Source organism: Phyllostomus hastatus, unplaced genomic scaffold, assembly GCF_019186645.2.
Source record: "Phyllostomus hastatus isolate PE091 unplaced genomic scaffold, TTU_PhHast_1.1 phas_contig_58, whole genome shotgun sequence".
Classification (NCBI taxonomy): Eukaryota; Metazoa; Chordata; class Mammalia; order Chiroptera; family Phyllostomidae; genus Phyllostomus; species Phyllostomus hastatus.
Genome location: NW_025333916.1, coordinates 29,843,932 through 29,916,020, shown reverse-complemented (window position 1 = coordinate 29,916,020; position 72,089 = coordinate 29,843,932). Strand labels below are relative to the sequence as shown.

At 42.0% G+C, this 72,089-nt stretch overlaps 1 long non-coding RNA gene across 2 annotated transcripts; it reads left to right on the top strand.

Moving 5' to 3' along the window:
- The first annotated feature begins 17,838 nt into the window (after positions 1–17,838).
- Positions 17,839–69,895, top strand: LOC123824750. Of its 2 annotated transcripts, XR_006786742.1 has the most exons (7): positions 17,839–17,907; positions 44,962–45,027; positions 50,074–50,184; positions 57,644–57,740; positions 58,483–58,589; positions 64,910–65,024; positions 68,828–69,895. It is a non-coding gene; the product is annotated as an uncharacterized LOC123824750 (long non-coding RNA). The 2 variants fall into 2 exon arrangements; XR_006786743.1 differs by lacking the exon at positions 57,644–57,740.
- The last annotated feature ends 2,194 nt before the right edge of the window (positions 69,896–72,089 follow it).

Genomic DNA, 72,089 nt, shown 5'->3' with positions numbered 1-72,089 from the left:
TAGTTGCTTCTCATATGTCTTGATATCAGACAGAATGGAGAGCAGAGTTGTTGGAATTTGGGGGCCAGGACCAGCCAGGTGGGTCCTCAGTTTCCAAAATGTGCACAGTGGAGAGCCATGGAAAATGTGTGCTCCATTCAGCTGAGCTGCCCACTCTGGGCCAAAGAAGAAGATGGGGCAGACTACTTACTTGTGTGGAGGTTGCTATGACATTGCCATCATCAGTGTGTCTGCCAACCTGGGTACTAACCTGAGAAGGGTCAGGAGCAGTCACCTGAGCAAGGTAATGAGAAGGAAGGTATAAGAGGAGCAAACAGTAATAAAAATACAATAAATTATTAAATTAAAAATACATATATCAAGAAAGAAAGAAAGAAAGAAAAAGAAAAGAAAGAGCGAGCGAGCTAGCATAATGTATCAAGGTACCCGACAGAGCTCAGACTGGAATTCACATGATCCCTTGGGCTCTTCATTTCACTTCTTGGAAACTAGCTTATGTGCATCTCTCTTGACTTTTTCTTAAACACTGGCTTTATAACTAAATTTTTCACCAGCCTCGTCTTTCATTTTGCCGTGAAATATGATCAATTACCACCAACAACAAAGTGTGCTCAGAGCTGTGCCACCAGCAAGTCAATAGGCCCCGATGGAATGTCCATGGCTTGTTGAAAATACAGCAATGAAATGGCCATTCAACAAATCCTTTTTCTTTTTTTGGAAGGTGGGGCCTGTTTTAATATTCATGAAAAAAATTAATATAAATCCCATAGCATGTCCTCACTTTTACAGGTGCCTAGTAACTGAAGTCATAGACATTGCCTAGTGTTCATAAAAAAACAAACTCCTCCAGAAACATGCAGAAGTGAAAAGTGTATAGTTTAAGGTTGTACAGTTTTATTACTTTGATTATCTTTATAAAGTTGCAAATGAAAGCGGTCATTTAGTCAATTATAGTAACTTGATACTGAGCTGGTCACAGAAGCTTCTTAGCAAGCATCCTTTGCTGGGCCTGGCACCTGGCCTGGTGAGAGTAGCAGGAGATACAGAAGTAGTTTTGGTCTCAGTTTCCTCGGATGGCAAGTGGACATCCTTAAGGTTGGCCTAACCTTAAGATACTTTCTAAAGTTTCTTCCAACTTCAAAAGTATATTTTTCTCACTAGTTTTGGACCTGATCTGAGAACTTTAAAATATATGCTGAGTTATGTTCTGAGATATTAATTAATCCAGAGGTTGCTTCTTAGCTTTAAACCAAATATGGGGTCATCAAGAGCTGAAGGCAGACGTGGGAGCGTGAATGGGAGCCGAACATTTGCTGGATCATAGGATGATTTTCTGGTGATTAGAATATATGCCCTGCTTGGGCAGAAGTGTCTTTCAGGCACATGGCTTAGTGAGTGAACATTTCCTCCTGGGCATCAAGGAGAAGCACCCATCCTCTGGGCAGATGTGGCTTGTGCCAGGTGCTCTGCTTGGTGAATGGAGTCCACACCTAGTCCTCAGCCAAGTCTTCTGTACAGGGCATCACCTGCACAACCTGCCAGAGACCAGTGCAATGTGCGTCAAGTCCATGAATAGAATCTATTGTGTAATACCTAAGCAGGAATCTGATATTTTGTGTTCTCCAAATTCCTTTTCACCTAAAAACGAGCAAGCAAACAAACACAGAACACCTTCGGTGCTAATGTGAGTAGAGATTGCTGGAATTACAACACATGGACTTCTCACTTGACAGGAATAGATATGTTTTGTGACTAGATATCGGATGTGTCTTAGCCTGGATTCTCTCAGAAAGCAGAGCCTGATTTGAAAGAAGGATGAGGCAGGTGGTTTATTTTAGGAAATGCGGACGCCAGGAATAGGAGACGAAGATGTCAAACAAAGGGGGAAAGCAAATTAAGGTGATTTATTGAGCTGGTCCCTAGAGTGGTCAAATGGGGCTCCATCTTGCTTGGACCTTTGAGACTGCCCTCTCAAGGAGAGGAAGAGAGGGTCATTTCCTGGCTCTTGGCACCGTTCAGTCAAAGGTTGACCCTGGAATGTGAACTCCTCAAATACCCAGTTGTGCAATGTGCCAGAATGCTAAAGCCCATGGTGGTGCTGGCAGAGGCTTTGGGTTAAGGAAGGTAAACCCATATCTGATTCTGGTCAAGGCTGAGTCACTTCTCCCTCCAGGAAAGAGAGTGTTTGACAGGAAAAAATGTAGTACCGAGTGATTGGCTGGTCTCCTTCAGGGACACAGGCTACAGGGAGGAGAGTTCTGTGTCAGGCTGTCTGGTCACAGGCAGACATTTAGTACAGAAGTTGCTAGGCTGGTTTTGGTGAGATGGCATTCATGCTATTTTGGACTTACAGGCCCTCTGTCCCTGTGCCATGTCCCCTCCATCACGCAAGTCCTGGAGCAGCTAGGGAGAGAGGCTGGCTGACATCCTCAGCACATCCAGCCCACCTGGTGGTTCAGTGCCACACCTTCAGGGAGGCGCTCCAGGGGCCCCGGCTGTGAGACACAGATCCATGTGCACTGTGTCCAGTACCATAGGTCCATCTGAATATTTTCTCCACACTTATTTTCCCTATCTCCAAAGTTCAAGTTTGCTTCTTTGAGGCTTCTGCCCTAGCCAAGGACTTATTTGCCACTGCTTATGGGTCCACATGTACCCTTAACTCAGACTGCGTCTCCCTCCCTACAGAGTGAATAAGTAAGTGCACTGTTCACAGCTCTGCTCACTGAGAGGAGTGACCTTCCCCATCCTTCAGGACAGCTGAATGAGGTTGTAGTCTGGTGGTGGTTCAGTTTTTACTAGCACCAACTTGTCAAGGTAACCCATCTAACAAACTAGGTCCAAGTTTTTTCTCACTGGTTGGTTGGGAACTATAAGGCTTTAGGTGTGAACCAAGCAAAAGAAGTTGATAATGCAGGAATCTGAGGCAGATGGAACTTACTTGTGCCCTCTGGATCCCTTTTGAACCAGTCTCAAATGAACCATTTTCATTGTGTGACACATTACTGCCATGCCTGCCCAACTTTGTCTGATTATGCCCAGCTCACAATGGGCACTCTGGATGCATGGTCACTGGATGTCCCATGGTCAGAAGATCCATCTCTATCAGGGCTCAGGAGATGTCTTTCAAATGCTTTATAGTTTTCTGCTGCAGAAGGAAGGTCTAGCTCTAGAACTCTGGGATCTGTTCCGCAGCTCTCTTTATTGGGCTTGACAGAGTCTACACACACACAGCATCTTTATTCACAAGAAATAGCACCATTAGGTCTGCTGGTCATATGGCCTGAGTGGCAGGGTCACTTGTACCACAGCAGGATCTGCTGCATATTTTGCTCTGACACTCAAAACTGGCAACCTTCCAAGTCACCCAAATTATGGGTCAGCATTCCCAAGAGTAGTTATATGCTGCCTATAGTTTCTAAAGATTTTTAGTGATATTAAAACACCTCAAAATTCTTTTATGCTCCTGCCATCAAGAGATGGGGTCCATGTCCCCTCTTCTGGAATCTGGCTAGGGTTTTTACTGCTTCAACTAATAGAGGATAGTGACAGATATACAATGTGACTTCTGAGTTTGGGTCACAAAAGGTCATGCAGCTTCTTTCTTGTTCATTGGGACACTTCACAAGGTCTTCCAACTATTCTGAAGCTGCCACACTGTGAAGAAATCCCAGATACATGGCAATGCCACACATTAATGTTACAAATTGACAGTCCTCTCTAAGCCTAGCCTTCAAGTCATGTAGCCTAAGCACTGGAAATACAGGTGACGATGATGCCCTAAGATTCCTGTCCAGTGGAGTCACCTTCAGTCATTTGAGTTTCCCCACTGAAGGCTCCAACCAGCCTTCCTCAACTGAGGTTCCTCAGCCACAGAAGACAGAAAATGGTTTGAAGGACTATTTTCTCAGTTCTCTCCAGTATGGTACAAAACTAATACCATTTTAGATACAATGGAGAGAAACTGGTCTATTGCATACAAATGGATGTCTTAGAGCATTAGGGCTTAATTCTATCATGGAGCCTCTGTTTAGAAAGGCTGGAAGAAACTGAGAACTAGAGAGACAAGACATTTCTGGTGTGTCCTGTTCAAATCCCTGACCCACAGAATATGTGAACATAACATGGTGGTTGTTTTGCATCACTAAGTTTTGGGGTGATTTGTTATGCAGCAACAGAAAAGTATATGGTACAAGATCTAACATTGTGTTCTTTACCTGAAAGTTGTTGTGCCAGCACCTTCCAGATATGGAACTCCTAAAAATGTTACTAATGGGGCAGAATGGGAGATCTTTGTGGGGTTTCATTTCTCTGACATATAACTTGCTGTCTCTATTAACTTGCTACTTTTATTTGAGTCATCAATATACTGTTCCAGCATGCCTATGGAATATCAAGGCAATTAAGATGCCTGCAGACTATTTTATGACATTCCACAAGAGGCCTCACATAGCCTAGAGCAAGACTATGAATGTGCACTCATGTCCTTCCCACTTAAGTGAGGCCTGCTTTTGATCCTGTTTGTTGAGGAGGGTTTGAAAAGAACATAGTCACCAGATCAATAGCAACATACAGAATGCCAGAGGCTGTGCTGATCTGTTTTATGAAGTTATCACATCTAGCTCAGCAGTTGAGATTGAGGCTCCCACTTGGTTAAGTTTATGGTAGTCCATTATCATCCACCATAATCTTTCAGTTTATTTTTTCAAGGGCCATACAGATGAATAATATAGGAATTTAATGGAGATCATCATCCCCCTATATTTTGTCCCTGAAGATGGCACCAGCTGTCTTACAGGATGCAGTGTTGACTTGGGCTTACTCTCTTGGGTGGTGGGAATAAGGTTGGATAATTATGGAGGCTTCCACTTGGCCCTTCCTACCCTCATGGCTCTTACTATGTCAGGGAACCAGTGGGAAGATTCTGCCAGCTACTTTGTTTATCTATTCGTATTATGTATTTGGGGAGTGGGGAAACTAACTACAAAGTGAGTCTGTGGACCTATTGGATATACTTTGAGGTATACTTGTGCCAGCTTTCAATTGTTTTTCCTTATTTCTGCGAGTGAGGTACCACTCCAGTTGGCTATTTGTCTCATCACTAGGAACACTCTGGCCTTTTAGTCATGGCACAGATGTCTCAGAGTCAAAGTATCTTCCAGCCTTGGTGCCCATATAGTGATCACATATAGCTTTCACTAAGAATTGCCACGTAGCCTTTGACATTCCAGTGTCCTATCCTCATGATGGGTGCTAAGGAGCACAGACCCATGGCAGCATCTCCTCCAGTCAACCTCAGTTTATGGGGGACAACCACCGTGGCAGTTTCTCAAAAGGCACCAGTGCTTTCTTCAACAGTAAATTTCTTATTGCTTTAATCACAGGAATGTTGTCCAGGACTTTCTGGGGAATCTAGACAGATGAAGAGTTCTCTGATCTCGCTAACGAATCCCCCCAACCTTTCTTTGATATCTGCCAAGGTCATTCTAGCAATTCTACCTTATTTACGATAATCCATTATTATAGCCAAGTTCAAACAGTCATTGTCAGCAGTGTATTATGGCTGGATTCTAGTATTTTTGCCAGGGTGTTAAATCCTAAGTCAGGGAGGAATGCTCCCATATGAATGAATTCTTGCCATCCACCTTCATATTCAGGTCTCCCTTGTCCAGCCCTCACAAGATGCATGTCCATGTATGTTTTGTTGGTTTCTGCCAGTGCCTATCCACCAGGTCTTGAAAGTCTTTTGGTATTCAAGGAGCAGGCATTGGATTTCCTGCTGTGCTGAGACCTGACTCCAGTTATTAATGAGAGGAGGGCAAGGTCAGATCTTGGGAGGACGAGCATCATTTATGAAGCACCTGCCTCAGCTGAGGCCTTGATATGGGGGAGGTTGTTTTACTCTGGAATGGAAGGTCTAGTTTTTACTTACTCTAGTTTGAGTCCAGAGTGGATGACATGGTCTATTTTTTTCCTATCTATTATTTTTTACCTGTTTCTTCTATTTCTGCCTTCTTCAAAGTTGAGTATTGTTTATGATTATGTTTGATCTTCTCTGTTGTCCTCTTAGCTGAAACTGTTTTGTCATACCATACTTCACACACAGTTTAAGAACCTTGTGATAGAATACTTCCATTTCTCCCCTCTAAATCTGTGTGTTATTTTGTCATATATTTCCTTTACATAAATTATAAATTTTACTTTACATTTTTTGTTTAAACAGTCAATTATATTTAGAGAGGGTAACTTATAATTATAAAAACTCATATATTTACAGCCATTTCCAGTGTTCTTCATTCCTTTGTGTAAAGCCAGATTTTCTTGAACATTTCTTCCTCCCCCCCTCTCCCTCCCTCCCCATTTCTTCCTCCCTCCCTCCCTTCCTCCCTCCCTTCCTTCCTTCCTCTCTCCCTCCCTCCCTTCCTCTCTCTCTCTCTCTCTCTCACTTTCTTTCTCTCCCTTTCTCCCTTTCTCTCTTCCTTTCTTCTTGCAGCATGGATCTGCTGGTGACAAATTATTTCTTCTTTTGTATGTCTAAATAGGCTTTATCTTGTCTTCATTTCTGAAAGGTATTATCTCTGGGTATAGAATTCTAGGGTGACAGCTTTCCATCTTTAAAGATACTGCTTACTGTCATCTCACTTGCATTGTTTCTGATGAGAAACTACTGCCATTCTTCCATTGTTGCTCCTCTGTACCTAATGTTTCTTTTTACTATGACTGCTTTTTAGATTTTCTCTTTATCGTTGGTTTGAACAATTTGTTTATGATGTCTGTTGGTTTACTTTTCTTTATGTTTCCCATGCTTGGGCTTCAATTCTTTTTCCATTCCCCTATCTACTCTCCTTGTAGCCCCAATTACATGGATATTGGACTGCTTAAAGTTGTTCCAAAGAACAACCTCAGTGTGGCTTTGTTTTTTTTTTTATTCTTTTTTTCTATGTGTTTAATTGGGCATAGTGTTTACTACTATTTCTTAAAGTTCCTTAAAGTTTTTTTCTGCAATACCCAATCTGTCAATAAATTCATTTCATGTAGTTTTATCTCAGAAATTGTAGTTTTCATTACTAGAAGTTCACTTCGGGTCTTTAAACATCTTCTATGTTTGTATTTCACTAGTTGACCACCCACAATACAGATTTAATAATTGTTCGAATGTCCTTGTCAGTTAATGCTAACATCCACAGCACTTCTCAGTTGATTTTGATTCATGGGTATTTCCCCCTCGTTATTGTCCATATTTTTCCACCTCCTTGCATAACTGGTAATTTTCTTGCTAGATGCCATACTTTGTGAATTTTATTTTGTTGTGAACTGACTCTTTTTGTGTTCCTATAAATATTCTCAAGCTTTATTCTGAGATTCAGTTAAATTGCTTATAAACAGTTTGCCCCTTTTCGATCTTGTTCTTAAAATTTGCTAGGTGGAACCAGAACTGTGTTTAGGGTGAATTATTTTTCATTACGGAGAAAAGATCCTTCTGAGTACTCTATTCAATGTCCCATGAATTATGAGGCTTTTCTGTCTGGCTGGTGGAAACAGGACACTATTCATAATCCTGTTCCCTTTAATTTTTTGAGTGGCACCCTCCTCACTGGGTAGTTTCCTCACACATATTCCTTCATCAGTACTCTGCTGACTATTCAAGGGGACCCTCTGTAGACGTTTGGTGCTCCGATTCTTTGCAGCTCTCTTGTCTTCAGTAAACTCCCCTGCAAACTCTAGTTGTCTTGTCCTCAGGAATCAGCTCCATCTTCTCTCAAGGAGTCCATTGGACTCCTGCACCTCATTCTCCTTTCCCTGCATGGGGGCCTGAAAACTCTCAAAACAGATAGTTTTTATAGGGCTTACTATATATCTCAATCATTTCCCATCTCTTGGAAATCACTGTTTTGTTTTTTCTTGGTTGTTGTTGTTGTTGTTGCCTGATATCCAGTGTCTTAAAAGCTGTTGTTGGATGTATTTTGTTCATTATTTTAGTTGTTGCAGGATAGAGGGTAAATCTGGTCTCTATTACCCCACCTTTGCCTGCTGTGAAACACCTATCTTTAAAACATCCAGTGCTGCATTTGACCTTTCATTGAAAGAATATTTGTAGAGATCTTGAGTGCAGGAACCAAGCTGAATTAATCTCTGTAACCCTAGATGACTGACACAGGACTTTGCATACGGTAGGTGCGAGGTAAATAGTTGGTAAATTGAATTGGAATAGGACAATTAAGTGAAAATTTCCCGTAGGATATTTTTTGACTTATACAAGAAAGAAGTATCTAACTAAGAGTTCAGTGGTGAAAAACTGAAGAGTTCAGTTTTAAAAGAAGTAGCACTCTTGCTACGATGGGAGTATTCTAAGCAGAGTGAGGGCACTTGTTTGCTGGGAATCACCATGTCTGTATTGTTCAGAGAAGGTCTCAGTCTGAGGCCAGTTTTCTGTTAACACTTCTCAATCTTATTCTTTGCCAAAGTGAAATATTATAAACATAATTATTAAGAACTCTCTCTAGATTATTAATTAGTTGTGAGTGACTCCCTCTCTCTAGATTAATTATAAAAATGATATTCTCCTCTAAACTTTTCTACAGCTATTTTCTCTATTACCTAAAGAACATCAGAAAACAAGGAAGCCTGAATACTATTATTCCTGATTGGCTGATAGAGCAATGAAAATACATGGGGTTTAGGGGGCTTGTGTTAAGTTACACAGTCAATTATAGAACCAAGCCAAGAACACAGGTCCTTAAAAGCAAGACAGCATTCTTTCTCTTTGGCTATGCTGCCTTAGAATACCAAAAAAAGGTTTAAAAAAGTCCAATTCATATTTTTTTTAAATGTGGGTTTTAAAGTAGGCAGAAACAAAGATAGTAGAACGGCTGTAGAATTCAGGTAACATGGTGTGTGTTTCCGCAGTAGAAAGTAGGACTGAAATTGGAGTTGTTCTGCAGCAGAGGTTAAACAATATGAAAATGGAGTAGGGGTCCCCAAGGCCCCAATGATCTGAAGAATTTAGTCAAGCATTGAATTAAACCGGACAAGCAGGGGTTCAGGTGAGCCAAGTAGTTTTCAAGGTAAATAAAACATGTCCAGTAACACAACCTCATTTCAGATAACAGTTTCTGGATAAAGGAGTTTTAGATAATCAGGGCTTGGAAGCATAAACAAACACAGGGACAAGGAGCAGGAGGAACTAGTTGTTATGATTCAAGTAATGAAGAAGCTGGCATCTATAACCACACTCTGGCTTCGGATGATTAAATTTCCAGAAATCACCAAGGTAGAGTCATGAGCAGGAAGAAATGTGGATAATTATATAATCTATCTAGCCTACATCACTGAATGACAAAATAGTTTTGCAATTTATGAACGCCTTGGGAAGGGAGGACAGAGTATAGGATATAAGGATGAGATGGGAGCCTCCTGCTTTTCATGGAGGGTGAAGGCAAGAAGAAGCTAAAGTATTTTCAGGTATTTCTCATATGTCATAATTAGCATTTAGGCTCAGTTATACTCCCATAGCCTAATGGAAATGGGAATGAGAACTAAGCAAACCTGCATTATTGAGCAGGAATATCAGACCTGGTTAAGAACAGTGTGCTCTACCCACCACCTCCAACACCACCTCCACTACCACCACCACTTCCACCTCTCTGCTTCCGCCACTCCCTCTTTTTCTGTCTCCAAGATCCAAAGTCCTCACCCACCCAGCTGGGAAACTTGTGACTTGAGATCTAATAGAGCAGAGGCAGGGCCCTGGAAGAGGAGAGAAATGCCCTGGAGAAGAAGATGGAGGGGAGACTGCCTGTCCAAGAGGAAAAAGGAGTGAGGCCTTGGTTAAACTTCTTTTACAGCCTCTGTGGTGTGGTATTTCTCATATGAGTTGAAGGGAGCAGGAACATGAGATGATTTTTGTGAGAAAAGTATTATTCCCTTTTTTACTGCCTTCCCATATTCTGAATAAATCTAGCAAAAGCCACTATTTGGAGCCTTTAACACCTCTCCAACTCTGTCTGATCTTCTCCACCCCCTTTCCTTAATAAAGAGTGAATAGGCCTCAGCTTAAGAGCCCTAGTAGGCAGCTATAGTTAGCTGTAATTCAATCACAGTGCTCTGTTTCCATAGTACTTATTTCTATTGATGGTAACTGATCTGATTTTAAATGTACAGTAGCTTAAGTTTTCTCTAAAATGAAATTCAGAAAAAGAATTTACTGTATTAAAATTCAAGCTGGGTGATTTGAAACTAATTATCAAAAAAATTCATCCTTGACCTAAATGTCAAGAAAATGACAGGATGCTGTGGTGGAACTAAACCCTGGTCTGGGGATCAGAGCCCTGCTGGGGACTCCAAGTGGGATTTTGGATCAGTGATTTCATTTTTATTTTTATCAATTAAAGATATATAACTACTAGCCAGAACTTAGCAGGACATGTTTAGAGTTTTAACATAGTAAGTTACTGAAGCTCTCGTCCAAGGTAAGGAGTAAGTAAGATGTTTAGCACATGCCAATTTAACACACACATATAAACTCAGAAATAGTGAAAGGTCATGTGAAGACCCCCCACCCTTAAAAGATCGTTGGATGCCAAAATCCATTTAGATTTTTCTAAGGGATCTTCTGGTTCTAAAATGTTGTGCCAAGTATTCAGTCCAAGGGCTGGCAAAAGCAATGATCTGATAAGGAAGAATAATGATAGATTATCACATTAAAATCTCATTTTCTTTATCTCTACCTTACCTATCAAGTAGGTAGCCTGGAATGAATCTGCTTGAAAGACAGGTCAGCTGCCAAGCATTTCCCTTGTTACCTAAATCCCTCTGTCCTAAATATATATATCACCAAAAGTTTTACAGCATTTTTTGAAGGTCAAAGGAATTGAGGCCTTAACTAGACAGGCACGGGCAACAAGCTGACTGGCTTTTGTTGGCCTACTTTGGCCCTGAAGGGAGAGACTGCACCTTCTGCTGCAGTGAAGCTTCTCCCAGTTGGCCTGCCCAAAGAAGCTCTCCACTGTGGAAGCCCCTTGAGATCTTTATGTCTTCACTTTCCAGGGCAAACAGGGGTTAGGTAGGATAGGTGCTTTGGAGGCTGACAGCCTGGGTTCAAATTTCAACTTCCCTTGGGAGCCTTCATTTTATTTAAATTTTCACATTTGTCTAGCATAATAACTCAGTGAGGTAGGTTCAATTTCAGGGCAGTTGCTGTTATTATGAAACCTTTGTGTGAATTAGAAAAGCACACATCAAACACCCACCTGCCCCTCCACTGTGAGCTTTTAGAAGGGCTCAACCTACCAAACCTTACCCAGTGGCCTGACCATTTTGCAGCCAGGAAAGGTTAAGTATCTGTGTTTTAAATACCTTTTTAGCTCACCCTGGCTGTTTGTAGAAAAGGGATTGGATGAGGATAAGCTTGGGTGCAGGGAGTTGTTCGAAGCCTGACAGCTCTCCAGGTGAGAGATGACGGGCATTTGGGTTAAGGGGTAGCATTAAGTTGGTGAGAAGCAGACAGATGTTTAGGAGACAAAGTCGACAGGTCTGGAGTCTGCTGTGGGGATTCAAGAGATGAAGATGATGTGGTGATAATATGATGATGATGATATTAATAATACTATTCACAGAGGACTTATTTGTACCAGGCACTAAGTTATTTATATAAGTTCTGTGAACCAGGAAAATCGACTTCATCTCGTTCCTGAATGGTTGCCATGAGAATCGAAGATAACATGAAGTGCCCGTCCCACAGTAGGTCTTTCATAAAAGGCAAATATTAGTTTAATTACTTTTGAGTGTCCAGTATTTGAAATTCCTCCCTTAGTTAAGAAGACTTAATTTGTGGGCATGGCAGGAAGTGATGATAAGGTTGGGAGTGGAGCATAATTAAGACCGTGGTTTCATCACTTACTGAGCATCAGATCGGATTCCTTGTATAATTTTTAAGGGCAACAGATGCTCAACCCCACCTCCATTCACATGGCCTAGGGTAGGGATCTTGGTGTCAATGTTTTAAAAGCTTACCAACAACCAGGGAGAAGGACTATGGAACTTAAAAAAAAAAAGAGTCTTTTGAATCAAACTCATCAAGGTGAAATCCTGGCCCTGCTCTTCATGCTGCACTTTCTTTGCTTAAGCCTCAGGATTCCTATTTGTAGAAGAAATGCAGCCCCTTCCAGTGAGAATTAAATGAGGGGAGATAGGTACCCCATGGATAGTTGCTGTCCATGCCCAGCCTGACGTGGTGCCTGGCCCCTAATGTGGGTTCAACAGATATAACTGCCATGACTATGGGATCAAGAAGCAAAGAGACCTCTGGGGGCCAGGGGCCAGCCTGGGGGCTGAGCGCTGTACACACATCACTTCCTGTAATCCTGGTCCAAAGTGTAGCCATCTGTTTCACAGATGCAGAAACCCAAGCCCAAGGAGGAAGTCATCTTCCTAAGGGCACCGAGAGAGAACCTGGATTGGAGTCCATTCAAAGCCTGTCACATGAGAGCTCAGTGGTGAGCAAAGAGGGAAATGTAGGGAGAGAAGATGGGCAAGTGGCCAGGAGCAGAGGTGCTGCTGATTTTAGGGCGAGGGAAGAAACACACACTAGTGTATGACCAGGGTAATGAGATGACATATAGTACAGTAGCTGGTAGACAGTAAGTAGTCAGCAAATGTTATTTCACCTTTTTCTTCCTTCAGAGCTGCCTCCTGCCCTTCCAATGAGGGCAGGAGTCCATCCTCTTTGGTGGGACACGTCTGTGGGCTTATCTGTCCATCCTTCCCCTTTCTCCATGTTTTGCTCCCCCATCTACATGTTTATGGGGACAGCCATGGTCATATAATGTCCCCTTTGGTCTTTGGGGAAAATTCAGAAGGGGTACCAGAGAAAAACAGCCACTGTGGCCTGGGAGATTTTGACTTTCTATTTTCTGGGTGTATTTGCTTTTATCAAAGCAGGTAATCTGCTACTGGCCAGATACAGCTGCATTTGAATACTGCACTGGGGCCCAAGGATGTCCCAAACCACTGCCTGGGAATGCCAATTTCTCATAACAAATTAGAAATCGACACTAGCAGCTTCCCTGCTAAGTAAAAAAAAAAATTACATAATTCCTTCTGCACTACTGCATTAGGCAGACTTTTTTTTTTCTGAATGCACAGTAAATCCCAAGTGATTTGAGCCATGGTGCCTCTCTTTAAATACAGTATGAAATCACTACCAAATTTAAATAAAAAATAAATTCTGTGTTGTGCTCAGAGATTTTCTCCTGCCAAAAACTCTCACACAATTAACACACTAGCAGAATGTGTTGCTAATTTCATGCCGCTGGAGTCTTTTCTCCTTCAGAATATAGAAACAAAATCGGGTCAGAGCTCCAATAATAACAGGATTTTGTTAAAATATACAGCCCCGCGCTGCAGATATGTTGTAGGCATGGGTGAAAAGTAGAGTCACGGTGATGCATAAAATAGCTTACTTCTGCAAACAGCACTGGGAGAGTTTGTCTCCGGCCTTTCTGCACCAGGAGAGAGAGGGTTCAGAACTGCCCTGTTCAGTTTGAAAAAGCGTCGTTGTCCATCCACATACTCATACAAGGGAGGCAAATTGCAGGCAAAGAGACTCAGGGCCGCAAAGCGAGTAAATCCTTGGGGCCTGGTCCCCTCCTTGCTCTCACACTCCTTTCTAGGCTTGGCTCTCACCTCTCAGCCTCCTTACACAGGGCCCAGTCTTTTCCATAACAAAAACAGCGATAATGAAAATATTTTGGTAGCATTCAGGGCCTTTCACATGGTGACCCTGACCTCCAAATCAATTTTCTTTATTCTTAACCTGACCTTGGCTTCCATTCTCCCAGGCGTTCAATATTGGTACAAAATCCTGAACTCCCTGAGACCTTCCCTCCTCCCGCAGATAACCAAAGCAGGCCACCCTGGTGAAGCTGCCGAGAGGAGAGAGCAGGCTTCTTGACAAAGAAAAATAAGAAGGAGCTCGACCAGCCCCATACGTTCTATAGGAGTCTCATTTGCACCAAATGCCATTAGCCCCATTATTTACTCAGACAACAGTGGAGGCAGCCTGCTCCCCTGCTTGCAGTGGGCGCTGGGGATGACACCATGCATCACGGGCCGCACAGCGCTTCGCTTAAATAGTGATATGTAAGGTAGAGCCTGTTACATTTAATCCATCACCCCTGGGTTCGGTGAGTGCAGAGGCTGGAAAAATTGTGCACATTTCTCCATTGCTGCCTGCATTAATACTAGGAAGGGAGTGAACTGAAAAGAGAAAGTGCCAATTTCAGCACACATGTTAAAAAGAGAAGCGAGACTAAAAGGAAAAGAAAGCATCTCCCAGAGTGGGGACTGGAGGGGAGAGGTTTTAAAGGAGAAGACTGCGTTTCAGAGCTCTTGTGCATTTACTATGAGAATTAAGTGTCCACAGAGACAAGAATTTAAGGTCATCGTACATTTAGGAAGAGAAGTTAGCTGGAAGGGGCTATTTTTCTGCAAATTAGTTTTCTCTCAAGGGTAACGGTGGGGGTGGAGCAGAGGAAAATGAATTGGAGCCATTGAACAATTGTGGATTGTTTGGCCGTGGGACCCCTGAACTGATGCTCCTGACAGACTCTCCAGGCCTTCTTTTTATATGGGCTGGGATGGGAAGCCTCGTGCAGCTGCTGATGAGGGTCCTGTCTGGGCTGTGATGAGGGCAGCCATGAGGACAGCGATGAGGACAGCAGTGTGGCCTCGCTCCACTCGGCAAGAAAGGCTTAGTCTGCGGGTCATTACCGACAAGTCCAGGGCTGGGCAGGTGGCCGGGTAGGGCAGTGAGAAGAAGTGGGGTCTAAAGTTTGCGGGGGTCACAAAGGAGTGAGCTGAGGGGAAAGGTGGAAAAACACAAAAATGCAGCAGGAAATGATAGAACAGCTTTCTTGGTGTGTGTGTGTGCGCGCGCGTGTGTGTGTGCGCGCGCGCGCATGTGGTGGGGCATGTTTATAAAATGAATCAGTTCGTGGAGAAGCGTTTGTGCCTCACTGTTTTCAGGTCCAGGTTCTAACTCAGATGCTCAGCACTGTGTTCCCCCTTCAGACCTTTTCTCATTCTCGTGTTGGCATTTAGAAACACTGCATCATTTAAACCAGTGCCTCTCAGTGCCCCCACCCCCACCCCACCAAGTACCTGGCACGCAGAGGAGCTAAAAGTCAAAGTCAAACTTCAGGGACTCTGGAGGTAGAACCTGCAAGTGTTATCCACAAGGAGAGACTTCTTGAAGTCTTATAATTGTTTAGCTTTTAAAAAAGTACCTAAAACTGACACATTGTGCAGTATTCTGAAATATTTAACAATAAAAATAACATTTCAAATTCTTTGACTTCCCCATTTCTAAGATACAGCTTGGTCTCTATCTGAAAAAAAGGAAGAGGACAACCACCAAGTTAAGGCATCATTTGAGCATGAGAATCGTCCTTTCAGATTTCCAAAGCTTAATGTGTGTAAGAAAAAAATTTGATTTCATAAAATCAGGGAAATAGAGTAGTAATGATCAAGGAAAATGGAAACTTGAGGAGGTAGCAACCTCCTCACAGTTTAATCTGTGGCTCCAGACTCTCTGGGTGTACTCTCATGTGTAAAGCATTACAGAGGAGGCGGCTATTGTAAAGCAATGAAAAATAGACTCCCCGAGTTGTAACCACCTTGTCATGAACTGCTGTGTCCCATTCACTTGGTGCTGTCCGAGTGCAGTGCAGCACTCGGCACAGAGCAGGGGCTCAGGAAGTATTTGCTGAATTGGAGCTTGATAGCACTCTGCATTCACTTTCCCCTTTAGGTAGCTTGTGGCAGGATGGCGAGTGTGGGAGACGTTTACTCAAGCAGTGTGACAGGTCTCTTTTCTTGGGAGGATGAAGCACCTGGCAGGTCGGTGTCATAGGACTTCTGTCAGAGTTTAGGCTCTGGGTTTCATGTCCCCTCTCTGCCCGTGACAAGTTGCATGATCTTGGCATTTACCTTCTCTGGCAAAAGGCATTAAGTCCCAATCTCTCAAAGATCTAGTTTAACAATAATATAATTCTGTATATTTGGATTTATTTTAAGAGACTTTTATTTCCCACCAGTGCATGTGGGATGATGCTATTTTAGGGTAGAAGCAAGGGGCAGGGTGGGGAAGAGAAGCCAACTCTTCTCTAGTCTCCACCAGGTCTCCCCTGCTGGAGGGGCAGAGAGGGCCCAACTCTGTCCTTGCTGAGAGGTTGCCCACTTTCATGTCCTTGGCCTCATTCTGGAAAGAGAAATCTCAGAACTGAAGACATACTGTGAACTATGGTGAAAAAACACTGCCATTACCTAGCACCAATTCATGTAAATTAAGGGATTCACAAAGAAGGTCACTGTAATTCAGTTTCTTTCCCTCTTCGCTCCCATCCCTCCCCACTCCAGCCCCCCACTGTCCCAAGTCACAGCTCACTTTGTACAGGTAACCAAACACTGGTCAAAATGAGTGGAATCATTAAAATCAGTGTTATGTGATACTGACTCAACTTTTTGTTGTTACAAATTTGTTAAAATGGCCCAGATTTTAGGGTCAAATCAGCAACAGCAGGAAATGAAAATAAATAAATGATGATTGCAAATGATGATTGCAAATTTCTGCATCAGGAAAAAATGTACACCTTTACTTTTTTGTTCAGTAAAAAGTAAAATTGGTGATTCTTCAAATGAAAATGCAATGTTTCTCACCTGAAATCCCAAACTTGTAAAAATAAATTACAGAGTGACTCTTTAATTATAAAAGATTTGGCTTTTTATAGTGGTTCCTCCAATAGCTCCAGCTCCCTAGAAGAATTGATTATATAATCACCTGCCCAAAAAGCATCCATATGTCACTTTTAAAAACAAACATATATTTCAATATAAATAAGACATAGAGCATTTATATCCTTGACTAAGATCTCTTTCCTAAAGAAAGCTTTGAAATTCTATCATATTTATTCACTCATGTATTCCAACAAATATTGATTAAGTCCTAATACATGGCAGCCACAGTACTAGTCCTGAGGATGCATCCTGAGCTCCTGACACTCTTTTTCTTCTCCACGGCTTCCACCCTCTTTGTGTCCCAGGCAGTGGGTGAAATTGTAGGTCCAAAGCATCAGGCAAGGGAATAATTACATTAGGATGGTAAGGAATGCCCTTTAAGGAGAACACAAGTTGATGCCATGGTAAACAGTCCAAGGAAACTAAGTCAGAGGCTGAGGAACATTCACTCATGGAAACTGACCTAAGCAGAGCTTCTCAAAGCCTGGGCCTTGGACTGGCAGCATTGGCATCAGCTGTGAACTTAAAGATACAAACTACTGGGCCTTGACCCTGACCTACTGAGTCGGAATCTCTGAAGATGAGGTTCAAGAAATTGTGTTTTCATAATACTTGGTGCTTTGTATGCATGTTAAAGTATGAGAACCACTGTCCTGAAGTTAATCAGGCAAAGGCCCCTTACAGATTTTCTTTCAAATTCTAATAGTATCGCCAATTGAGTTCTATCACATGCCCGTGATATCTCTAGTAATCTTCAAAATCACACAAGCATCTCACAACCAAGTCATTTATGCAAAGTTCCAACTCAGGGAGAAAAATAGCAAATTCTCAGAATAATCAAAAGGGAAAATATTTGGACGGGTAATTTTAGGAAGCAGCTATGGATCACTATGTACAATAATGAAGTTGAGCAATTAGGTTTGGAAAGCCACAGCACAGAAAATAATTAACCCACAAAGTAATCATCTTGTAAGTCCCAAAGCTAATGATTAAAATAAACCTGAAACAAATGATTGTTTAACTTTTAAGCTGTGCTTGTTTTAGCCACAGCGTAGTTCAGGTGTGAGCTCCCGGGAATTCTTCCTGCCTGCCGAGACTGGCTTCAGGACAAGGGTACGCTTCCATTCCTCTGCCTGTCCTTCCCTGGGGAAGGCTGCTTGAGGATCACAAGATGCCACCACTCCAGGGTGGGTTGAGGAAGTTGGCTGGGCTGTTCAGCCATGCCTGGCACTGGAGCGCAACAAACCCTGGAATTTAGTTCACAGCTGGGGTGGGCTTCAGCCATATTGAATCCTATATAACCTTGGAGGCTGAGATTGTTGCTTCGTTTTTATGCAGCTTGCTTTGCACTTTTGTTGGCGGTTTATTATTGCAAAGCATGGTGTTCCCCTCCCCCACTTGCCTCTCCACCTAAAGAAGTGAATTAATAACTAGGAAATGAAACAGAAATGAGATCTAGGGCCCGAGCTTCTGAATGTCACTGTGAGCAAACAGCAGTGGAGAGAAAAGGTTCCTTTCCATCTTTATGTGCAGTGCTGTCTGTGCATTGACTTGTTTCCTGACACATGAGCCATGGCTTGAAAGGAATTCAGGCCCCAGCAAATTTTGCATTGCGCTTCAATGTGGCCTCTGGGATTGAATAAGGGCAAATCTATTATACTGTTGCCATGGAGACCCTGGCACAACTGCTGATAAAGAGTGTCTGATGTTTGGTAGGCCTCGTAGCATGGTACATACCATTTAAAGGACGGTGTGTGTGTGTGTGTGTGTGTGTGTGTGTGTGTGTGTGTGTAGCATGCATGTGTGGATCTGTAAGAGAGCAAGTGTGCCTGTGTGGGTGGGTGGAGTGGCTGGGGGAGGCGGGGTGGAGACGGGGTACAGTGGGGAAGGAAGGGAGGCTGGTGTGCCATCTCATGAAGGAATGTTCTGTGTTTTCAGAAAGAATTTGTAAATACTTTCTTGCCTCTGTAAAATGAATTCTGCCTTCTAAGAATCTACACCTGAAACAGAGGGGGGCAGCAGAAGATACACAGACACTCCCCTTGGTCTAGCAAAATGAGTCTTTAATTCATCCGAAAGAGAATTAGGCTAATACAATAAAAGTGAAAATGTGCTCTTTTGCATCCTTTGATGAATGCTGCCTGCATTCAGCTGTCTGTCTGAGGATCAATAGTGGGCCTGTAAGGATTGCCAGCGTTTGCTAAAGCGGACCAGCAAGATGATGGATTTTAATCATTAAAATGATTTTATAACCACGAAACAAAGAAGGCTGATCGTCCTTTCACATGCATAATCTCAGTTTCGCTGTTATTGATTTTGCCAGTCCTAAATTCACTTCCTGTCTTGAAGGCAAATCTCACTCTCCCCAAATTCCATCCCACACATCCATTTCTGGCTCTCAGTGATTGATATGAGCAACTTGCGTCTTTCTATTGGTGCCCTTTTCCCCATTAGTTCCAGACCTGGAGAGGGATGGCACATTAAGCCTGAGCCAAGCCTCCTGGTTGGAGTGGTTTGAGGCGAGACATCTCCGGCAGAATCACCTACAGTAAGCAAGCTTTAGAGCGCGAGGCTCTAACAATGGGAGGCCGGGCAATCTGCGACAGTTGATAGGATTATTATTATTACCGAGTGCAAAAAGCTTCTGCTTTCTTTTCTGCTGCTTTGCAGACCTCATAAGGCCTCTCTGTGATTTCTGCATAGTTAATTTGTCAGTTTATAAATTACCACATTATGTTAACGCTGAATGCTTCAAAACACAAATATATGCACAGAGGGCTTGAATATTTGAAGTGTTTTAGTACTATGGGGAAATAATTTTGTTGTCAAGCTGTGGCAGATATAGAACTGCTAGGGGATACATGGCCATTTCATCAGGACTGTGTCGATGATGGCCTGTGAACATCCAAGGGGGAAAATCATCTTTTATCACTATTGTGTACCGTGCCGGTCCAGATGGAGGATAAAACATGCATGAGTTGCCCGCAGCTCTGAAAATAATTATACTCATTTGCCAGAAATGTAGAAAGTGCATCCAACCAAGTTACCACCCATCATAGTGACACTCCGTTTGCATACTGATGAAGTTTAAAGCCAGAGACAATGGTGTTGGTATCAATACCGAAGGGGGGGCTGGGCACCACCAGTGCCAGTAGGATTAATAGCGCCATCATTTTATATTATGCAGCATTTCACTTATGCCGCATATCAAAAGACTACTGCCTCTGAGGTTCACCTCACTGTTATAAGATTACAGTTTGCTTTAAGACTCCAAACATTAGCATGGCTTCTTTTCAGGTTCTGCAAATGAATGCAAAAATATCTGTGTTCAATAAAACACCTAGAATGTAATTATGGGTAAATATATTTGGATGCTATCATAAGTGCTTGCTGGTGTTCATATGTGTTTGTGAGTGTGGGTGGGCGTACACGTACCCACTACACACTTATGATTTGGGAAGAATGCAACGGAATATGAGAAGATGTTATGTGCATGCTGAGTCCTGGTTACTACTGCAGAGTAATTGATAAATGGGTTTTTAAAATGTAGAAGGAGAATGAATACAAGTAGGACCCAAGAGAATAATTCTTTATATTGCAATCAGCTCAGCTTATATGTACTTGCCTTAATCGTAGAAATCAGCAATAAAAAACATAGACTTGGTTATTTAATCCTTACTGAGTAAAAGAGAATGTATTGTAATGACCCTCTAAAATATTACAAAATATTAAATTATTTTGATACACCTCTCATTTTTAGACAACTATAAAATAACCCATGCAGCCATTACCAGAACACTAATAGATTTCTTTAAATTTCGGAATCCAGCAAATGCACATGTATGAAACAGGAGGAGGCACTTTTTCTCATGAAATCCTGGATTCTCATAGGTGTTCCACAGTTTGAAAATAGCCCAATCAGGATATTGTCACAATGCTTATTTTTAAGTAATGATTTTAATTAAACCCTCCAAAAAGGAAACCATTCTGCACCTCTCTGACATGGTCTGAACTCTGATGATTACCTAAGCACAGTTTCCCATTGTACCCTGGTGTCACAGGGGCAAGGATAACAGTTTCCATCCCATCATAGGAGAGAGAGGCTAGCCTTCTCTCTGCACAGCTTCAGTGTAATCAGAGGGCGGATTTTATGCTGTAAAATTACAATAGAATAGCCAAGGAAAAAGTACAGTTTTTGGCAGAAGTGGTTCAAAGACAAGAACATAATGCAGAATCCAACAGAATAAATCTTTTTATATAGCAATGAACATAGATTTTCCCACCTAACTGGGGCAGACTGGACCAACACAGTTTTTACAGGTTTTGTAGTTTAGCTTCCCTTAGAATGGTCTTTAAAGCATGGAAGGAACAGGGAATCCTCATGACTCAATGATACATGGTTGGGAGAGAATGAGGCAAGTAAGCTAAACCTGGAAGGACTCTGACAGGAGTAGATGGCAGAATGTGCTCTTGGTATATCAAGCTTAGAAAGAGGCAGATCCACCTTCCCTTTCCTCTGATGGTGTATTTATTGGCTCTGAGAACACTGCAGGGACAGCACGAAAGACCTTCAGACAGTTCTGAAACTGTCAAGATCCAAATTTTTGGAGAGTCCCAGAAAGTCTCAGTGGGTCACAAACTTCTCAGAAAAACAGATGACATAGGTTTTAAAAGTTCATGAGAAATTAGACCGATTTTCTATTTTTCAGCCCATTGTTATCTATCAGTTATCACATGCCTCAAGTTCTTCTTCCCAGGTTTCAGTTCTCAAAGGAAAAGCAATGAAAAAAGAGGCCGATAGACACACACATGCACAAACATGAGACTTTGTCAGGAAGGGAGGCTTGATGGGAACGGACATTTAGAGAATGCTTTACCATGTGGCGTATACATCTTATGTTAAAAAATTAAAGAAGGATAAATTAGAGTGATTTAAATGCAAGTCTGTTTGACTTCTAAGCCCACCCTGATTGTATTATACCAATGTGGGCCAGGCCTTCAACAATGTGTACTAATATATAAAAAAATACATAAAGAGCTGAGTACCATGAGATGGGGCAGGTAAGGACCTCTGAGCTAATACAGAAATGAAATAAAAAAGAAATAGGAGGCAGTATCCACAAATAAGTGATCTTGGTAATAATAGCAATTAAATATTAGAATGCTGAGGGTGCTCCAAGTGTAGAAGTAATCAGAGCCTTTGATGACAAAACCCTTTGGGGGATAAATAAATGTGGGCATAATTTTCCCTACATACTCAGGTGAAGCACCAAACTGTCCTGTTGAAAGCAAATAGTCCTTTCTTTACCGTATTGACAGTCTCATTGTGTCAGAGAAGGTGTGGAAAACAAAGAGGAGCTCTTCTCCCGCCTCTCCCCCTTTGCTTCCTGAACAATGCAGTTCTAAAGCCTTTAGGTCTACGAATGCCAGAAGAGGCACACTGGTGTGCCGCAAGAATTTTTAAAACATGCAGTACCTGACTATTTAGTGAGGGATGCTGACCTCTCTTCCTTTAGATCGTCAAATGAAAAATTGACAACACCCAACTCAACAGTAGCTGTCTGGTGTGAATAAATCAAGATTATACCTGTTTTTTGTCAGATCAACAAAAAATACATTTTTTGGTGTGCCACACAATTTTAATAATTAGTGTATGTGTGCCAGGAGGAGAAAAAGGTTGAAAATCTTTGTTTTAGGTGAAAGTAGAGCAAGGTTGGCATCTACTCCAAAAGAAGGGGGCTGGGGGAGCCACAGTAGATATCAGAGCTTGAGTGGACTGAGGATGGTGTAGACAAGGGTGGCCTGACCTAGGGTGTCAGAGACTGAGCAAGGTTACAAGTGTGGCCACACGGAGAATTGGTCCAGTGGGGGAGTCAGAGCCCAAGTGAAACGAGGAGGGCATCCACTGAGAGCAGGACAGTGTGACACAGTGGGTGAGAATCTCAGCAGAATGAAGTGGGTATGTCCATGTGAGGTGGCCCAGCATGGGCGGGTAGAGCCTGCTTAGTGTTGCAGGCTGTCTATACAGAAAGGTGACCGAGGGGATGGCATGGGGGTGACAGAGTACACACAGGGAGAAATGGTGGTAGAAATCATAATTTGGTTACATATAGGACTGTTGCTCAAATAGGAAATATATCGAGGATAATGAGAGCCAGATTGTTTATGGTTAGAGAAGGGCATTGCAATTGGAAAGTAAGAAAACTTGAACAAGTTTTGTGGTGTTGGTTTTGAATAGAAGATATCAGTGTGACTCATGGTTTTCAATGTATAAAAGTGGATATAGAAATAAATATACATGTAGATATACTCCTAGGCACAATTCGCTGTGAGAACTTGGAAACAGTACCAATCCAACAGGGATGAGTACACCTACTGCCTAGATCTTGGTTTCTAATACCCTTCTCCACTCAAAGGAGCCTGACTCCTTGGAGAAATGGCTGATTCCAGGGCTGGGGCAGAGGAAATGCAAGATGAGCCTGTAGCATCTCATTTTTCAGAAAGGGCAAATGAGTCACAAAGAGATTAAGGTAACTTGCTCAAGTCACATGTCTTGTAAAATTGCTTTGTTCCACGTGGATGAGACAACTCTAAAAAGTAAGAGGAAAAAATTAACATCTAGAATGGTTCTGCACTCAAATTATTTGACTAATATCTTTAAGTTCCAACTCCTCTGTAAAGAAACAGAAAGGGGAAATCAGAGATGACACATTATGACTGAGGCTTATGCAAGAGCAACAACACGGAACTCCCATTAGGACATTGGGTCACATAGGAAAACTATCAAATAAAATGTTTAAGGTATTTACTTATATGCCACTCTTCATGATTTTCGCACTTTGACTAACTACACAAACAGGCCCCAACCCTCATCACCTGGGGTAAGGAGGGCTGCTCTACCCCTCGGTCAAGTCTGTCGCCACTGCAACAAAGTCTGAGAGCACATCAGTCAGTTCTGGCTTGTCAGGGATGAGATGTAAGGGAACCTGAGTGTTTTCTGCGTCCTGACACCCAACAGCTGAGAAACCTTGTCTGAACCCTTCACCAGTTTGTGGCTTTCTCTCTCTGTAAAGTAAGGGACTTGGCCCTGAGAATCTGTAAGGTCCCTGTGAATCTTCACATTTCATTCTATTTTTCTCTCATTGAGGGAGCTGAATAAGCCTTAAGAAATTCATCCAATGGTTAGTTTTAGGCTAATGTGTTCTGCTCTATTGATGAGCTGTGTCCAAGCCAAGATGGCTGATTAGTTAATCAGGATCCCACAGCTCCTGAGTGGACCTCAGGCCTGGATGCCTGTCGCAGGGCCATATGTGAATGATGAATGAAGTGACACGCTAAAGATTGCAACTGGGTACCACCGGCATAGGCTGTTAAAGTTAAGGCAGCATGAGTCAGCTTTCCTGGCTTCTGCCTTTTTATTTAGATTAAAATTCGGTCTCACCCTTTTCCTCCTCCCCCCACCCCCCCATTTGGAAAATGTATGAATGCCTTTATCTCATTCAGATGGCCAGGCACACTATGAATACCATTGTATTTCATAGTCTGTGGATCCAGAGCAGGTATTTTAAGCATGAACTTTAAAATTTTTTGAAACAATTACAAGCTTACAGAGAAGTTGCAAGTAGAGTACAGGGAATTTTTTCATGAACCATTTGAAATACACACTATAGTGTTTGGGGATAATGAGGTATCAGGCTGGCAATTCCCACCCCGCACCCCCAAATCATAAGGTTTTTAATAAGAATTAAATGAGTTGGTATATGTGATAGACAAAATAATGCTCCCCCCTTTATCCAATATGGAAAGGGGAAAAAGCCTAGAATGAACTTTGTAAAAATGGTTTGGAATTGGAGATATCAGTATAACTGACTTGTGGTTTTAATATATAAATAGATATAGAAAGGAATATAAATGTGACATATACTCCTTGGCTCTATCCACTGTGTGGCACATACCTAGTGCCCAGATCTTAGTTTCTACTATCATTTCCCAGTAAAAGGACCAGGGACCCCTTGGAGAAGTGGTTGATTCCTGAATGGGGCAGGAAAAGTATAAGATGAGCCCAAAGAATTTTGTGCCAAAAGCAAGGGTTTGCTCAAAGAATGACTGGGTATATCAAGCCAATTTGAGGGGGATACTACTGGCAAAACTGGCGGCAATTTGTGCCTCAAAATAGTTAAAGTAGCATATTAAAACTCCTGAATAAAGTGGGACATTATGAGTCCTTACAGAGATAAATAAAGAATGAATGAATTGAAAGTTGAATGAGGAACAGGGTATTTCCATAGCTTTAAAGTATATCCGCACAAAATATTTATGAACTGTGAAGGGAAAAAAAAGTAGCTTTACAGTGGAAAAGTCCTTCAGACTCCACCTTAATTAAGCGATCCAGATGAATATCATCAGTAGTGGGACAAATAAAACTGCAATATCTGACCAAGTGCACTGAAAGGAACACAGCATGGCTTCATCCCTTGTATGATATTCCTTGAATAAAAGAAAGAGAGAACATTAGAAAAATTCATAATGAGGAAAGACAGATTGGAAGTCTGTGTTTCTAACTGCCTTACTGCATCATTCTGATGCACACCAGAATTTAAAGGCCACCAGACTCAAAAGAGACATGTCACAGACCCAGGTTTACAAACCTAAATTGGTGGTAACCATTCACAGTGTGAGACATCCAGCACTAAGCTGTATATTTAAATTCTCATTAGTGTCAAGTTCCAGTACCTTGATGTTATAAAACTTTCACTCAGTGGAACCAGCCTCTGAATTTACAAGGTTATCTGTGCTTACACCTTGTGAGCCAGTACTAGAAAAACCTAAACTAAGGAGGTCAACCTGTCAGTGACAGAAGAAAACAGACTGGTCACCTACTACCACAAATCACTGAAAGGTAGACATCAGTAGAAAGGCTGCTGCCAAACACAGAAAAATACCCCAAAGCAATGAGAGATCACTTCCAATGTCAATGAGGACATTCACAAGGGTCACCCAAAACTCCAGAGGCAGGGTTTCACAAAGATGCATGGCTGAAATCCCATTTAACGAGACAAACTACAGGGGCCAGCAAAAGTAGGTTTACGGTTGTGAGTACGTGAAACAGAGTTTATTTGTGTCTGATGATTTATTAATTATAGTGTTATTTATTGGAATCACAACTGTAAACTTACTTTTGCCCACCCCTGCATATATCAGAAATGAGATGCCTTAATTGCAAAATGTCTAGTCAGATCACAGCAGATAAAAACACAAGTCTTCTTCAAAGAAAAATTCTCAAGAAAGAATACAAAGAAAGTAGAAATGAAGTTAATGTATTCTAAATCCACAACTAGGAAAATATTTGGCATTTTCAAGTGTCAGAGGAGGAGCACTAAATGTGTAAGTAAGAGCCTAATAATGAACTTGAGGCTGAACCTGGTTTTGAGGCACTAGTGAGGCTCAGGTTTTTAGGATGACAGAAGCAAGGAGACTTGACGTTCAGACATCACCACCAAATCTAGTTTAAGCTCCCCCTTTATTTCCCATTGAATTTCCTTTTACTCTTCAGATGTGGAAGAACTGAGCTCATCACAATCAAATAACCCCACCAAAGCTTTCCTAACATGAAGTTATGTAATGAGTCTTTTTAGCCTGCACAATGCTTTTTGCCTTAAAGTCTTTTTTTGTCGGCAATCTCCACAGGCAGATAATCTGCATCTATAGCTCATTACCATTATTCTGATGATAATGTTACATCTCATCAATTACTGGAGAGCAAGGTCAAATTTAGCAGCCAAATCTCTCCTTTTGTGAAGCCATCAAGAGCATATCTACCCTCCCTGCAAAAGCTTCCATGCTCACACTCTTTCTCTCTCTTTCCCCTCCTTCCTCCCTCCCTCCCCTCTCTCTCCACCTCCTCATCCTGTCACAGCATTGCTAGTTACAGAATCCTGCCTGATTTAAGCCCTGATTAATTTATTCCTTTTCACTTTCCTTTGAGAAAGGACTAGCAAGAATGGGTGAGAAACTCGGAGACATAAAGAAGGGGAAGGATCTGCACATAACAGAGAACTGATTGTCTGATTTTATAAGTAGATATTGCAAACTATAGGTATGTGGTTCTGATGAAATTTTAGTTCATGGGTTGGTCCTTTTTGATTGAGACTATGATTTTATAAACCACACCACTGAGATTTCTTTTCTTTATGTTTTAAATTATTTTTATGGATTATGCTATTACAGTTGTCCTGACTTCCCCACCTCTGTCCCCCACCACCCAGCACCCCCCACTCCCTCAGGCAATCCCCCCACCATTGTTCATGTCCATGGGTCACGTGTATAAGTTCTTTGGCTACTCCATTTCCTTACTGTACTTTATATCCACATGGCTGTTCTCTAACTACCCATTTGTACTTCTTAATCCCTCAACTCTTCACCCAGTCCATGACACCACCCATCCAGAGTTTTATTAAAGAAAATTTTCACAGCCAAGCAAATAAAACAAACAAAAAATATAAAACAATTAATGTTTTTAAGATTCCCTTTTATTTCTGGAATTTGGCTTTGTTACAGAGCGGTCAGCCAGTCTAAAGTTCTCAAAAGTTGTTTCAGTTCCAGAAGAAACTCACCTGCAAAGTCTACATTGATGTGTGAATCTTTAACAATTGGCTCAGGTTTTAGATTTCTTTATGAAAACTTTCAATTCCACAATTCATTTACTCAATTTAATTTCTAGAATCAGTAAGCAAAACTTCAACTTCATAAACACAGCTGTACTTGGCAAACAAACTTAACAAGATAAAAAGGATCTGTTTAATCACTTTCCAGAATGTATTTATAAATTAACCTTGCTTCTGAGTAGCTAGAATTAAGTTAAACCAACAAGTACTCTCTTACATTTGATCTTATTTTCTTGAGGTACTGAGCTTTGCAGAAATACAAAACTCCTGGAAGATGTAGAACTTCAGGTAGGCTGCCACCAACCCTTGAATCTCTCGAGTCTATGCTGTCAAGTGCATATAGATTCAAACCATATATCTTCCTGGTCATTTTTTTTAATGACCCTCTTTATCCACAAAATTATTTTGCCTTAAAGAGTAATTTATTTGATGTAATATAGCCACAATGGCTTTCTCTTGCTAAGAATTTGTCTAATAAATCTTTTCTCATTACTAATTTTCAGACTTTCTATACCATTGTGTATAGGTGTCACTTACACAACTGATTTTTAAATCCAATCTGAGCATCTCAGCCTTTTTTTAACATTGTTAAGTTTAATCCATTCATATTTATTATGATTATACACATTTGGTTTCATTTTCACCATGTTATTATTATTATTATTTTCTGCTTTCAGCCAGCCATATTATTACTTTGCTTGTTTTCCACAATACACCTTTTTTGAAGTGTAGTAAACATGAGTAAACATGTTAACATGTTATGTTTACTCATATTATGTATGTGTCAGAATGTCACATTCTATCCACCATATTTCTTAATTACTCTTTTCTATTTTCTGTCTCTTTATATCAGTATCACTCACAATGACCCACTTGTGGAATTTGATTTCCTATCCTCACAACTTTAGGCTCTGTGGTAGCAGTTCTGATTCCTGGAGGGTGACTCCTGGCACTACAGGGCGCAGTAAGAGTACTGCCATACTTCACACTGTGGCTGCCACTGGGCCACTTACTGTTTGTCATGTCAAGAGACCAGTCAGCAAGGGAAGGACTCACCACTCCTGCAGGGGTAATTTACACTGATCATTAGGAGGAGGTACAGCTGCTGTTACACAGAGAAGAAAGGGAAGAATATATTTCACAGTCATTGAACAATTGGGTCATCTTTTGACATTCTGCTGCCCAATTTGGATGGTTAATACATAAGTGCAGCATCTTATCCTTATGGAAACTGGTTGTGCTCTTAAAACTAGTTGCAGCAGGGACTGTTAACTTTCTCCACTAACTTTTCTTATACAAAATTCCTCCAGAAATGAGACCAACCAGAAACCTGATGATGCTCCTCCTGAATGGGACAAAGTTACTACAAATTGCAAATGGAAATAAACCGAGCAGTCCGAGGGTGGACTATGTATGGTAGATGCTGATCTCTCATCAGAGTCCCCATCTCCCATCTCCAGTTCCAGGACTGAGACACTCATTTCTTTGTTGCTAGGTGCATTGGCTGCTGATGGTTCATGTCTGAGTCTCTCTGGGAATTATCTTTGGCCAAAGGGGCCATCTTTCCCAAGTTTATAAACTCTTCTCAGGGGCAACTTGTATCCAGTGACTAGTCGATGTTGGGTATAAAGGCCCAGTCTTATTGTTTCAATTTGGGATACTCTTAAGGGCCATCCCAGCTCGAGAGATTTTTGTGGAATCAGCTGAGGTTTTCATTGTAACTGTATCACTGTATCTCCTTCTGCCTGATCCTTCTTTCACTCCCTTAATGGTGTCCCTAGATGTTCTCCAAATAACTTCCTGCATACAAATCTCCATATCTGAATCTGCTTTCAGGAGATTCTACAAGACATTATCTTTTTCAGATAATACTTCTATTATCATGGGTTACTGGGTACCCAACCTTCTGTTCTTGTATCTACATCTTGGATTATAAACTCATCTTGAATGGTAATTTTCCTATGAAAATCCTGTGTGGCCTAGACTGTGGAAGAATCACTCCATAGAGATTTTCTGTTCACTTCTGCCAGGTACCGCAGGGATATCACTGTCCCAGGACTAATTTTTATGTAAATTTCTAATCTTGACAGTCTCAAATCATGACAGAAGTATATATTCTAACTCCAATACAGCATGAGGCAGAAGCTGATATTTTTATTTTTCTGAGAATATTTTTTCTTTTCCATAGTCCAGGAATAGCAAACTTTATCAACTCCCTATTAAGGTGGGCAGATCTTTTTTCTATTCCTGTCATTACTGATGTTACATCCCTTTGAACATCCCAGCTTCATGAAAGGGTATTAGTTCCCATTCAGTGTCTCATAAGACCCATGACCTTATATCCTAGCCTAATTGTGTGTTAAAACCCAAACTACATACTAGGTATTACTGAATTTGATAATCACCCATGGGAAAGCTTTAGGATCAGATCCGAAGCTTATAGCTCTTAGTTTCAGGAACCTTGAGATTTCCATTTATTTTTTGCAAATTGATATGCATGAATATGATTTTTAACATATTACCAGAATCTGAAACTACCACTAAGTAGCTGAATGTTTCCTGGAGCTAGGTTTTAGTAAGAAATTGAAATCATGAGGACACTGACCTTGGAACTGAAATGGAGGAAATGATATAACTAAGAAGAAAATGAAAAAGTCAAACTATCTTTTTCATGCTCAGGATGGGTCCTGATTGGCTAGGCATTGATGTGATAAATACTGATGTAGAATGGTAGTGGACTTCAAGTATCGCCCTCATGGAACTGTGAGTTCCTTGTGGGCAGGAACGTGTATTGTTTGCTGTTATATCCCCAGCATCTTGTTCATATTTGGCACACATTAGATGTTCAGTAGGTACTTGTTGATTAAATTAATGAATTATTGATAAAGCAGTACTGTGCAAAATGATCAGATATTAAAAATTAGAAGCAAGAATATGGTATAACACTACATGAACACTAGTCTAAGGAGAATAATAAAAAATAATAGGAAAGGAAAATGTGAACTGAGTTATCATATTCATTCTTCCCAATGTTCTGCCAACAGATACTTATTGAGTATATGTTATTACTCTGGCACTATGCTAGGCATGGAGAATGTGATGGTGTGCAAAATGAAATATATTCTTTCTGTCCATAGAGAAATCTGGGGGAAGCAAATATTTGAAAAAATATTTGAAAAAATGAAAACACTAACAAGCAAAAAGCAAGTTTAAAGAACAGTTGACCAAATGTTCTTTTAGCCTAGGAAAATCTCTATTTTTACCTATTGTTTCAGTGTAATTCTTTTTTCTTTTTTACTTTTTTTATAACAATCTTTTTTTTAAAGAGTATGTGTGTATTTTTTGTTAAGATTTTATTTATTTATTTATTTATTTATTTATTTATTTATTTATTTAGAGAGGGAAGGGAGGGAGATAGAGAGAGAAACATCAATGTGCGGTTGCTGGGGGTCATGGCCTGCAACCCAGGCATGTACCCTGACTGGGAATCGAACCTGCAACACTTTGGTTCACAGCCCACACTCAATCCACTGAGCTATGCCAGCCAGGGCTTTTTTTTTTTTTTTTTACTTTTTAAAAAAATATTTTTATTTTAATTGTTGTTGAAGAACAATTTTATATCTTTTACTCCCTCTATGTAATTCTTTTAAAATATATTTTATTGATTATGCTATTACAGTTGTCCCATTTTCTCCCCTTTATTCCCCTCTGCCCTGCTCACCCCTCTCACTTGCATTCCCCCACCTTAGTTCATGTCCATGGGCCATACATATAAGTTCTTTGGCTTCTACATTTCCCATACTATTCTTAACCTCACCTTATTTTCTACCTATCATTTATGCTACTTATTCCCTGTACCTATTTCCCCTCTCTCCCTCTACCCCTCCCTGCTGATAACCCCCTATGTGGGTTATCACATGTGATCTCCATCTATGTGATCTCCATTTCTGTGATTCTGTTTCTGTTCTAGTTGTTTGCTTAGTTCATTTTTGTTTTTATTTATGTTCAGTTGTTGATAGTTGTGAGTTTGTCATTTTACTATCAATATTTTTGATCTTCTTCTTTTTCTTAAATAAGGCCCTTTAACATTTCATATAATAAGGGCTTGATGATGCTGAACTCCTTTAACTTGACCTTACCTGGGAAGCACTTTATCTGTCCTACCATTCTAAATTATAGCTTTGCTGGATCGAGTAATCTTGGATGTATGTGTTTGCCTTTCATGACTTTTAATACTTCTTTCCAGTCCCTTCTTACCTGTAAGGCTTCTGTTGAGAAATTAGCTGATAGTCTTATGGGAGCTCCTTTGTAGGTGCCTCCTGCCTTTTCTCTTGCTGCTTTTAAGTTTCTCTCCTTATCTTTAATCTTGGCTAATGTAATTATGATGTGCCGTGGTGTGTGCTTCCTTGGGACGCTCTGAACTTTGTGGACTTCCTGGAAGTCTATTTCCTTTGCCAGATTGGGGAAGTTCTCCTTTATTATTTTTTCAAATAAGTTTTCAATTTCTTGCTCTTCCTCTTCTCCTTCTGGCACCCCTATGATTCAGATGATGAAATATTTAAAGTTGTCCCAGAGGTTCCTAACCTCTTCATTCTGTTCTGTTTGAATGTTTATTTCTCCCTTCTGGTCCAAACCATTGATTTCAGTTCCAGTTTCCTTCTGTCACTGTTGGCTCCCTGTACATTTTCCTTTATTTCACTTTTCATAGCCTTCACTTTTTCCTCTATTTTATGACTATATTCAACCATTTCTGTGAGTATCCTGATTACCAGTGTTTTAAAATGTGCATCTGGTAGTTTGTCTATCTTTTTATCACTTAGTTGTATTTTTTCTGGAGATTTGATTCATTCTTTCATTTGGGCCATTATTTTTTTGTCTCAGTGTGCCTGTTACATAGTAAGGGGCGGAGTTTTCGGTATTGGCCAGAGTGGGGCAACCCACATCACTGTATGTGGGGGAGGGTTCTGAAAGGGAACAATGCTGCTTGCTCAGCTCTCAGCTGGCTTTCAGTCACTTTCCCCACTACTCACAAGCAAATTGGGCCCTTCTGTTCCTAATTCCTGGGTGGGTGGTTTTGTGTACATACTAGGGCCCTGTGAGTCTCTTCAACAAACTCTCCTGTGAGGCTGGGAGTTTCTCCCGCTGCCTCAACCCCCACAGGTTTTTTTCAGTCAGAGGTTTTGCAGCTTTATTTCTCTGTGCCGGAACCCTGGGTTGCGTGGTCTGTCTCAGTTCCTTCCAGTTTATCTGCACATGAATATGGGACTGCCCAGTCCTCCAGTGCTGCCTTGCATGAGTCCTCTCCACCCCAGCTGCCAATCTCCACCCTGCCTACTGGTCTGATATATGTTTCTTCTTTAACTCCTTCATTGTTGGACTTCCATACAGTTTGATTTTCTGGCAGTTTTGATTGTTTTTGTTTTTAAATTTGTTGTTGTTCTTCTTTTGGTTGTACAAGGAGGCAAAGTGTATCTACCTACACCTCCATCTTGGCCAGAAGTCTGGTGATCCCAGTTTAATTGTTAATGGGACCCCCATTCACTCTCAGAAGTGTCCCAGTTTGGATCGTCATCCTGGCTATGACTGAGAGGTATTTGTTGTTAATAAGGTCACAATGGGAAGAATTGCCTACTTGGGGAATAGAGAAATGGCTTTCTTGGGTAAGGCAAGACTGACCTGAAAAATGAAGGATGGAACACACAGGGTATATGCTTGTGTCCGGGTGCCAGTGGGGAGAGCCTGACAGACAAATAGAATAGTATGTGCAAAGTGAGGACCATCAAGAAATCAACATAAGATCTTTGTGGCTGGAGTATCAAGGGCAAGAGGTTCCCATAAGGGAAGGTGGCACCAGGCCATGCAGGCCTTGTGGGCATTTTATGAATTTTGGAGTTTTTTCCTTTATCCTTTAATCAGGAATGGAGGTGGAAAAGTTGGGGGATGTAGCATTTTGTAAAGATTCCCTTTGTCTATAGTATAAAACAGCTCTGACAAATTTCAGGAAACTAGTTAGGAGACATGATCGTAGCCTGAAATAGAATGAGGGTACAGATGAAAAGAAGTGAATGGATCTGAGATGAATCTAGAAGGCAAATGAACAGAATGTGTTGATGGATTGGCTGTGGAGAGAGGGGAATAGAAAAATATCTAGAATAAATTTCTAGCTTATGCACTTGGATGGATAGCTATGCAATTCATTGAGCTAAGGAATGCAGCTAGTATTAAGATGTGGCATGTTTATCTATCCATACATGCATTTACCTCTTTAGGGAACCAACTCATTCAATTCAGTTCATTGACACCTGGTACAAAGCAGACAAAGATGTTTTCTTTGAAATTTCATGAAGGGTATCAAATGCACACATGTCTTTTTTACCTGTGATACTTTCAGCTGCAAATAATAGAAAACTAGAAAACTCAGGTAAAAATTGCTTAAACAATGAGGACTTTCATAAGTCCTAAATTGAGGAGCTCCAGCTTGGCCGATTCAGTGGCCCTAATGATATAAAAAATGTTGTTCTTTCCATCTTTCTGCTCTCCTGTCATTAGTCAGTTGACTTTTCCTTGACTAGTACCCTTTACTGTTGCAAGATTATTATCCCAGTTCCAAGCACCCACAGCTATAACAATGTTCAGCAGCAGAATGACTATTTTCCCCTACATGTCCCTTTTTCCCTTGGAAATCTTTCCTAGAAACCCTCCAATAAATTCCTTCTCACATGTTAGTGCGTAAAGTGATGTCACATGTTCATTCCTAAGCAAGAACTGTCAATAGAAATGGATTGCCATGACTTGTCCAGTGAGGCACATGGCCAGGTGAAAGAGGGTGACTTGCCAAACAAATGTGGGGTTTTGTTTACAAACAAAGGGTGAAATGACTGTGGAATAAACAACCAAGGTGTCTGCCATATCTGTAGAGCAGAGGAGTATTAGTATTGTCTTAGGAATGGTTCAGGGTTGTTTAGGAGACTGACACAAAAGAAATATCCTTGGAAATTGGAGGAGAAGAAATGTTTTCAAGACCAGGAAAGGCTTTAAGGCTTGTATCACTGAAGGTAGAACCTGAGGTCTGAAATTACTCTTAAAAGAATACTAACATAAATCCATCTTCACCTTTTTTTAAAAAAAAATTTTATTGATTATGCTATTACAGTTGTCCTAGTTTTCCTCCCTTTTTCCTCCTCTACCCAGCACCCCCACCTCCTCCAGCATTCCCCACTCCTTTGTTCATATCCATGGGTCATGCATATAAATTCTTTGGCAACTCCTTTTCCTATACTTGCTCTTAACATCTCCCTGTCTGCTCTACAAGTACCAATTTGTACTTTTTAATCCCTTTGCCTTTTCCCCCATTCTCCCAGATCTCCCTCCCACAGGCCACCATCCCAATGTTTTCCATATCTATGATTCTGTTTCTGTTCTGCTTGTTTGCTTTGTTTGTTTGGTTTTTTTAGATTCAGTTGTTAATAGTTGTAAATTTGTTGCCATTTTAATGTTCATAGTTTTGGTCTTCTTTTTCTTAGATCAGTCCCTTTAACATTTCATATAATAATGGTTTGGTGATGATGAACTCCTTTAGCTTTACCTTGTCTGAGAAGTACTTTATCTACCCTTCCATTCTAAATGATAGCTTTGCTGGATAGAGTAATCTAGGTTGTAGGAACTTGCTCTTCATCCCTTTGAATACTTCTTGCCAATCCCTTCTGGCCTGCAAAGTTTCTGTTGAGAACTCAGCTAACAGTCACATGGGAACTCCTTTGCAGGTAACTCTCTTTTTATATTGCTGCTTTTAAGATATTTTTTATCTTTAACCTTTTGCATTTTAATTATAATGTGTCTTGGCATGGCCCTCTTTGCATCTATCTTGTTTGGGACTCTGTGCTTCGTGGACTTGAATGTCTATTTCCTTCACTAAATTGGGGAAGTTTTCTTTCATTATTTTTTCAAATAGATTACCAATTTCTCGCTCCCTTTTCTTTCTGGCACTCCTATGATGCAGATGTTGGAATACTTGAAGTTTCCCAGACATTCCTATATTATCCTCAATTTTTTGGATTCTTTTTTCTTCTTGCTGTACTGGTGAGAAATCTTTTTCTTTCTTATATTCCAAATCATTGATTTGATTTTCAGCTTCATCCACTCCAATGCTGATTCCCTGTAAATTGTTCTTTATATCACTTAGTGTCTTCTTCATTTCTGATTAGATCATTTTTATGGTGTTAAAGTGCCCATTGAGCTCCTTGAGCATCCTTATCACCAGTGTTTTCAACTCTGCATCTGATAGATTGCTTATTACCATTTTGTTTAATTCTTTTTCCTCGAGTTTTGTTCTGTTCTTTTATTTGGCCAGCCTTCTTTGTCTCCTCCTTTTGTCAGCCTCCATGTGTTTGTATCTATGTATTAGGTAGAGCTGCTTTGATGCCATGTCTTGGTAGTGTGCCCTAATGCAGAGTCCAGTGTCACAGTCTCTCCTATCACTCCAGCTGGGTACTAAAGGTGTACTCTTTGTGTGGGCTGAGTACTCCCTTCTCTTCTAGGTGAGTCTTCATTGCTGTCAGGAGGTTAATGGGAGGGATCTACCCAATCCAGATAGCTGGTAGGACTAGCTGTGACCCCTGGCCAGCAACCACCTCCATCTGTGGCTTATAGAGGTGGTTGGGTGGTGCTTCAATGTGGTCTGTAACCATCTGCTGGGTGTGCAGGCTCTGCAGTTTCCCAGATGATGCAGTCCACAAAGTCAGCCTCCACCTGCGTTCTGCCTGGGGCCCCTTGGCATAAGTGATAAAGTGATCTGCAGATGGCTGCTGCTAGTGCTGGGCCTGGGACCACTCAGTAAGAGATACAGGGTCTGGGCTCAGCTGTTGCTTGTTTAAGAGGATTTAGGAAGGTCTGAAGCCTGTGCCTAGCCCAGCTCATTATATGGAAAAGCCAGTGTTATCAGCTTGAGTGGACCCATAAGTTGGATGGGGCAGAATCTTATGTAATTGTTGGGGGATGCTTACCATGTGAGCCTGGTTGGTGGAGACTCAGATATGGTGCTGCCACACTGTGGATCTGTTTCGGGGAGTGCTCAGAAAAAGTACAGTGGCCATTGTCTGCAGTTCTATCTAGGAGGAAGCTGTCCCCCAGCTTTTGCCCTGATACCAGATACTTCAGTTCCTCCCATATGCCAGTGGTGCCCTTCAAGGTACTGCCTCAGTGCTAAAGCCCAGAAGGAGTGAGTCTGAGTAAGTCCTTGTGCAGGGCTCTCCAAGAGGAGATGCTTGAGAATCCTGTAGTTTCTTCTGCCTACCCCCCTCCCCACTGGTTTTTATAGCTTGTAGTTATGGGGAATTATCTATCTTCCTGGCACTGGAGCCCTGGGCTGGGTGGTCTGGTGTGGGGCTGGGATCCCTCACTCCCGTGATATCCCTCTGTTTTATACCCATCACACGTGGGTTTGGGACCAGCCCATTCCGAGTCTCTGTGTCTTTGCCCCTCCATCCCTCCTACCTGTCTGGATGAATGTGGTTTCTTTAATTCCTTAGTTGTTGTACTTCCATCCAGCTTGATTTTCTGATGGTTCTGAGTGATATTCGTTCTATAGTAATTTTGCTGTAGTTTTGTTGTGGTTGTTCAAGGAGGCAAACCATATTTACATATGCCTCCATCTTTCCAACTTCAAGTCTTTTTTTCCAGTGATTTCAGGCATCCTCTCAGCTTTCCTGAATTCCTCTGGTCATATAAATACTGTTTCTTGTTTTGCCTAAGCTTCACTGAACTGAGAGAAGAATGGTTGAATAGTGTTTTTCATAAAATACTAGAAATATTTGTTACATAGCTCTGGCTTAATCCTAGCCTGACCTGTTTCTGTCATTACTGCTTTTGCCAGTTTTTTGAGTTGTCAGGATAATAATTTATCCATCTTGTTGTCAGATTCACAGCTAGTTTGCCTGACTCTAGGGGAATCTAAATGATTATTACTACACATGGTGTACAACTTATATTTTAAATGCATTTAATTCCTAATACCCTCCACCTGCCACACCTCACATCCAAAGACGTACTCATAAAACTACTGTTGTGGAACCATGTTCCCTATTGTAGAAACCTTCACCACCTACCATAGATCAGTTTCCCTCTAGTTTCTTTTAAATGTTCACTGAAATGACTGGCAATACTCACTGACCACAGTTACTAAATCAGTCCCCAGGCTCTCCAGGCCCAGAGCCCTCCCATGTTTCCACATTCCCTCCATCCTCACAACTCTCTGAATTTGCTTTACAAGGCCAACCAGAAGTTATTTTGCATGATTACTAATTCATCCCCTTCTGCTTTCCCCCTTACAATGGAGCTCTCCCAAGGTTTTAACTATAAGCATTAAATTACCCTCTTGATGTATCCCTTTCCTCCTCCTCCTAGGAATGTTTGGAAAGGAATCCAATTGTGGGCAGATGTTAGGTCTTTCTCAAAAGCATCCTGTGTCAGATAACAAGCATCCAGTTGTAGCTCAGATAGAACACTAATAGCGATTTACATGTTAAGTAAGAGCAGTAATTACTGGCTTTGAAAGCATATCATAATGACTTTTTATAGTTGTTCTTAAACTCTATTATTCTTCCTTTTTTATTCTCTAGTCAGTACTCTTAATTACATGCCCCAGGAAAATTCAGTGGGAGAAAACACAACAAAACACATGAGATGGTGACATATCCTGGCCACCACACACAGCCAGATAACATTTGGTAGGTAATGTGGGGTCATAGGGCCATAGGTTTTGGCTTTCTCCTACTTTCCTTTTCTCTACCCTTGAAACTAAACACATAAATGCCAGGGAACCAGTTAATCAAAATATATTGTACAAAATCTACTAGTGAACTACCTAAGAGAGTCACAATTTATTTATATTTCTAGATGCTCTCACATTTGTTATCATGTACAACAAGACCAATAAAGAACTAATTCAACAACAAAATTTTGTACTTTCCCATCAGAATTCACAGGATTGATTTTACTGGATTTGTCTTTGGCACTTTGTCACTTCTTTTATCCTTCGTTGGAGGATATTATAAGAAATGGAGTAAACATGAGGTTCTACTGGGTGCTAGGCTATTATTGAGGACATTGTTTATTATATGATGTAGTGTGTTTTTTTATGAGAACTTAGTGGAAAAAATTCTATTTAATTTCATTATTGGAGGTAGCCGTACTTCACCTGAGCAAGTTTTTTGTTTTTGTTTTTGTTTTTGTTTTTTTTTGTTTAATTTTATGGTCTCTGTGAATCATGTCACTGATCATGTTTCTCTTTTTGCTTTGACTACTGGAAAGCTCAGGTCATAATGTTGTGGCTCATCTCTAAAAAGCATTCACTCAGACTTTGAGATGTGTATGTGCACATGTGTGGGTGTGCATGTGTGTATGTGTACTGGCCTCACTCTTCACTCCATCCTATTTTTCCCTACACTCACTTTATTGAACTGATAGTTTCACTTTTTAATTTTTTTACTCAATAGAAATGTATTTCTTTCTCACATAATTGTTGAAAGGCAGGTAGTTGGTAGGTGGCTTTCTGTGAGGTAATTTGAGGACCACAATCCCTTCACCTTATTGATTTCCCATCTTTTAGGGCCTCCCACCCCCTGCATGGAGTTAGCACACAGTGAAGAGAAAGAATAAAGGGTCATGCAGGAGGTTTCACGGTGCAGCCACACAGCCACACTGGCTGGAAAGGGAAGCTGAGAAGTGTGATCTAGCATTGTGTCTGGGAAGAAAGGAAATGGGTATGGTAAATGACTAGCCAAGATTTGTCACAAAACATGAATAGCAAAGTATAAAGGAAACAGCTCGCTCTGTGTTTCTTAGTATATTTCTGCTAATAGCATTAGCAGAATTGTTAATGTTAGCAGAAATAACCATGGGTTGTTCTGGCATTGAACCTCAGAGTGAACAACAAATTTGTTGTGGCACCTTTACCTTCTGGCCCTGCTTCTCTGCTGTTGCCTTTGCTCAGGTCTTTTCTACTTCATGCCCCTCCTGCTGGAACTTCTACCTTTCTAACCTCTGCAGAGGGCTATGTCCTGAACAGATCTTTTTTTTTTTACAAGTTGGTTCGCATTTTGTTATTATCTAGTGCTGTGTATAAAAACACCTCAAAATTCAGTGGTTTAAAATAGCAAAAAATTGTTTATATCTCTCATGGTTTCCATGGGTCAGAAATTTGGGGACCAGCTTAGGTGGGTGGTTTGGCTTGGTGTTTCTCAAGAGGTTGCACTGAGATATCTGCTGGGATTTGTAGTCATCTGAAGACTTAACTGGGGCTGGAGGGTCCACTCCCAACACAGCTCACTCAACACGGGTGGTGAATTGGTGTTGACTGTTGGCAAGATGTCTCAGTTCCTTCCCATGTGAGCCCCTATAAAGGGCTACCTGAGCAACCTCTGGGCCTGGTGTCTGGCTTCTCCTGGAACGAGCATTTAAAAGATAAGGAACAAGCCACAAGGCCCTCTATCATCTGGCCTCAGAATCCCACACTGTTGCTTTTGCTATATTCTTTTGTTTACCCAGACAGTCCTGATTCAATGTGAGAAGAGACTACTCAAAGCTGTGGATATCAGGAGGCAAAAATCATCAGGGGCTATTTGGGAGGCTGGCCACCACACATACCCTGCATTTGAAACATGCCCCTCCCTCGCTCTCAAGTTTTCAGGATTCTCTCCCACTTTTGATACCCAGATCAAAGCCTATCCGTTCTGTGATGCCTTCTCTGATCACTCAACAACTAGCATTCCTATTGTAACTCTTTGTTCTCACCAGACATATGGTTTGTATTATTTAGTACCTTGTTTTGAAGACCCATACATATCTTTTCTCTCAGATGGAATTTAAGCAATTGGAGGGGTGCCTCTCCTCATAGAGCAGGTACTCAATAAATATTTCTTAGATGGATGAGAGAGGGAGTGAATGAAGAGTACAAGCCAGGAATCCTGGGTGTCTGGGTGTGGACTTAGCCCCTGTTGCTTAATCTCAGCCAAATCACTTCATCTCTCAGTCTCAATTTCATCCTACATAAAATAAAGACAATAAATTATGTGTACCTCACTTTTCCTCACAGAGTTCCTTTGAAATTTGAAAGATGTAGAACTCAAAAAAGTGTTTGCAAGTATGTTAAGAGTAAGGGCAATGTGAGGTTAGTCACCAAGCTCACCGGTGATGGCTGAGATGTATGTTGTTGCCACAGGTCAGTCAAGACCTCCAACTTCCTCCTCAAGGAATAGTTAACCCCTACGCAAGCTGTCAGCACACAAATGTCTTTCAATCCAACAGCTGCTGTCAGGATATAATGGCTCATGCTGGGGGAGTCTCCAGCAAAGAGAATGGCCTGGACCAGGGAGCTGGGCCCCATCGCAGTCACAGTCCGGAAACATCAAAGCTCAAAGGCAAGATTTGTTTCTCTAGGGGAATTCTCAGGGCTCCTCCTCCATCATGTACTGAGTTTTCAATTTTTCCATTATAGACAATCATCTGGGTATAATTTTTCCATCTCACCCTTTAAATACTATTTTAAAAATGGACATAAATTCATCTTTTTTAGTGTACAGTTGCATGAATTTCAGGACATGGGTAGATTTATGTAACAACTACCTTTACAATCAGGATACAGAGAAGTTCTATCACCCCACCAAGTTCCCTTGTGCTTCCTAGTCATACTCTTCCCTCCCAAGTCAGTGACCTGTTCTTTGTTACTACAATTGTGTCTTTTTGAGAGTACAAATGAAATCATACAGTATGTAACCCATATCTTTGAGATTCATCTAAGTTAGTTCCACTTGATTACTGAGTAATATTCCTTTGTAAGGCTGCATCTCATTTGTTTATCCATTCGTGTGTTGACCTGCATTTGGCATGGGATTGCTGCCTCATGGTAAATGCAGGCTCAGCTTTATAAGAAACTGCCAAACAATGTTCCAGAGTCATTGTACCATTGCAGATTCCCACCAGCAATATATTATATGAGAGGTGCATTTGTCCTTGTCCTCACCAGGACTTGCTATTGTATTTTAAAAGCCATTCTCTTAGGCATGCAGTGGTATTTCACGATTTTAGTTTAGATTTCCCTCAAAGATGAAGTGTCTGTTCAAGTCTTTGTCCACTTTTAAATTACATTGTTTGCTTTCTTCTTATTGTTGAATGTTGAGAATTATTTATGTATTCTTGATACAAGTCCTGTGTCAGTTCTGTGATTTGCAAATATTTTCCTCCAGTTCGCAGCTTGTACTTTTATTTTCTTAATAGTGTCTTTTGCAGAGCAGAAGTTTTTAATATTAATGAAGTTCAGTTTATTAATTTTAAGTTTAATAGATTAGGTTTTTGGTAAGATATTGAAAAGAACTTTGCCTAACTACAGGTCACATAAATTTACTCCTATATTTTCTATAAAAATTTTTACTTTAAAATATTTTATATTTAGATCTATGTTCTACTTTGAGTTCATTCATTTTTTTTTACCCAAATCTTTATGCTTGTTTATTTATGTACATACCAAATCTTGGGTCTGTTAACTGAGAGCCAGCTGGGCTACGCACCGTGCTGTTTGTAAAGATGAATGAGAGATGAGTGCCCTCAAGCTCACAGTCTTGAGAGAAAGACAGGTATGGGGAGGGGGGAGAAACCCAACGTAAGGAATTATAGTGGTATAAATCAAGTGAAATATAAATTAGGTGTCAAGGGAAGATAAAGGTGTGTGAAATTGTTTCCCTACAGAAGTTTAGAATCAAGCTGGACAAAAAACTGTAGTCATTAAAAGTTAATGGAGGCAGTAGAAATTGGAGAACATTTGTTTCCTAAAGAGTTGTATAGAAAGAAGTGCTGTGATTGTTAGGAAGCAGTGAACACTTCAGTCTTCATAAAGGAAGTGGATTTGAGCTTTTTTCCCTTAATTTTTAAAGATAGAGAGGATTTGTATCAGCTGAGAGGATGGGAAGGATCAAAAAAAGAAAGTGGTTTATGAAAAGGTGGGCATGTTAGAAAAGCCCGGGGCATGTTAGAAAAGCCCGGGGCATGTTTTTGGTCCTGGCAGTTGGTCAGTCTGTCCAGTGGAATTCTGGGTAAGGATTCTTTTTCCTTGCTTAAATGTTCATTCACTCATTATCTGGTAACTGTGTCTAGGTTTCCTTTTGGACATCCTCCTGTCACTGCTCTAAGCACAGTAGGAAAACATGTTCAAGGCTAAACAGATGATTACGTTTCCTGGGCTAAAATATTAATTCTAGACATCAGCAAGATGGAAGATTAGGAAGTTACAGTCCTTATAAACATCCCCCCCAAAACACAGAAAGACACATAACACAGACAATAAATAACTACAAACATAAGAAAGTGGCTCAGAAAGGGGCACACAAGACCACCTAAACCAGTGACACCCCAAGAGGACATTGCTGGAACTTCTGTTGAATGGGAACCTGAAAGAGTACAGGGGTCAGCTCTGCTACTGCCATTTTGCTACTGAGCAAGTCTGAGCCTTCAACTCAGCAAACACAGCAGAGGGTACAGCCTAGAGCTGGCTGGACACTGACTCCTGATGACATAATGTGAGTCCTGAATCTGGTCATACCTACAGCCTTATTTTGGAATAGTCAGAGACAAGACACTCCACAGATATGAAACAAAAACTTGAACCAGGTATCTGAGAAGACTGAGGGGGAAACTATGTATAACCAGAGAAAAGAAGAATCTTTGGCTTAGGGGTAAAAATCAAAAATATTCTGCAGGCTTCCAAGGCCTTTTGTGATGTAGTGCTAACCTACCGTCCCACATTTGCCTTCTCTGCATCTCTCTCCCTCACCCTAAACTTTACCTATTATGTATGCCAGACTCCATTCTCTGAATATTTCTTGATCCTTCATAACCCTATGCCTTTGCCAATGCTGTTCCCCATCTGAAATTGACCTTTCCTGTCTTTTTGTTCCTGAAAGCTCTTTAATCATCCTCAAAGTTCTGCAGATGTACACCTTCCTATTGCATGCTTATGTAGTTCTCTATGTTCTTCTCTATTATAGCATTTACCTCATTGCGTGGCATCATTTTGTCTGTCTCTCCCATTATTCTGTGAACTCCTTGAGGGAGCACATTGAGTCTTATACACCTAAAATGCCTTCCGAGCATTTAACACAACATGTCACACACAATAAGTGTAATAGGTGCTTATGGAATAGACAGTGAATGAATAAATTAGAAATGGCAGTTAACAAATTAAGAGAGACCTTGCCAGAGTTCCTTGGCTTTTGTCACAACTATTCCTGGAATCTCTTGCCATCTTGGCCCACAGATTACTAGAAATTTCTTATTTGCTCACTACAACTTACTTGTCCTGTGTTTTCCAGCCCCCCTTTAGTCAGTCATGGCCATGGAACTGGTTTCATTTCAGTGCAGTGAAGTGGAGGCACGGGTACCACTTCTGAGCCTGGACTTCAGATGTCCTTGCTGCATCCTCCATGTTTCCTTTGCTGCTGGCGGGGGACTCTGCATCCCTTTGGGGGTCTTTTTGTTCATTTGTTTCCACAGCTAACATTGGTCTAACTAATATAGGAGCCAATAGAACTTTCTCAGTTCAAACCAGATTCTGAATGTGGTCAATGTTACATACAGGGCAGAACTATATTCTGGAAAGTCTCATTGTTGTCTCTGGCCTCTTGTTTTTAAGAAAAAGGTCACTCGTGATATGAGGCATTGGGTAAAGTTTTGGAGCAATGGATGGAGGATGAGAGGTTCAGTTCTATTCCTGGGTCTGCCCCCCACTGGCTTTGGGTTCCCAGCCAAGGAAAATGACAGCATGGATGCTAAAATAGCCCACCCAAGGGGAAAAAACATAAAAGCAAAAATAATCTCCCCAGCAGAAATGCAGGTGATGGCGATTTCTGCCACAGGAGAAAATAATGCCCTTCTGCCTCATCTTTGCCAGGCTTCGCTAGTCCTAACGTGTGATGCCTCCCAATCCTACACATGCTGCTTACTGATTCCAAGTCTGGCAGGCTGAGAAGAGTGTTTTGACCTTTCTTTGGTGCAGGCAGACTGCAGATGCACCAATCAAAATGCCTCTGTCCTTGTCAGTGTCAACTTTCTAAGCCATCGGATGAATATTGACTTTGCTTAGTTAAAAAACAAACAAATAAAAAATGCCAGAAGGAGCAGCACTATTGCTGAAACCCACCAATCAATGTTTCCATGCTGCAGACTTCCCTGGCCTGGAGTATAATCTATTTTTACAGAGCTGTCTCCAGCACATCTACCTCCTGTGAACAGGCTCTCTGAGTGTCGCTGCCCACCCAGAGGAGGGACAGTTATTTCTTATCTTCTTCCACCAGGCTTTCCTGAGTTTGCTTCTGTGGAGAGGAATCACAGCAATTGTTTCTTAGGACCAAAGTTCTCAAAGAGTCAGAGATCCCTAATTCCCCAGTCTGGGGATTAGTGCTTCCCCATGTTCCTCATCAGCACCTGCCACCATATTTGACTCATTTTGTGTTCCTAGGACTGGATGACCCTTATCTGACCCTCAGCCTGAAGAGAATTGCCACCACTGACGTGTAAGAGTCTGGTAAGCATTGGCATCACTGGGAGAATGTCTTCTAGATGAGTGTAGGCTTGCGGGGTTTACCCCCTGGGATTCTGATTCAGTGCATACAAAGTGGGCCCAAGATTCTGTGGTTTTATTGGCACCCCAAGTGAATGTGATGCTGATGGATCTGGGACCACATGTTTAAGAACATCCCTTCCTCTTGTCTGTGAGTGATCTTCTGAAAACACAGACAGGTTCTTGATATACCCCTTAAAAATTCTTTGATGGTTTCCCATTGTCATCAGGATCTGGTTGTAACTCCTTACATGGCACATCAGGGCCCATTGGGAATTGGCCCTTACTTATTTCTCTAGCTCAGTTCTCACCACCTGCTCCTTGTCTTCTTCATTTCAGTCATCCTAAGTTGGGCTCTATGGGACTTTCACTGCTTTGTGACTGTTCTCTCTGCCTGGAACCCTCTGGCCCTCACCCCAGTCTATACCTGGCTCACTGACTAGATCACTCTTCCCCTTGGAAAGTCCTGCTGCCCTTTCCTGACTAAGGAAGGGCCCCACCTCTGTGTTTCCAGTGCTCTGGCTGCCCCCTGCCCAGAGCATTTATTGCTGTGTGTTCTCTTCACCCTTTACTGGTCTGTGTCCCCCACCGGAGCCAGGGCTGCTCATGCATGAATCATGTACTGACCTGGTCTCCAGGGAGTTTGGTTAGGGGACAGGAGACAATGATGGGCAGAGGTGAGCCTGAAGGGCAACTTCCCTAGGTCTCAGTCTCTAAGGGTCAACAAACAACACTGGAAAAACTTGGAAACTGTTTCTGTTCCCATCAAAATAGCAGTGTCAAGGTAAAGTAATAAGACATCCCTGCTGGTGAAGACCCATTACTGAGTATTTTTGCAGCATCACCTAGTTGTTGAAGTAAATAAGAATTGGAAAAGCAAGCAAGTGGTGGCCTAGTGCTATTTATAGGAGCACTGGGCTGTTTCAGGACTGTATCATGACCCAGGAGCTCTTAATTTGGGGACCTCATTCGAACATGCTAAAATACAGAAATGCCCACATCCCACATGGAACCTAAGTCATCTCACTACATGTGTTGAGTAGAATTGTCCTTAGGATAAAAAACACCAAGGTTGAAGGAGCCTGGGTCTTAGAATGACTGGCGAGGAGCCCCCTGCCATCTTGACCTGCTTCCATCAAGACTGTTACCTGTGAAAGAATATTCCCCATAAATCATGATATGGTTGTGTCTCTGTTACAGAAAGTCAGCCTTCACTGTAACTAATATGGTGGGATCATGTCTCCCAGGCAACTTTGTCAGGGTGAAGAGCCTGACTCAGCAATGAGTTTCTCATTCATTGCCCAAAACATGTCCTGCGAGGAAAGCTCTGTGGGGAAAGCAAGCAGGTAGAGCTTAGCTTGACCATTCCATGCATGTACCTAGTAACCCACACAATTAACCCAAGAAGCCATGTTCCCTCCTTCGTACTCCCCTGAGGAAACAAATAAAACAAATGAAAAAGAAAATAAGCAATGTCAAGAGTAGGAAGCACTTCCTTCCTTCGAGAATTCAGAATGTGGGTGCCTACCCTCAATTAATACCTGGGAAATACCAGGACATTCTCTGGAGCAAAATGTGAAAAAGGGAGGCATTGAGCTCTCTAAATAATGAGTATAGGAAAAGCCAGTATCTTTCTCTTGCAGGCTGTTGCTACCTTCTTATGAATACAACAAATGCATTTGCTTCCAATAGCTCCTAGCTGCCCAGAAAACCACAGAGCCTTGTCATTTGTGCAGCTGCCCAGAGCCTGCAAAGAAGATATCATGATCCCATTCTCCAAATGGGAAAATGAAGGCTCAGAGGTTGAGGGATATATTTCAAGTGCAGTATAAGCAAGCAAAGAAGTCAGCAGGAGATAAGAGCACATCTAACTCCCTAGTCAATTTTCAGTTCCCCAGATAACACAGAACCTAAATAAACCTACATCAACACCATATGGTCTCCGCAAAGCAGGGGGATGTTGGGCACCAGCATTAAAACGGGCAATAAAGGAAAGATAGTTTGTATGTGTGAATAGTCAGGAAGCAAACTATCCTTTGGATAATTTTCATCATTTTTAGTTTAGTAACCCAGGATGACATGAGTTTTGACTGGACAACTTGACGCATACCTATCCAGTCCTTCTTTTTAACTCAAATGATAAGAAATCCCCACAATTGTTGTGAATGATTGATAGATAAGAAATTCATTAAGCATGTTTAGAATTCTGGCTTATTAAATATGCTTCTTGGCTGGAAATCTTGAAGTCCCTTCACAGGGCTTGCCTTGAGTTTTGAAATGAAAATACATTCTGTGTTCTTTCGGGATGAACTGTTTCAGAATTTTCTTCAACGCCAGTAGGAAATGTAGGTGCAGTAAAATGATGTGCAAATCTCTTAACCTGTAACAGCCACCAAATACTCCAATGCACGGCCTCTGGACACAGCGATGTGTCCCACTAGGCTGCCATAAGGACAAACACGATTTGTCTGTAGAATTAGACTTCACAGTTAGAGGCCCTGCTTTGGGTGCGTGATATCCTGCAGACTACAGGCAGATTTAGTGTCCCCAAACAGATGGGCTTTCCCTTTATGGGCCACTCTTAAGTTTCCTAAGCAAACTGCAGCTGCACTAATGTCCCTTTGTGTAAAGGAGTGTATAAGTTGAACAACTTACTTCCCTTTACCTGAGTTGGTTTCAGAGCTTTGAGCCAGGGATAACCAGGATATGCCAATATATGCAGAAAAGGAATATTGCCTTCTTTGCACTCTTTAGGATGGACTGCGACAGGCAGAAAAAGCTGCTCTGGACGTCAGTGAGGGTCTTTAGTTATAAACAGCAAACCCACTATAGCTAGTGGAAACAGGTTGGAAAGTTGGTAAAAAAAAATGTGGTGGCTAATGGAGTTTCTAGGAGGCCACAGGGTGGAGCCAGGCAGGTGCATGAACAACAGTGCCCAGGCTGCAGTGCTAGGCTGCTCCACAGCAGCAGATGCCAGCATGAGCTGGGATGCTATGGCCAGGAACTCTGATCTGGAGGCCTCGGAGGGCTGGCTGAGTCTCCACCTCCCTCACTGGAATGCACTCTTTACAGCATCGTCTTCTTCATGACATTCCCTTTCAAAGTAAAATCTCATGTGACAAATCTGATGAGTGGAAACTAGGTCACATTTGTGGAAACACATCTCAAGCTACAAAGGAGGCAGAGGAACCAAGTGTCTGACCTCTCTTTTGGGGAAGGTGGAGGATTTCCCAGATGCTGAAAGGATGTTCAAAAGATAAATGAGGACCCACTACATAAAATATGTCCACTATGTCTACCCTTTGACTATTCAACAGAGCCCTAGAAACTTCCTTTCATACTAAAATTCTACACAACTTTAATTATAAGAACAAAAGTCTTCTACAAATATAAGAACATCATGCAATTGCATATTCCTTGTACAATTGAAAAATGTACTTGCCTTCTCCTCAAAAGGGGGGCAAAGTAAGGTCTTGTCAGTTTCCATGTTGAGCTCCAAGCTTCTACATCTTCTACAATCATCTTCTACAATCAAGTTGCAATCCCATCTTGATATTCTGTGCCCCAGACACTAAAACACAAAGTTAATTACCACCCTCTGTGACCCACACACCCTATAAAAATGGAAGGGAAGGAGAAGACAGGAAGATTAGTCAGTACACGTATATGGCAAGGAAGAGAAATGAAGGCTGTTGTTGTCATTGTTTCTGCAGGTGCTCACAAGTGTATAAAGAGTGTTCATGACATTCTTCCCCCACACCACACCACTGTTTGCTTTGCCCTCAGGGCTCTGAATGTGTTTGTGGCCTGAGGTCACTCCAATGATGTTTCTCTATTGGTCAAGGGGTTCTTAGATGCAAACAGCAGAATCCACTTTAGCTAAAATGTGCAGATGCTCAGTGTATTAAACCATATGAAGCAGTTCACAGAGTGCCAAGAAGATCCAATATAGAGGACTGGAACCATAAACAGTGTCCAAATGACCACCAGCCTGCTGCAGTTAGATCCTCCACTACTGACCCCCGTGCAGCCCCACAGCCTGCTTGGCCGACACCAGGCACAGGATGCCTCCACTAGGCCTTCTGACACGGCTTCTTGTGAAACATGATCATCTCTCCACCACTCTCCCCGACACGGAGTCTGTTCAGTATTTCTTTGTTCATGTCACTCTCTTCTAAACTGAAATCTCACAAAAGAATGTTTGATCCTAAGTCTTAGAAGAAACTGGAAAATGTAGGGGATGGTAGGATTCACAAGGTAGAAAATGTCCTCACTATATGAAAGATGTTGAAAGCATGAATAATACCTATTACCACATGTGGCTAGCTCCTACACACACACACACACACACACACACACACACACACACACATTCATGAAATCAAAATACCAAACATTTCTATTACTTCCAGAAGTTTCCTTGTGTCCCTTTGCAATCTCTCCCTCCCTCTACCCTTGTCCCCAGCAACTACGAACATGTTTTCTGTCACTGCAGGTCAATGTGAATTTTCAGGAATTTTGTATGAATGGAATCATGGAGCATATACTCTTTTGTTGTTGCTGTTAGGTTTCTTTCATTTCAGCTGCATTGTATTCCCTGGCAGTCCCCTAGAGGTATTTCCCCCACCCAAACCAGAAATTGTCTCATGCACCAAGATGATCATGATTTGACAAAATATATATGTTGCAGACAAAGAAAACATTGGGCTTTGTATATAACCTTTTTCTGAGATGCTCAGGGAACTGTACAGCCACCTCATCTTAGTGGTAAATAGGAGTGAAATTTTCTTTTTGGAAGGTGCATTAATTCCTATAATTTGTTCTTGTTCTGTGATTGAAATTCCGAGGACTTAGACGAGCCCTTTTTAAAACAGTCTAGCACCTGGGTGTGGAGCATCCTGATTTCATTTTACTATTTGCATGAAGTGGTCCATCCACTTTGTGGGGTGTGAACCGAGCTGACGCACCTGTGAGTGAGAATGGTTTTCTCTGTGCTTGCTTTCCTAACAGTTTGTTGGAGGAACCGGAAATGCCAAGTGCAGGGATTGGACTACTCGGCCTCACAGGCCCTCCGTCTTCCTTGACTCCAAGAGACTCAACAAATCATGCACTTTAAATATGGTAAAGTTTATTGTATGTAAAATCTTCCTCCAGAAAGCAGTAAAAAGAAAAGGGGGGTATGGTACTAAACTAAGTAAATGAAGTGTGAAATGAAGAACAAATTAAGCTGTGAGGTATATAGGAATTTAGTGGAAGCCTTCACCATCCTGAGTGAGATCCTTATACCTAGAAAGGCTTATCTCGAAGTTAGAAAATGTTCCCTAGCATAAGATATCTGGAGAGGCCCATATGCCCCAGGTTTTCCCTCCACCTGTGTGCAGCGGTACCTGAAATTCCCTCCAGTATCTTCCCCCCAACAGAGCCCCTGGAGACAGGCTTTTATACTGAGTGTGGGCATCGTGTTACCTCATTAGCTAATGCCTTACTTTATTTACACCAGTGGCTCCCAACCTTTCCCCCCAGGAACCCTAAATTACACACCAGGGAGATTCTGTGACTCTGGGGCTCAAAAGTAGCTCATAGTTTTCCAAGTGATGAGTCCTGCACGTCAGCATCATTACCAGAATCCCAGCTAGCTCTTAAACCTTAAGCTGCACCTATTCTTTGCCTAGTCCTTCTGCACCCAGCGCCTTTGCTGTCCCCTCACCGACTCAGGCAGAAACAAAGATGGGCCAGCAGGACTGTGACTGCTTCTTTTGACCCTGGCCTCATGTTGCTCGTGATCATGGAGCTGAATTTTCCTTGCAGTTGTTTATGCCCATCCACCCCCGACCCCCTGAAAAGAAATCATACCTCTCGCTCTACTTTGTTTCTTTTGGCTATAAGGCTAAGAAGTCACTCAAACGGTTCTTTATGATCTTCTATTTAATTCCTGAGAAATATTACTTTCCATGCTGGCCTGGGGTTGCCACCAGTAAGGTGGCTAATGTTGCAGAGTGATTGTTTAGTGTGATTTACCTCTGTGGGTCCACAGCCATTTTGCTGAAATTGACCTGTGGGAATAATGTATAAGATGGTAAATTTAGAATGTAGGGAGGGCATGAAGATAAAATCAGGAGCAAGAGGGGGTGCCAGGTTCCGGCGTGGTGCTACAGATGGGAGCACAGGGAGTTGGGAGGCCCTATGGAGACGATGCCCATGTCCCAGGGCTGCTGGGCCTCCTCCCCTCTCCTCTATCCTGGTGGTTCTGAAGTGTGAAACGCACGCAGCTCTGGACACCCCTGTCTGGACAGAATATCCTCCTAGGAGCTTAGAATCCACACAGGTCTTGTTTTCACACAAGGGAAGCTATTCAGATTTAAGTTAAGCTTTTAAGTTAATGATTCGCTAATCTATGCATCTCGAAGGGGACAACGTGGAGCCTCAGCCTCACAGTCGCTCTTGGAATCTGTGCCCTCGCACAGGCACACACACAAGCCTCATTTGTGAAGATGTCTTTGAAATGTATTCGCTGAAGATAATTATAGAGGTCTAACACTTCTGCTCTTCAATTAATGCTATAAAATTAATGGTCCTTCATTTTTACATCCTATGCAAATGATGGTGTCATCTCCAAGTGTAAGCCTCTCTACTCACGCACTGAATATGATTAGTGTCCCTTTAAGCTGAATTAGAGCATGTGACCTTCTGGGGTATGGCAGGAGCAAAACCTTCAAGTGCTATTTCCAAGGTTTCATTATGATATCCTCTTAAAAAGCAGAAATTCAGAGTTGACACCAAGACACGTTTCAGTGACTGATCTTTTGGGGTTGTGGCCTTAGGAGAGAGCAGACAGGAACTGGAGGACAGCTCATAAATCTCCTGTTTTCAGCCCGAGAATTACCAGACTCCACAATAAGTGCATTTCCAAACAAAGGACAGATAGATTCCGGTGCGATAATGAGGCAGGTATAATGGAAATGCAGTGGTCCTCAAGCACTGAACCCATTAGAATATTCTTTTGCAAATAGACCCAGGAAAATGCTTGGTCAGAGAGTGGATGTATTTTCTTGACAAGAAGTTCTGAGAACTTACATAAATGGTAGGCGCACTGGCTCAGAAAAGGAAAAACTAAAATGTTATGATACTTTTATTTCAAGAACCGAAATCTAAGGAACTTGTACTTTGTGACCTCTGATGAGGGCCATGAGACCTGGCAGAAATCAGTGAGTACACCCATTTATTCCACGAGGTGCATTTTTGCATGGTAGGCAGCTTGGATGAGTTGAAAATATCACACAGCTCGGATGCCCTTAGACTCAGAGTCAACAACCTCGCCCTTGGTTGGAGGGTTTTTGTGAAATAATTAAATACCATCTGGTATTCGAGTTCTGTGGAGATTGTGCAAGTTGAAGAAGATTGGGGACTAAGGAAAGTGACAGAAGGGACATGAAAGAAGGAAAATATAAAGAACCTTGGCCATCCCTTTTCCAGTTGGGAGGGGGAGGAACTGTAAGCAGAGTCAAGACACTCAGGTGGAACTGGGTCCCAGGTTCACGAATTCTCCCCTCCCTGGCACCAGTCTCACCGGGATTGACGGACATACTCCTGAACCCAAGTTCAAAGAGAATGTATCATTTATCCTTTGTGATCTGCTGAATCGGGTGAGACACAAATATTCAGGTGATTTGTTCTCTGTGGCAAGCAAGAACCCTTGGCTTCGGGAATATTGATTGTGAGTTGAGAAAATTTGGAAGCCTGAAAGAGGCAGGCGTAAACAGTCTGCCTGCAGCCACAGGCTTGCCTGCTGGGTGATGAGAGCTGCATACCTCGGGAGCCAGCTGAGCTCTTGCCCCGGGAGTGGTGCATTTCAATGAAATAAAAAAGGCTTCCAGTGTGGGTGGCATCACTTTGCATCACCCTGTTGCTGTTTTCTGAACAGCTGTGGCTGCACCAGGCAGGCAGCATGCCTGGTGTACTGCTCTGTCAGAGGAAGTTCAGCAAGATGCCCCCTGTACACTGTTATAAACATGTAGGATAAACCTGGGAGCTAGATTAAAAACAGGAGATGACTTACGTACTTGTAATGAGGTAGAGAATATTCTATTCACCAGAATTTTCCTTAAAGACAGCCCTGAATATATTTAAATGAAGAAATACTTTAGCAAGCCACTTGGGGTGGAGGGTGAGACCCTAGAGTATATTCAAGCTAGAAAAGTTATTATTAATCTGTTCTGCATGAGATAAGGAGAGGAATTTGTCATAACCATAAGGGGGAGAAGAGAGAAAAGAAAAGGAATGGAGGGGAAGTGAGTGAGTGGGGGTGAGTCGGAGACCAGCAGGAGATGGAAGGTTGCAACCTGTGTGAGGAAAAACCCTCTCCACGGTGCTGGCCCAGCCCCCAATTTGTAAAGTGACAAGGCTCACAAAATGCTGGGTGTGAGTGGAGGTTTTTGAAGGCCCCTAAAAGAGCTGAGTGTGGGGTCTGGTTGTGGTGGGTGAAATAGAGGCAGCACCCATGATTGTGAGCATCGGAGGGGTAGGGATGGTCCAGGAGTCTGGATTTTAATGGGTGGTTCAATTGGTTTTAAATCCAGTTTATCTTATTTTCCGAAAGGTGGGGCAGTTGGGGGTGTGGGAAGCTGAGATCTAGAGTATAAATGGCTAATCATAAAGCAACTGAAATATCTAAAGATACCTGTTATTAGTGTATTTTGCATGAGACATTATGTAAAATAAAGGGAAATATTATAGAAGCAAATGTATTTGGAGATAAGGCCTTTAAAGAGAAAATGAGGTCATATAGGTGGACCCTAATCCATGTGAGCTACTTGGACAAGGGCTAACAGTTCAGTTAGTCTGAGGTCATTAGAGTGGAGCCCAAAGCCTACATCACCGGTGGTTTTACAAGAAGAAGAGACACCAGGGGCAGACACGCACCTAGGAAAGACCATGTAAAGAGGCAGCAAGAGAAGGTGGCTGTCTACAAGCCCAGGAGCAAGGCCTCAGAGGCAACCAACCCTGCTGATACCTTGATCTTGGACTTCCAGACTCTGGAACCCCAAGAAAATGAATTCCTATTGGTTAAGCCACCTAGTCTATGGTGTTTTGTTATGGCAGCCAGAGCTGACTAATACAAACTAAGACAAAAAGGAACAAAGCAATACTGGATTGACCTGCTGGAATGATTCAGACTATTCGCCCTTATCCCTAATAGCATCTTACCCCACTTTAAGATTTCACCTTCTTACTCCTCTTTTTTTCATTGGTTGACCACAGGCTCCTTCACGGTGCCAAAATTCTGGGCTTGGTGACCTTATATCTGCCAAAATATAGGGAGAAAACTTCTTAACTCATGGAGTTTGAGAATCCTCTGAGGTTACTCTGATTTTCTGTCTCTCCACATCCTGACCTGTCATTGTCCCCTCTGGATACAAATAATGAACCCCCAACGAGAGATGAATTTCTAAAAAAAATAATAACTAGACTATTCAAGGAATTACAATAGAGTAAGTAGCCTGTAATTCCACTTTTCATCTCTCCTGAAAGAGAAGCATTGTCCCAATACTTAAAGCATTTATTATATCTTAAAGGAAAGCTCTTGTTTCTGGTTCAGAGACTCATGTGGCATTTATAATTATATTCTGGAGACAACATTGCTAAAATTTGGGTTTTCATGCTTAAAGTGATTTTTTAAAAATATATAATTACCTATTAATTCTCCTGAAATGGTGTGATTTGTCTTTTTCTTTTTCTTTTCTTTCTTTGTGTGTATGTGTGTGTTTTGTCATGCCTCATCCCAAACAACCCATTTTTTAAAAGAGAAACTATGAAATAACACATGGGTGCCTTCGCCTTGGCATAGCTAAGCTCTGCAACACATGGTGATATCTGCAGGAATGTTGAACTGAAGTCATAACAATGGGTAATTTTTTAATATAATAGAAAATGATCATTAACTTTTCTTGACAGGAAGGAAATGAATTTTCCTCATTATACACATTCTGAGAAAAGTAGGTATGAAAAAATTTCAAAGGATGTTCTACCAGCGAGACTTCAAGTGTGTAATGACAATAGCCTTATAGAGCCTGGTGTCAGCAAACTGAACAAATAGAGCTTCTGAGGAAAAGAATGTGGTTCACTGTCTCAGAAATACATGTAAATGAATTTGAGATTTTAGAGGGTGATTAATTCAATACAGAGTCAAGTGCCTTCCCCAGGGGTCTTTCTCAGATCTCAGGTAGATCATTATCTTTATCACCTTTCTCTACCCCACCCACTCAGGGCGAATATTCTATTAAACCTGCACAAACCCATTTCAACTTAAAATGGTGCCTCGTAATATTAGAAGCATGTCTTTATTAAATATTCCAAGTAAGTCACAAGGACTTTGAAATATTTTTGTAAGGTATATGGGACTGTGTTAAAAGTTGTTTTTCAGAAGTAATTCACCTCAAACAAATCTCGATTTTGTCCTGGTCCCTTATGCCACCATCCATCAACAATTCTTACCTTGCCCCACTTTTTGGTCATCTCGTTTCTTTTTCTTCCTTTTTTTTTAATTCAAAATTTGTTTTAATATTTTTTGAATTGTATTTTTCCCATTACCATCGATTTCCTTTATACTCCCCGCTCCCTGCAATTACCACACTATTGGCCATGTCCACAAGTCATTTTTCCTTTTTGCTTGATCCCTCTACGCTCTGACCAACCCCCCTCAGCTGTCAGCCTGCTCTCTCTTTCTAAGTCTGTCTCTATTTTGCTTGTCAGTTCAGTTTGTTCATTAGATTCCTCATATGAGTGAAATCATATGGTATTTGTCTTTCTCTGACTGGCTTATTTCATTTAGTGCAGTGTTCTCCAGGTCCATCCATGCTGTTGCAAAAGCTAAAATTTTCTTCTTTTTTTATGGCCGAGTAGTATTCCATTGTGTAAATATCCCATAGTTGTTTTATCCATTTGTCTACTGATGGACACTTGAGTTATTTCCATATCTTGGCAACTGTAAATAATGCTGCAGTGAACATAGGGGTGCTCATGTTTTGAATTAGTGTTTTGTGTTTCTTCAGATAAATTCCCAGAACTGGAGCCACTAGGTCATAAGGCTGTTCTGTTTTTAATTTTTTGAGGTATCTCCATACTGCTTTCCACAGCGGCTACACTAATCTGCATTTCACCAACAGTGCAGAAAGTGTTCCCCTTTCTCCACATCCTCACCAGCACGTTTGTTGATTTATTGATGATAGCTGTTCTGACCTGTGTGAGGTGGAATCTCACTGTGGTTTTAATTTGCATTTCTCTGATGATTAGTGACATTGAGCATCTTTTCAAATATCTATTGGCCATCCACAAATCAATAAATGTGATACACTACATAAAAAAATGAAGGACAAAAATCATATGATTATATCAATAGATGCAGAAAAAGCATTTGACAACATCCAGCACTCATTTATGATCAAAACTCTTAGCAAAATGGGAATAGAGGGAACATACCTAAACATAACAAAGGTCATATATGACAAATCCAGTGCCAACATTATACTCAATGGGCAAAAGCTCAAGCGTTCCCCTTAAGATCAGGAACAAGACAGGGATGTCCGTTTTCACCTCTCTTATCCAACATAGTACTGGAAGTTCTGGCCACAGAAATCAGACAAGAAGAAGAAATAACAGGCATCCAAATTGGAAAGGAAGAAGTAAAACTGTCTTTATTTGCAGATGACATGATACTGTTCATAGAGAACCACAAAAAGTCCACCAAGAAACTACAAGAACTGATAAATGAATTCAGCAAAGTAGCAGGACACAATATTAATATCCAGAAATCAAAGGTACTTTTATATGACAATAATGAACTATCAGAAAGGGAAATTAAGAAAACAATCCCATTCACAATCTCTTCAAAAATAATAAAATACCTAGGAATAAATCTAACCAAGGATGTAAAAGACCTGTACTCAGAAAATTATAAGATACTGAAGAAAGAAATAAAAGAAGATACAAATAAGTGGAAGCACATACCATGTTCTTGGACAGGAAGAATTAAGATCTTTAACATGTCCATAGCTACCTAAAGCAATCTATAGAGTCAGTGCAATTCTTATCAATATACCAATGACATTTCACAGAACTAGAATAAATATTTCAAAAATTTATATGAAACCACAAAAGGTCCCAAATAGCAACAGCAATCTTGAGAAGGAAGAACAAATTTGAAGGAATCGTGCTACCTAAATTCAAAGTATACTATAAGGCCAAAGTAATCAAAACAGCATGGAATTTGCATAAAAACAGATGCATCGATCAATGAAACAGAATAGGCCAGAAGTAAACTCACATCTTTATAGTCAATTAATATTTGATGGAAGCAAGCACATACAATGGCCTAAAGAGAGTTCATTCAATAAATGGTGCTGGAAAAACTGGACAGGTTATGTGCAGAAAAATGAAAGTAGATCACCATTTTATGCCACACCCAAGAATAAGTTCAAAATGGATTAAAGACTTAAATGTTAGACCCAAAACCATAAAAATCCTAGAAGAAAACAGACAGTAAAATTGGACATTGCTCATAGCACTATTTTTTCTATCTCCTCAGGTAGGAGACTAAAGAAAAACAACTGGGCCTTCATCAAACTGAAAAGTTTTTACACAGCAAGAGAAACCATCAAGAAAATAAAAAGATAATCCACTGGGTGAGAGAACATATTTGCTGATATATCTGATAAGGGTTTAATATCCAAAATTTATAAAGAACTTATAAAACTCAACACCAAAAAACCGCAAACAATCCAATTAAAAAGTGGGCAAAGGACCTGAATAGATACTTCTCTGTTTCTTTTCACTCCTTTTGTCTCCAGTTCTCAGCTGCCCAAATACAAACAACTCTCTAAAATAGATACACACCCTAGAATTCTCCTCCCAACATTTACATCCAAGTCAAACCAAAAGGGAACAGAGACCAGATTCATGAATTCAGAGATCAAACATTACTTAAGGTAATAGAAGGAAACAGACCAATTTTTAACCCATCAGGACAAAGTAACCGACTGATTAGATTTTTTCTTTTCACTTCAGTGTTATCCTTGGATCATGGACACACAGCTGCAGTGCTCTGAGGGTCTCGCTGAACATCTCACACTGCCTTTCTTTTTGGTCTATGGGCAATCCATTCAGGCATGGAAATAGGCCACCAGTGCCCCTCCCTCACCATCATAAAGCAGCTTGTTGTTACCCAGATTTGGGTCTGCTCACCACCCACTTCCAACATAATAACTCCTGGCACAGAGTCTGGAGTCGGCAGTGACTGCCCCAGATGTATGAGCCTTCCCCACAATGCTAGCCTCTGACATAGGATCCAACACACAATGGCCTCTGTAGCTGGAAGGACTGTCTGCAACTTGCATCATTAAGAAAAACTTTTTCATGCCTCTCCAGGTTGTCATCACTGATCAACTTTTAATCCATCCCTGCTACTCCCGCCCTGTCATCCTGCTGTCCAGGGAAGCCCTGGCAAGGGAATTTCTGCTGGACATGCTCCTACTGTAAGTGTGTGTGAAACTTTGGCATACCCCAATGTGGCCCTGCCCTTCCTCTCCCCAGCTCCTTCTCTCCCTGGGGCAGAAAGGACTAGGATGGCCGTTCTTGCCAGCCTACCAACTGGGCTGAGGACGGCTGTGCTGGGGGCTTCCCTCAGGCCCTGGGGTTCTCACAGCCTGGCAACAAAGGTCTTCTGTGGAAAACCTTTGAGGGGCCAAGGCTTCTATGATCAACAGAGCAAAACAACGTTTTTAAATCACTATCTTGCAAATGGCAAAACAACAAAATAAAGCAATCAAAAAAACCCTCTAGGTTTCTAAAAATAAAAATCTGATTCAGTTTTGAATTTTAGGATTCTGATTGATTCTGCACCCAGTGATAGCTCATGAAATATATTTAATTGCTGTATTCCTCTCTTTCTCTCTATCCCTGTATTTCCCACTCCCTTCTCCATCGGGGTATTAAACTTTACCGTAAAAGGTAAAATTGAGGTGGAGTTGGAGGAGACTGAGAAAGAACAGAGAAGCCAATTAAAATCAAAACAAAAATCACAACATCTTCCTACTTTCCTCACACTTCACTTGACACTTCTCTTGCACAAAAGAAATAGGTCTTCATTTGACCCTTCCCTTACTAAGATGGAAAACCTGAAACACTGGGCCTTATTTTTTCTACTTAAAGCCTTGGTTTTATTTTGCTGTTGTTTATTTGTTTTGTTATTGTTAGTATACCAAATACAGAGAGACACCAAGAAATAGAAAATGCCATGAAGAAGACTGAGGCATGACAGTTAGGCAGTAAGGTAAAAGTGAGGACCCCCCAAAAATCAACTCCAAGGCAGACACCACATCCTTACAATGACCTGTGAAGAGGACCATGTCCCACACCCACTGTAGGTGCTCAGTGGTAAAGACACGGAAAAGGACAAACCCAACACGCCGTTTGCTGATGTTCATTCATTCCTCACTTCCGCTCACAGTGCTTCCTGGCAGGTATCCATGGCGCCATATGTTTTGGGGAAGTGGGAACACTGAATGCTGTGATTATGGGGAATTGAGTCTTATTGCTTCATAAGATTCTGGGTGCCAGAAATGTTCTGAAAAAGAACATGTCCCAATAGGGGTGTGATGGGAGTCTTAGAACAGAATGGGGCTTTAGAGCTCCTCTAAACTCTTCATTATACAGGTGAGGGAATGGAAGTCCTGGCGAGGCAAAGCAGCGTGCCCAAAATCACACAGGTGGTTAGTGTTTAGCTAGAGCATCGGAATTAGAACCTGGGACTCCTGATTCTCTTACCCTTTAGGCCAACTCACCACTCAGGAGTCTCGGGCTCCAGGCTTCATCCTGGGGCTTTAAGGGTGATGCCACAGGAGTTGATGATGCTGGTGGTCTCCATATTTTTAGCCATTGAGGTGTTAAAAAATCCTTTTTGTTTTCTTGCACCAAGTAATTAATATCAAATCACAAAGGAAAAAAGAGTGTAAAGAAAAATGTGTGCTTTAAAGTCAAAGTAAATTTCAGTTTGGCGCAGACGACAGCTTCGTTTCCTATTCTGTAAACTATAAACATCGTTATCATCATCACCACCATCATCACCACCATCATCATTGTCATCATCTTCATCCATGTCTTACAGGGTTCTCGTGAAGATAAAAAAGTATGCAGGGAGACTGGCACATAGTAAATACCTAATAATCACCATTTGGCAGGAAAAATGTCCTCTAAAACCCCACTGCAAGCCCTGAGCCTGTGAAGCTGGCTCTGTTGTGGAACAGAGGCCTGAAGTGTTCACGGCACAGGAAGAAGCTGTCCCATTGTGTCTCTCTGACGCTCTCACAGCCGAACAATTAAACACTCGGACTGAGGGCTCTTGTTTATGGACATATGTATTGGAACGACTTTGTAATGAGATGACTTCCCAAAACCCAAAGAAGAAAAGCAGTCTCTGAAGCGGCGTACGAAGGAGGAAAAGTGCTTTCATAACATTCAAGTGACGTTGAGATTCCTGTCAAAATAAAAAGGGAGACATAGGCTTGGGATGAGGAAAGAATTAAGAAGAAAAAATATTTTAGAAAGAAGTGATTGTGGAGTCAAAAAAGAGAGATCTGAGGCCTGGTTTTTGCCCTGACTGCTGTGTGACTCTAGGAAAGCCACTTACCTCCTCTGAGTCTGTCTCCTCAGCTGTCAGGTGAAAGTAAAATTATATTCCTTGTGGAGTTACAGAGAAAATGTATTAAAAACTCTTCTGAAGAAATAAGATGTATACACTTGCTTGTTTTAAGTATGTAACCAAAGATGTTATATAAACAGTTTTTCAGAATTGGTCAGATTTTAGAATTTTAAGGCTAGATTTTAGCTTTTTAAAAAAAGTTTCCCACCAAGTGAAATAGGAATTTTAAAAAAAATGTCTTCTACTTCTGAGGTCTGATGTTAACTTAGTTTTCTCTAACATGCCCCCGCCTTTGAGAGTGACATGCTGCTTCACCCATGCTTGTTCGGAACCACCTGACTCACAGGTGACTCAATGGTGGGACTCAGCCCCAGAGAGGTGGGCAGTGGGCGGGAAGTGGAGGGAGGGCCAGTTTGAGTGGCAATCCCTGGTGCCTTGAGGGGGCCACAGCCTGCTTTTCTCCACTGGCCCCTACACTAAGCTACAGTTAGAACACTGCAGCCCCACAGGGATGGAGAAGGAAGGTTAGAAGGGAGGAAAGAAAGTTTTCTGAACATACAGCAGCTCCTTTTGAACATAAAGAGCAGCTGATCTTGGTTTTGAGTTGCACTTCCCATCCTGGAATGTGCCCTTATTGCCCTGGGTAAAGTCGGGAAGCTTTGTGGTTCCTGTCTTTAGGAGAGGCATGCCTGGAGTATGCACAGATGCAAGCACAGGTACCTGCATGCATGTGCATGTACACACATGCAAACACACAGCACAGCCCACAGGTCTGGCAGTCTGCCTTACTTTGCTTGGTGTGTGCATCCTGGAGGAATTCCTGCTCATACTCTTGAGGCTCCGAGGAGATGTGAGCTCTGATTCCACAAGCAGCATCTTTTAAGAGTGATTTTCATTTTGGAGCTAGTCTCATAAAGATGGTCAACTTGCCAACATCATAAGGACTTATTTCTTCTCAGAATTACTTGAAGTTGTTGTACCCTTGGTGATTCAATCACACGGAGAATCAAAGATGGGAGAGAAAGCAGGTAATTAAAATATGTACATAAAGCAGAAGGGGCAATTGCTGGCACACATCGTGATCAATAAACCAATAATTTAGAAAGGCCAGCTTGCGCTTGCACCCTGAGGCTGGTGCACAGAGTCTCTGTCACGTTTTGGGAGAGGCAAACACTCCTTAGGCGAGTGCCACAAAGACCTGCCCGCTGCCACTCCTCGCAGAAGGAGTCTGGGTGTTTCCAGCAAGGCACCGACATTGTCCTCAGTGGCTGTGCAGGTAGCTTGGGCAAGAGGTTCTCTTACAGGCATGATTCTCAACCCTTTCTTTTCCAAACACATACACATACCAAACACATACAAACATGGTGTCCACAAGCCTGATAAGACTCCCCAGGAAACATGCAGATTTCTATTAAAAAAATTAACAGTTTGGGAAAAGTTCATCTCTGTGATTATTTATAGCTGCCAAAGACTCATTGGTTACATCACTAGTGTGGCTTAGGCCACAGGGGATGGGCTTCAGCCTACCTCCCCCCACTCAAGACTGCTGACACGACCCCAGGAAAGAATATTCCAATATAAGGGAGAAAGAGGATAGTAACATAGGGACCATTTTGAAGCTGCCCAACTTATAAAAAATAAAGCTTATTCCTTAAGAATGTATATTTAAGCTACTAGGAACAAATTTCTTTCCATGACTGATTGAAACATTCTTGTATGACACACAGTGGGAGTTAAGGACCACTTTTCCCATGTAGCACCTGGGCTTCTGAGCCCAACCCAGAACGTCAGGTCCTCGTGGAGGCAGAGCAAGCCTCTGGCCCGAGGGTGCAGCCTGACCCATCAGCCCCTGTCCCCACCATCAATACTGTGGGTCAACTGTGGGCAGAGCTATGTGCTGGCTGGCGGGCGGGAGAGAGGTATGAATGAAAACCAAACTCCTGATTTTAGTCTTGAAAGTGCTGAAGGATCTATTGGGGTTGGCAAGACAAACATACACGAAAGACCATGCACAGTCTGGGTAAGGACCTTCCCCAGTGCTGCCTCATCTTGTATGGTGTTGCTCATTTCTGTATCCTGGAACTTAGCAGAATCTTCAGCACTTGAGCAAGTTCCCAGCCTATGCTCATTGCCTAAAAGACATAATTCAGAGGAAAACCAAACATCAGTAATGCAGTGCACCTGGGGCCTAACTAGGAGAAAGGAGCTAGTTGTGTGGCTGCTGGGAGCTTCAGCGAGGTTAATTTGGCAGTGAAGTAAGGATGGCATTCTTTCACAGGAAAAAGGTATGGGCACATGAAGTTGCCTTGAAGAAATGGCCTCTCTGGTTAAGAGTACGGGGGTCTCTGACTTTAGATATGTCATAAAGGTTGATAGGAGGCAGATCGCTGTCTGGCCAGCTGCTGACCGACAGCGTGCACACTGCTCCCTTTGCCCATGTGTACCTTGTCCAAAGGGAAGGAAGGGAGGCTGAGGTCTTAGTGGGGTAAAACGGAATGCCTGAGATGTTGTGAGCTTTGTAGGAAGGAGAGATGCTGCCTGAAACGAGACCGGGAGTTGGTAGAAGAGGGCTTAGTGAGTGGAAGGCTGGCCCAGCAGGGCCTTTGGGACCCTGTGCACTGGGAGAGGGGCTGTCGTTGGTGGGAAGCAGGAGTGTGTCTGGGCAGAACACCTGGCCTAACCTTAAAGCATCCCTTTAGGGCCCACAGGTTCCTAAATTTTTGTCAAAATACGCAGAAAAACATGAAGACATACGTGTATTCAGAAAAAATACAATCAAAGACATTTAAAAATGTCTAAATGCTGTGCAACTGCTACCCCAGAAGTTTCTATGGCCTGAAGCCCTCACCTGTGTTTTGAGGTTCTTTTCTCTCATAGGGAAGGCTCTGGGTTTGGCGTGGGAGGCCTAGCTGCCAGACACACTCTCCCACTGTCAGCACCCCCAGATGCTAACCAGAGAATCAAGTGGGAATCCCCCAGGGCCCTGGAAGGGGAGCATAAGAACAGCATAAAGATGCATTTTCTACAATTTAAATGAGGCCCATTTCTCAGCCAGCTCACACTCATGAATCCTGCAATGATCGTTGTTTCTGATTTTAAGATGCCTGAACCTGTGACTAAAAGAAAATGGGTCAAATCCCATCCTAACAAATCTCAGCGGATGTTCTAATTCTTCGGTAGTCCTTCACGTTGCTTACATTGGGTATTTGCCTAAAGGAAGTAGGACTTGGAAAACATCTGGTTCTACAGATTTTTGGAGGCAATTTGATGCAATTTGTCGGTAATAGGATTTGATCTGTACTAAACCTGAATGTCTGTGTTGTGTCAATGGATTTAATGAAGTTTTGTTTGTTGTTGAGATGTGTGCAGTATCATCCCTCATCCTGTCTTCTGCGGACTCCAGGTGGGAGTGATCAGGCAGGCTGGAAATAACAGTATACTTTATAAGGAGGCATTACTTTGTCAGGGAATTCAAATATGATCTCATTAATATCTTACCTTGGGGAAAGCTGAAGGGAGAGGAGATGAGTTGTTCACAAAAGAAAAACCCACACTCGAAAGCACATATGAAATGACGACCAGCCTTAGCCATGCAGCCCATGGTGGTTAGTCTCCACCGACGGCTCCTTCGGTGAACCCTGCCTCCCATTAGCTGTGCTTTGTGTACCCACTTCCTCAAAACTGACAGGTTCTGTGACTAGCTTTTGACCAATGAAATAGGACAGAAGTGACCCTGTGTGACTTCTGAAGCCTGTGCATAAGGAGACTTGAGTCTTCTTCCTGGGTCTCTTGGAATACTCCCTCTTGAGACAATCCCCCATAGAACCCAGCGGCCACATCGTAAGGAGCCCAAGCCGCATATGAAGACACAGAGGTGCTCCAGTGGACTGCTGAGTCCCCAGCCAGCATGAACTGCCAACCTTGTGAATACACCGCCTTGGACTTTCAGCTCAATTCAGCCTTTGGATAACTCCCACCCCAGCTTCCACCGGGCTGCACCAGGGTGAGAAGGTGTAAGTGAATACTGCCCATCTGAGCCTTGTTAACTTACAGAGCTGTCAGATGAATAAATACATTATTTTAAGCCACTAAGTTTTGGGGTGGTTGCTGACTTAGTCATAATGAACCAGAGCACTGCTCTTAATGTTTAAATAGATGCTGGTTGGTGAAAACTTAATCTGGTCCTCTTGGAACAGCTGTTGAAGATGAGCTTCTGCTGGTGCCTTATGGAGAGGTCTGTGGATTTCCCTCCTCACCTGCTTCAGAAAAGGTAAATCCCCTGTCCATGGGAAGAGAGCATGGTGGTGGGGGGTGGGGCAGTGCAAGTAAAGGGGGAAGTAACAGGCAACTTGGTCAGGTAAATTCCTAGAGGGCCAGGCCTGCAAATTCAGATGCCCTCAAGGGCTAAGCAGACAAGGTGAGAGAATGGTGAGGGTGTAAAGTGGCAGGGAGTAGTGGAGACTGGGTTGAAGAGTGAGTACACACCAGTGTACACAGGGCAGACGCTATAGTCCAAGGGGCCACCGCTGCCTCTGCAGCCAGCTCTTCTAATTTTGGAAGTGAAGCTAGAAATCCATTTTTTAAATGCAAAATGTTGCTGGTTTTTAATTTTGGCAATGAATTTTAAATGTTTTTAAATACTGTGTAGAGGAAACACAATATGCCTGGGACTCCAAGGGCCATGGGTCTGCTGTCTCTACCACAGACAGCAGGATGAAGCCCAGGCCAGCCTCCTCTCAGCACCCGTGCCCTCCGAGGAGAGCCATCACACTCTTTCCCCGGGCACTGTACCACGGTTTACGAAATGCTGAGTACTTTCACATCTACATCTGACTTGAGCTTCTCAACGGGGGACATAGGTAGGCCAGGATTTTTTTTCTTTTTTATAGAAAACAGGCCCAGGGAGGTTTTGTACCTTACCTGAGTCAGCACTGCTCCCCAGTCCACAGCTCACACTTCTGCTCTCTCTCTGGACAGAGGAGCAGGGGGGCAGTTAGGCCCTGAAAATGTGTTGAACCCAGGAGAGTAAAATCAGTTCTGGGCAGCTACGAGTTAGAGAGGAGAAGAATTGAACAAAGCAGCTTGAGAAGCTGCTTTGGGGATCCTCTGAAGTTCCCCAAGACTTATGTTCCATCGGCAGGACTGACAACTTGGATTCTCCCCAGGGAAATGAGATGAATGTTGGTCTCACTGAGTTTGGCTGAGGTCTGGGTCCTTGGAGATGTCTTGGAGATAACCGAAAGGCTAAGGTCATCAAGGTGTGCCTAGGGCTTCCCACATCTCACCACCACACAACACAGACCCCATGGGGGTCACAAAGCCATGACCAGGTCGTCTGTTACTTTCTCATTCTCCCCTTGACCTCCCAGACCAAAGCAGGTGAAGAAGGAAAAACTGGTGACCTGTGGACCCTGGCTGTTGAATGCACCCAGCTCCCAGCAGCACTTGCAGGAAGGGAACATCACATTTATGATGGCCGACATGCCAGACACTTCCACCTCACCCTTTTAATCTTTACTTTAGTCTGTAAGTTGCACACTGCTGTGCTGTGTGTGGTTCTTGTGGGAAAGGCTATGCAGACTTCCAGGACTGCAGAGATTATAAGAGGCCAAGCAACTGCATGAACCCAGGTTGGTCTGCACCTCAGGCTGCCCTCATTCCCGAATTCAGGCTACCTCGGTAGATGTACATCAGCCCTACTGTCCCCTGGGCCAGTGCCACAGGGCACAACATGCAAGTTGTGAACTGCCTAACTCTGCGGCCCTGTCTCTGCCTGGCCATGCTAATGGGATGCCCTGGAGTCCTCTGGGGCGCAATATGCTCTCTCCAAGGTGCGGCTCTGACTCTCCCTGCAGCAAAACCAAATTTTACTTAAGCAATACATTTTCTGTTGGAGGCGGTCTGAGATAATCAGCTACCCTAAACTGGGGCTTCTAAGAAACATCAGTGTTCCCATTTGGCTTAGCAGACATTTCCATTTTCAAGTTGTTCACTGCCCCGCCCCCAGGAGTTTATGGCGGTCATTTAGAACACCTGCCTCAGAAGCGGGAGGAGCCAAGTCTTGCCTCCTGGGATTTGAACTTGCAGTGTAAGAGATGGCTCAGCTGAACTAGGGAATGAGGAGTCATTCCCTCCAGCCAAAAAACAAAACAAAACAAAACAAAAAACAAAGAAGAAAATATCTGGGTCTAGATAGACCTCATTTAGCTCCCTTTAGGGCATCCTCCCCAAAGCTGGCGCTGGAGCCCCGTGTCTCCGGGAGGAAGGGATCTGACTTGCCAAGTGTCTGACACACCCTGCAGCTAAGCCCAGGGAAGGAGAGCTGCTCACTGCCCTGGGTGAAATCCCAGAGGGGAGCTTCCTAATCGGAAGAGAAGTGTCCTGGCATCAGATGTGGGGAAGGGGGGGTCTTGAGCAGTGGGAAATGCAAGGAAGGTATCATTTCTGAAAACAAAGTGTGATGCTCCAGGCAGGGTTTTTAATATTCAGGTTGAAAAGGGTTTTAGATGTGACTTGGCATCTTTGACAACAATCTACTTCAACTCAATTTGCCATAAAAAGATGCCACTTTTGCTTTTTACATAACACATGAGAAAATGCCATGCTTGCCTGATTAAGTACCTGGCTATACTCCTGTGGCCAAAAAACACCATTCACAGAACACCTGGGGTCAGGCCGCCATAGCTGGCTGGGTCAGCTGTGACTCTTCCTAACCACAGGGCTCAGGTCACCACACTCAGTTTCGTGTCCCTCAGAAGGCGCTCCTGCAGTCCCACTGCCTCATGGGGAAAAACGTTATCAAACCATGATCGTAAATTGTCCCTTGCTTCGTTTTACTTCCTCCTGATGCCTGTCAAGCCACTGAGATAAAGAGAGCATCTTCAGCACAGCGAGACAGCTATCACGCACTGAGCCAGGCAATCCATGTGAGGTTTTCCTAACTTTTCCTCATTTCCTGTTTCTAAGTCCCCAGTATTAACCCACAGGTAGCACATGTTGTCCCAAATAATCGACAAATGTCCTTTGGCAACATAGTCGTCGGGACCAGGTAAACAGCTGGAACTTTAGCCACTCTGCTCGTTTATCTCACAGAGATTAAGAAAAACTGCACATCTAGAAACAATGTGTGCAAGGCAGGTCTCCTGGCAATTTGTGGCCAATTACAAGTATACACTGCTTTGCACAATAGATGTGCTACTGAAAAGGTTATATGCAAATCGAATTTTTGTAAATTGAATTATATTTAACATGCACCAAGGGAACTGGCTATTTTAGGGACACCAGAGTTGAATTCATTTTGTGGAGCAGGGAACACTTTGTAAAGCAAATTACCATCCTCCAATTCATATACTCTTTGATAAGGTCAGGTTTTATTATTTTGGACCTTTCTGAACTAGAGCATGCCTACATTGTTAAACCAGTAATAATAAGATATTCGGAGCTTTTGCCAAATTCTAGATGTCAGAGAAGGAGAGAGTGAAAACTAACTCTCCTTCTGAAGTAAAGGATGAACTGGAACAAAGGCAGACTTTCCAGCATTGGTTTTCAAGGATGCCCAAGGTGCTATTATTTCTTTTGGTCTAAGCCCAGCTAACCCTCCTCAACCAGGGCTCTCCACTGAGAGCCCTGTTACATTAGTTCTTTCTGGAACTGCAGGCTAGACTGGTAAGTTCCCAAAGTGACATTCAGCCTGCCCAGGACCTGTTAGCTCTTAGGCCCTCTTATGACAGGGCCCAGGGCCTATCAGCTTTTTAAGATGTCTGAGAACTGAAAGAAAACAACAACACAAAAAATTGCAAATTAAAATCAATGTGTTTAATTAAACATCTACAAAATATAACATTGTGTCAACTTCATTAAGTTTGATATTCATGAAAATTTAATTACCTAAAAATTAGAAAAGAAGAAACAAACTCATTATTCAAAGCTGCTATAATGGTCCACTTAAAACAATCCTAGAGGACCCACAGACAAACTGTCTTAGCCAGTAGAAGCTGGGTTATGCTGTGGTAACAATTAGTCCTGAAACAGCAGTGACTTAACATCACAGCAGTTTATTTCCTTCTCCCGCAGTTGAAGCTCTTAGTAACTGTCTACCACGTGGTGATTCATCAACCCAGGCTCTGCTGTCTCCACACGGTGCATCCACATCTGTCTCAGCAGGAGAGAGGGATGAAAACACCACGCTTTTCACTGCTTCAGCCTGGAAGTGACCCACATCACCTCCACTCCCATTCCACTGGCCACAGCTAGTCACATGTCCCCTAACTGTAGCGTACCTGGGAAGTGTGTTTTTTTTCTTTCCTCTTTGTATGCTCAGGGAGACCTGGCAATGTCTACCAGGTGAACTATTAAGTTAATAAGAGCTCAGCAAGATCAATATACCCAAGTCAATAACATTTTTATACATCTGTAACAAAAATTAGAAAATGTAAATTTAGATGTCCACTTAAAATGCAACAAGCCTTTGGGACAAATCTAACAAAAGATGTGCAAGACATTTGTAGATATAACTATAAAACTTTATTGAAGGATAGAAAAGATGTCAATCCTCTCCAAGTTAATCTGTAGATTAAATGCGATTTTGACTAAAATACAAATAGAGTGTTTGGGGATGGTAGCTGATCCTAAACATCATATGGGATAACAAACAACTCAGAATAACAGAGACAGTTTTACAGAGGAAGAAGGCTGCAGGTGGCAAGCATGGGCAGTAGTGTTTGCACAGGGATAGAACAGCAGACAAACGTTGCAAAGGAAAAGTAGGGCCTTGTTTGGAAATAAAACTGGAGTTTGACAAAGATGCCATTGTAAATCAATGCAAAGAGGGGCCACTGGCTGCTGAGATAACTGAATATGGAAAAAGTGATCACGGATTGCAATGATTATAAGTTGGACATTCTAAAGCAAATAATCCCAAAATAAAATTGTTACAAAATTCCTTCCAATTTTTTGCAGCAAAAATAACATCTTTAGTGTTCATTGTGAGCATAGTTTTTGATATGATGTGGGATGAGGTCTCCCAGCCCAAGAATGGCCTAAGTCATAAACTCCTGTTTCTGCAGTTGAATTTCCTCTGCTTGATTCTCACTGAGTACATCAGAGGGTTGTTTGAATGCCTCCAGAAATGATGATGGGGAATCATCAGCTCTCCAGAGATCTCACTTCATCTTGACTTGTCTCTGGGTAGGGAGCAGTGGGGGATCTCACACCAAGGGGCTATTTACAAGCTGCACATTCACCCCTGTTGAAAGAGGTTTAGTGACTCTAGGGCCTGTTGACGACAATTCCCATGAAGGACACAAGAGCTCCCTGGGAAACTTTCGGGGAGAGAAAGCCAAGCAGACCCATCAAAAGACTAAGTGAAGGGGGAACAAAAAGGAAGCGATCTTGAATCTCACTGCGAGTTGCTCCAGTTGCCTTTCTCACCTCACCTGACTTGCCAGATCAGTACTGAGTCTTCCCTGCCCCTCTCCTCTAGTCCGCGTCCACCAGCACGTCAGTCCTGTCTACCGAGCAGCTTTCTTCTGCTCCAAGTGGCGAATTTTCTAACATTAGCACCGTTTTAGGGTTTCCCCTGTACCCTCACTTGCCCCTGACCACCATCAGCAAGAATTCCAGTGCAGGTAGCCAAACTGTGCTTCTTTCCTGGGAGATTGTGGGTAACCACAGACAGAGGTTTTCTCTGGGAGACAGAGGAGAAGTCAGGAACAGAAGAGAGCATCTAGGAAATGGAACGTTTCACTTGCCTCCTGAACTGCCCAGGAGTGCCTTGCCTGCGCCAACAGCACGTGAAGAGATGTGGGCTGTGAAGGGGCCCATCGTCCTCTACGACCATGACATAACCGAGTGTCTAGCTTAGTGGCACACTCCACAATGTTCACACGGGAACTAAGCAGTTTGCCTAGCAACGTTCACATGGGCAGTACTTCCTGAACTCCGTTTGAGAGCACCACGAACACTGTCTTCGCTCCTTCAGCCACAGTGTAAGAAAGCGAAGCCGCATGTGGGCCAAGCAAGTGTGTGTGTTGTGGGCGGAGGGAGAACTCAGTCACTTCAGGGAGTGTCCTAGGGTGACAGCTGAAATGTCAACACCCATCTGTCCTGATGAGGCATAACAATAAAACACTGTGACTAATTTTTGGCTTTGGCATGACCTAATTAAGATAGTGACCCCAATTTAGATAAAACAATGAGATTCAACTACATATTATTTAAATCTCTCGATAGTGGCTGTCATGTGAAGAGTTTAGAAAAAAATTATATAATGAAGCAGTAAAGAGAGAAGGTGAATCCAAGCAGGTGGTAAAGCAAAATACTGTAGGGATCGGAGATTCTAAAAGTCACTCAAATGTAAAATAATGGTGTGATGCTAACATTTGGCAAGCACTGACAAAGCACCTGGTGGGCTTTATGAGTCTCATCTGTGTCGCAGGCACAAATGCAGTTCGCGCCCTGGCCTATGGCCTTTCCAATTACCACGTGACCTAATTCAGCAAAAAATGTAGTCCTGAAAACTGCTTATGAATGTTATACAAAATTGTTTGGAATGACATAATTTTTTCTTCAGTAGACAGGCATCTTTAAAGAAAATTAATCCCTTTATCAGTAACATGTGCATATTTGATGTTTGATATTTAATCTTATAATGATTAACAGAACTTAGCCTTTTAGAATACTAGGAGAGAGTTATAATCCCAATTTAAAATGAGTAGATTTGTGATTTTAAGCTGAAACCTGTTTAAAAAATGTGTTTACTAAGCCCTGGCTGGTGTAGCTCAGTGGACTGAGCGTGGGCTGCGAACCAAAGTGTCGCAGGTTTGATTCCCAGTCTGGGTATATGCCTGGGTTGCAGGCTATGACCCCCAGCAACCGCACATTGATGTTTCTCTCTCTCTCTTTTTCTCCCTCCCTTCCCTCTCTAAAAATAAATAAATAAACCCTTTTAAAAAATGTGTTTACTAGTTGGACAAAGGATGCACTGAAAAATAAAATTGAATATATGAAATTTATACACTCAATTTAAAATGTTTAAAGAAATTTAGTGATGAATTTGTAAATCAGACTGAAAATTAATCAAAGGCCCCCTTAAAAGCAAGTGTTAAAATTTACTGGATTTTGAAGTAAGTAATATTTGAAAGTTGAACTTGGAAACTAAATGTTTTTAAAAGTATAAACCTAATAAATTAAGTATTAATTTTGAAAGCAAAAGCAACACTGAATAATCTTTTCTGAGCACAAAAAGTTGCATCAAAGGCACTAAAAACTGACGTTAATTTTTTAACTTATCAAAACTTGCACATAGTAGAGGCCCCACTAAGTGATATTTTCATCA